General features: G+C 36.0%; 11 protein-coding genes and 1 long non-coding RNA gene across 13 annotated transcripts; 5 read left to right on the top strand and 7 right to left on the bottom strand.

Moving 5' to 3' along the window:
* Positions 1–2,180: 2,180 nt before the first annotated feature.
* LOC130472135 (uncharacterized) lies at positions 2,181–2,720 on the top strand. The gene has a single exon (XM_056842585.1). It carries the CDS (start codon positions 2,181–2,183, stop codon positions 2,718–2,720), a length of 540 nt encoding a protein of 179 aa, XP_056698563.1.
* A 7,213-nt stretch (positions 2,721–9,933) lies between these two features.
* Positions 9,934–10,986, top strand: LOC110790357 (uncharacterized). Its single transcript, XM_021995141.2, has one exon. It carries the CDS (start codon positions 10,034–10,036, stop codon positions 10,499–10,501), a length of 468 nt encoding a protein of 155 aa, XP_021850833.2. The 5' UTR covers positions 9,934–10,033; the 3' UTR covers positions 10,502–10,986.
* Positions 10,987–11,854: 868 nt separating this feature from the next.
* On the top strand, positions 11,855–13,345 carry LOC110780919 (uncharacterized). The gene has a single exon (XM_021985226.2). The coding sequence runs from the start codon at positions 11,855–11,857 to the stop codon at positions 13,343–13,345; it is 1,491 nt and encodes a 496-aa protein (XP_021840918.2).
* On the top strand, positions 13,342–14,784 carry LOC130472134 (uncharacterized). The gene has a single exon (XM_056842584.1). It carries the CDS (start codon positions 13,342–13,344, stop codon positions 14,782–14,784), a length of 1,443 nt encoding a protein of 480 aa, XP_056698562.1.
* Positions 14,785–18,364: 3,580 nt separating this feature from the next.
* LOC130472490 (uncharacterized) lies at positions 18,365–19,447 on the bottom strand. Its single transcript, XR_008932886.1, has 4 exons — positions 19,367–19,447; positions 19,217–19,275; positions 18,551–18,642; positions 18,365–18,442 (listed from the first exon to the last, which is right to left on the bottom strand). It is a non-coding gene; the product is annotated as an uncharacterized lncRNA (long non-coding RNA).
* A 4,441-nt stretch (positions 19,448–23,888) lies between these two features.
* LOC110790374 (non-symbiotic hemoglobin 1) lies at positions 23,889–25,735 on the bottom strand. The gene is made up of 6 exons (XM_021995158.2): positions 25,569–25,735; positions 25,322–25,483; positions 24,972–25,101; positions 24,752–24,869; positions 24,474–24,590; positions 23,889–24,355 (listed from the first exon to the last, which is right to left on the bottom strand). The coding sequence occupies exons 1-6, from the start codon at positions 25,603–25,605 to the stop codon at positions 24,206–24,208; spliced, it is 714 nt and encodes a 237-aa protein (XP_021850850.1). The 5' UTR covers positions 25,606–25,735; the 3' UTR covers positions 23,889–24,205.
* An 851-nt stretch (positions 25,736–26,586) lies between these two features.
* Positions 26,587–28,734, bottom strand: LOC110790375 (non-symbiotic hemoglobin 1). Its single transcript, XM_021995160.2, has 5 exons — positions 28,578–28,734; positions 28,371–28,461; positions 28,165–28,279; positions 27,123–27,239; positions 26,587–26,965 (listed from the first exon to the last, which is right to left on the bottom strand). Exons 1-5 carry the CDS (start codon positions 28,612–28,614, stop codon positions 26,822–26,824), a joined length of 504 nt encoding a protein of 167 aa, XP_021850852.1. The 5' UTR covers positions 28,615–28,734; the 3' UTR covers positions 26,587–26,821.
* Positions 28,735–35,564: 6,830 nt separating this feature from the next.
* Positions 35,565–40,604, top strand: LOC110790372 (uncharacterized). The gene is made up of 5 exons (XM_021995156.2): positions 35,565–35,774; positions 36,092–37,185; positions 37,272–37,421; positions 38,712–38,897; positions 40,236–40,604. The coding sequence occupies exons 2-5, from the start codon at positions 36,160–36,162 to the stop codon at positions 40,314–40,316; spliced, it is 1,443 nt and encodes a 480-aa protein (XP_021850848.1). The 5' UTR covers positions 35,565–35,774; positions 36,092–36,159; the 3' UTR covers positions 40,317–40,604.
* A 1,820-nt stretch (positions 40,605–42,424) lies between these two features.
* LOC110790373 (plastid division protein PDV2) lies at positions 42,425–44,937 on the bottom strand. The gene is made up of 2 exons (XM_021995157.2): positions 44,509–44,937; positions 42,425–43,148 (listed from the first exon to the last, which is right to left on the bottom strand). Exons 1-2 carry the CDS (start codon positions 44,749–44,751, stop codon positions 42,531–42,533), a joined length of 861 nt encoding a protein of 286 aa, XP_021850849.1. The 5' UTR covers positions 44,752–44,937; the 3' UTR covers positions 42,425–42,530.
* A 486-nt stretch (positions 44,938–45,423) lies between these two features.
* On the bottom strand, positions 45,424–49,582 carry LOC110790370 (uncharacterized). Of its 2 annotated transcripts, none has more exons than XM_021995154.2 (8): positions 49,350–49,582; positions 48,890–49,276; positions 47,397–47,749; positions 47,213–47,312; positions 46,703–46,789; positions 46,530–46,616; positions 46,301–46,429; positions 45,424–46,190 (listed from the first exon to the last, which is right to left on the bottom strand). In XM_021995154.2, exons 1-8 carry the CDS (start codon positions 49,392–49,394, stop codon positions 45,873–45,875), a joined length of 1,506 nt encoding a protein of 501 aa, XP_021850846.1. In that variant the 5' UTR covers positions 49,395–49,582; the 3' UTR covers positions 45,424–45,872. The 2 variants fall into 2 exon arrangements, with proteins under 2 accessions (XP_021850846.1, XP_021850847.1); XM_021995155.2 differs by having other exon boundaries at positions 46,703–46,762.
* Positions 49,583–53,807: 4,225 nt separating this feature from the next.
* On the bottom strand, positions 53,808–59,596 carry LOC110790369 (probable E3 ubiquitin-protein ligase ARI2). Its single transcript, XM_021995153.2, has 7 exons — positions 59,174–59,596; positions 58,320–58,352; positions 57,948–58,224; positions 57,078–57,555; positions 55,891–56,556; positions 55,690–55,808; positions 53,808–55,533 (listed from the first exon to the last, which is right to left on the bottom strand). The coding sequence occupies exons 1-7, from the start codon at positions 59,381–59,383 to the stop codon at positions 55,445–55,447; spliced, it is 1,872 nt and encodes a 623-aa protein (XP_021850845.1). The 5' UTR covers positions 59,384–59,596; the 3' UTR covers positions 53,808–55,444.
* Positions 59,597–62,883: 3,287 nt separating this feature from the next.
* On the bottom strand, positions 62,884–65,250 carry LOC130459586 (uncharacterized). Its single transcript, XM_056827048.1, has 2 exons — positions 65,130–65,250; positions 62,884–64,978 (listed from the first exon to the last, which is right to left on the bottom strand). Exon 2 carries the CDS (start codon positions 63,880–63,882, stop codon positions 63,097–63,099), a length of 786 nt encoding a protein of 261 aa, XP_056683026.1. The 5' UTR covers positions 63,883–64,978; positions 65,130–65,250; the 3' UTR covers positions 62,884–63,096.
* Between the last annotated feature and the right edge of the window lie 4,572 nt (positions 65,251–69,822).

The following is a 69,822-nucleotide window of genomic DNA, read 5'->3' as shown; positions in this document are numbered from 1 at the left end:
GATTTGGCTGTCAAGGGAAGAAAAAAGGAGGCTCCGAATGCCGTGGAAACATTCATTAATTGTCAAACTGTTTGACAAGAAGTTGAGCTATGCGGTTCTGATTCGCAGACTACGACTAATGTGGAGTTTAAAGGGTGATATCGCACTCACAGATGTAGGTTGCGCGTACTATGTTGTACGGTTCACTTCTATGGCGGATTATGAGTTCGTCATGACACAAGGCCCATGGATGATAGGAGATAGCTATCTCACAATAAGGAAATGGATCCCAAACTTCGTACCAGATGAGGAACCGATCAAAACATTGACAGCTTGGGTAAGAATCCCTAACCTATCGGTTGAGTATTTTGACAAAGCGTTCCTATATCGCATAGGGGAGAAAATAGGTAAAGTGGTGCGCATAGATAAAAATACAGAATCTATGGACAGAGGGCAGTATGTAAGGTTCTGCATTGAAGTAGAACTATCGAAGCCATTACTCTCAAAGTTCAGATTGAATGGGCGGGTATGGAAGGTCCAATATGAGGGACTCAGACAAATTTGCTTTAAGTGTGGGCACCTAGGGCATAAAGTAACAGAGTGCCCTATGTTCAAAGAGGCTATAATGGACGGTGAGGTGGCTCAAGTGGAAACTACAGGACAAATGCGTAGAGAGCAAGAAACTAATAATAAGAAACCGGAAGAAAGTGATCAATATGGATCATGGATGCTAGTTCAACGAGCTCCAAGGAAGGCACCAATTAAGCCAAGAGCAGGGCACAACAAACAGACAGAGCAAAGGAATTCAGAATCAAGGAGCACAGTACCAAAGGGAGCCAATGGTGTGCAACAACTGCATCGAACCCACAGTGGGGGCAAGGAAAATACTCAAAAGGAAACACGACCCCAAGGGTCAAGGTTTGCGGTCCTGGAACAAGAGGCAGTGATTGATAAGCAGCACGATGATACTATGGAGGTAGAAAATCCAAGCCCAGTAATAGAGGAGATGGACAAGAATTGCACAAGGCCCATCAGTGTAGCCCAATCCCCACAAGGGGAGGTCATTAGGTTAGGAGAGGAAGAGATAGCCTTGGAAGAAAATACGGGAATAAATCACAATATTGTGATGGAGGATATTACGGAGGAAATCCCAACTGTGGACTTGGAAACTAACACGACACAAGATAGCGGAGAAAGAAGATATTTCAATAATTGGAAAGAAGTGGTTCACCCTACTATGGAGACCTCGTTGATTGGCAACCAGGAAATTCTGTTACCATTACTAGAGAAGGTCAAATCAAATGGGAATCCTATTGAAATAAGGAAACTACACACGAGCCCTTATATATCGACAAGAGAAGGGAAGGAAAATATTCTAAATATCATAAACCCTAAATCTCTGTCGAAGCAGTCATTGAGAGAACCTCCCGATATTGGAAGCAGTAGGCGAACAATCCATAATGAGCAGCTGGCCAACGCCGATCACCTTGGAGGTGCGTTGTCCCCCAACATATACAACCTTCATCGATTACAACACGGAAGGACCGACCATGGCATTAGTCCACCCGCTAGCACACAAAATCGATATGTTGATCGAAGCTTATCTTCCCCCTCAACACAATCCCCCCGACTTGTTGGCGTCGATACAACTCCCGATGGAGCTGGTGCATCCTATGAACGATCTGCGGGAGGCGTTCATGAACATACTTCCTAGGGTACCTACCCATGTTGCAGATAAATACCCCCGTTTGAGCACGTTTAATATGTCGATAAAGATTATGATTTGGAATGTTCAAGGCGCTGGAAGCCAAGCCTTTCTAACAGTAATTAGGTAGCTAGTTCGAATCAACAACCCAACCATGCTGGCACTAGTTGAACCTCATATAAGTGGAGAAACAGCGCAAAGGGTATGCGACAAGATTGGATTTTCAGGACAGTTTCGTGTGGACGCACAAGGGTTCAGTGGAGGTATATGGCTATTTTGGAGGAGAGAGATAATTTCAGTGAAGGTATTGGGCTCTCATACTCAGCATATCACAGTGGAGATATCAAAAATTGGCGAAGAACCATGGGTGTTTTCAGCCATTTATGCTAGTCCGGACTCCACTCGAAAGAAAGAGCTATGAGAGGCTCTAAACGAGGCTAAGAGACATTTTACAGGGCCTTGGTTACTAGGGGGAGATTTTAATGACACTACCACTATGGAGGAGAGAATAGGGGTGGGAGGAGCAGAAATGCAAAGAAGATGTCGAAACTTTGCCCACTGGATCGAATCAAGTGGGTTCATAGACCTTATGTATTCTGGACCGAAACACACTTGGGCCCGAGGAGAAACGGAAGCTACCTACATGGCAGCAAGACTAGACCGTTTCATTTGCAATGAGGAGTGGAGATTAAGATTTGAGGAGGGAGCAGTATGTCACTTACCTAAGAACATGTCCGATCACTGCCCAATTATAGTGAGCTCAGGTGGTTTCGCGCCTATCCCAACCTCTCTAAGGCCCTTTAGATTCCAGGCAGCATGGCTAAACCACGACAAATTTGACAACTTTGTGTCTAGCAATTGGAATAGAACCGAACCTATTGTTCCACTACAGAAAGAGTTTGCCTCGAGACTAGTCAAATGGAACCGAGAAGTATTTCATAATATTTTTAGAAAGAAAGCGGAGTTGTGGGCAAGAATTGGTGGAGTACAAAGGGAGCTCTCGAATGGATGGAACAGGAAATGGGTGAAGCTGTAAGCGAAGTTGAGAAGGGAACTTGATGACATATTACATGAGGAGGAAATGTTGTGGTTTCAGAAATCAAGGATGGAGGCAATTAAAGATGGAGACAGAAACACTAAGTTCTTTCATTTGGCAACCATAATACGTCGCCAAAGAAATAAACTACCGATGCTCCAGAATGAAGAGAATAATTGGGTCAACGACCCGATCGAAGTGAAGGCAATGATAGTTCGATATTGGCAAGAATTGTTTACTGAGGAATGCCCAAATTATAATATTAATTGCTTCTTACCAGGATGTTTTCCAAAGATGACAGATCGAGAATTTGATCTATTACAAAGGCCGTATGCTGAATGCGAAGTGGTAAAAACCATCAAGGACATGGATGCGTTCAAAGCCCCGGGACCGGATGGCTTCCAACCATTGTTCTATCAGAGGTACTGGGATATTGTAAGTCCGAATGTGATCAAATTCGTACTAGATGTAGTAAGTGGCCGTGAACTGCCAACAGATTTCAACAAAGCTTTCTTGGTTCTCATACCTAAAACAGAAGCCCCACAAAGAGTAACACAGTTTCGCCCGATTGGTCTGTGCAACAGTATCTATAAGATGGTGACGAAGGTCATAGTGAATAGACTAAAACCAATCCTACCATCTTTGATATCACCTACCCAGTGTAGTTTTGTGCCGAAGAGACAGATTACGGACAACGTAATCATAGTTCAAGAAATGCTACATACCATGAGAAAGAAACAAGGGGTAACAGGAAGCATGTCAATCAAAATAGACTTTGAAAAGGCGTACGATCGTTTGAGGTGGAGTTTTATTAGGCATGCTTTACTCGAATTGAGAATCCCTCAAGTGATGCTCGAAGTTATTATGCATTGTATTTGCTCCACAAGCTTACAGATTCTATGGAACGGAGAACCGACGGAAAGCTTCAAGCCCACCAGAGGTATTCGACAAGGAGACCCGCTCTCTCCATACATCTACGTGATTTGTATGGAAAGATTGACTCACCTAATTGAGCATGCGGTTCAAATTGGTGCCTGGAAACCAATGAGAGCAAGTAGGAACGGACCACAGCTGTCGAATCTGGCCTTCGCGGATGATTTAATACTGTTTGGTGAGGCTTCGACAGACCAAGCTCGAGTTATAATGGCATGTCTAGATCAGTTTTGCGAGATGTCAGGAAGCAAAGTAAGCGTGGCCAAATCAAGAGTTTTTTTCTCACGAAATACAGATGACAATACGCGAAGGTTGGTGTGTGAGGAACTCCGAATGGAGGAAACATAAGACCTGGGTATTTACCTTGGTGTTCCTACCATTAATGGGTGTACGTCGAAGAGAGATTACCAGTATTTAGTGGGCAGAATCAATGGAAAACTAGCGAGATGGAAGTCGAAATTTATATCCCTAGCAGGAAGAGCCACGCTAGTTCAGTCTTCTATATCTTGCATGCCATATTATGCAATGCAAACAACAAAACTTCCAAGGTCCACCTGTGATGATATTGACAGGATCACGAGGAGATTTTTGTGGGGTGGGTCAGAGGAACAACAGAAAGTCCATCTGGTGTCGTGGAATGAGGTAACTAAGGACAAGAAAAATGGTGGATTGGGCTTGAGATCGATGCGCCAAGCGAATGCAGCATTCCTCTCTAAATTGGGCTGGCGAATGATGACAGAACCAGAAGCTCTTTGGGCCCGAGTGTTGAGAAGTAAATACTGTGATGGTAAGTGTTCGATAGACATGTTTAAGCACAAAAAAAATTCATCGAATGCATGGAGAGGTATAGTAGATAACTTTGATGTCCTGAAACATGGTATTAGTATGGCTGTCGAAAATGGTAGGGCAACATCATTTTGGTTCCACAAATGGGCCTCGTCGACGACACTGATGGAAACAACCACTTGCGAACCACCTGCAGCAACACAAGAGTGGAATGTACAAGATATGTGGGACCCTAGGAGTGGATGGAAGTGGGAAAAATTCATGGATTACTTACCCCCTCGAGTGTTACAGGAAATTGCTGCTTTTGAATTGGTTGAAGACGAAGAAGAAGTGGATAAGGTGTATTGGAATGGGTCAACTAATGGAGGTTTTACAATTAAATCGGCTCTCAACATCATTCGTGGGCAACAAGAGTTGGGAGCTACAATGAATTGGAGCCGAATATGGAAACTCCATGTACCACAAAGACTACGATTCTTCTTGTGGCTGGTGTTGCACAATAGAATTATGACAAATGCTAACAGGTTCATTCGCCATCTCACCGACGACCCTAGATGCCTAGTTTGTGGAGAGGTGGAAGAAAACACATATCATGTGCTACGACGATGCCCAGTGGCGACACTAGTTTGGAGGCAGTTCCCGGCACTTAATGATTACGAATTGTTCCATAAACCTTGTGAGGAATGGATCATGGATAATATCAAAGATGATGGGACGAGAGATGAGGAGTGGCCACTAATCTTTGTCACAACCCTATGGTGGCTCTGGAAGTGGAGGAATAAGAGAATATTTGATGTAAATGTAGAACTACCAGTGGACCAAATTGGGTTCATTATGGCGCGAGTTGGGGTGATTAAGAAAGCTATGGAAAGGGAAGAGAGTATGGAGGGAAGAAGGAGCAAGCGGGAAGTGACTATTAAGTGGGAGTACCCATGGGAGGGATGGGTTAAAATCAACACAGATGGAGCGTCAAAGGGTAATCCTGGTCAAGCAGGTGCGGGTGGACTTATACGGGGAGACCAAGGGGAACTATTGGGTATGTTTGCGGCAAACTGTGGTATAACTTCAAGCACTAAGGCGGAACTCCTAGCTACACTTAGGGGAATGGCGTATGCATGGAATAAAGGGTTCAAGAAAGTAATCCTCGAAGTCGACTCGAAGGTCGTGGCTAATGTCCTGCTAGGGGACCTTCAACCTAGCTCTCCTTACTACCATATAATCCGTAGATGCCAAGAGATGATTCGAAAACAAGAGTGGCGAGTGGTGATACAACATTGCTATAGAAAAGCTAACCGAGCGACGGATTGGTTGGCAAACTATGGGGTGGGACTAGAACCTAAACTCGTGCTCATGGAGGAGGCCCCAGTGGGTCTTCGTGCTATTTTATTGGAGGACCTCAGTGGAGTGGGATTGCTTCGAAAGGTGCATGCGATTGCTGCTTGAAAGAGAGGAGGGCCTAGTTCTTTAGGCTGTAGGGAAGTAGGGTTTTGTTTATTTTCCTGTCATTTATTTCGTGTTGTTTTGATTTTCTTTGTAGCCTAGCTTTTCTGTTTCCTTTTGTGGTTACTCCACCTCTTTAACACCAAAAAAAAATAAAAATCATAACAATATGAGTATTTCATACACATAAAAAACAAAACGATTTTCCAAATAAGCAAATCAAAGAGGTTAGGGGAAAACAAATGGCCGAATCTAAGTTTAAATGGCAAATTAATGATAAGACATGAGATAGAACTCACTACAATCCATCATATCTAAACAACCAAATACCATCAAACTACACCTTTGTTTTTGATATTAAATCATAGTATAATATTTTAAAGAGGGTAGACACTTAATTGGCTACCCTTTGTTCTTAATGGATCTGCCCACAGTAGCATTACACACGACAATGACCCTAACAAAAACAGAGGTGGCTCCTCAACAATTAATATTTCATACAACCAAAAAACCATTAAGTGAATTTGAATGATCTGTATTATCGGATATTAATTAATTAACTCGAGTTCACATACTAATGTCTAAAGTTGTGAGTGTTAAATTGTTAATGATTTACATCATATATTAACTCGATTTCACATCCTATTATCTAAAGTCGTTTAATTAATGGGATATGACATTATATATTCTATTATAGTAGCTTTAATGATAAAACATTAAAACCAATGGTACATAACTACATATATGTAGGGCATTGACAGCTATAAGACCTAAATTATAACTTGTAAATTTAATTTGATAAAGACTTATATACAATGAAGATGTATATCCAAATATTTCTTAAACCTAGCTAGTTTGCTCAATAGACAATGTTGAGGGTTTGAATTGAAGTATTATGGGAATTACGAGGCAAATTATTCATTCTCTATATATTTTGATATCTTATCCTCTTGTTAGGTAGTACGAGTAGTAACTTGCAAGGTCCACATATTGACTTCTTAAGCACTATTTCCAAAAAGAAAAATTAATGACAAGCAAAATGAAAATAAAATGGGAAGTATGGATTGTCTTTGGATGATTTGTATGGTGGCTAATATTTTATGATTTTTACTACGTGGCTTCATATATACGGGGGAACTTGATTTTTGGTTTGCCTCTCTGTTTCAGTTTAATGTTTACACTTTGACATTTAAAGCGGGAATCATAAAACAATGTAGTAACGAAAATAAGAGAGGAGATAGATTGAAAATATTTGTAACAAAAGAATTACTATAATGCTAAGTATTAATTGTCTTACCACCCGATTTATCCTTAGAGCTAATCCGAATTTGTGGCGAGTTTTGGGTGGATAGGTTTCAGTCTTCTCCCAATTGTTATTGCAAAAGATCAAACACGTGGTCCTCCCTATCAAGTTCATCCCCAATAATTAAGTACACTGGATAGGGTTTGAAATGTTGAATAGGAGTTTTGAGATGAAAGATTGTAGGGCGATTAAACAAGACTAATTGTCGATCTTTTCATTAGGTGTATTTGGGACTTCACAGTAGTGAGTAGTGACAGACTGACAGTACATCTACTTATGTACACAAAGACCCAATGTACATCCAATACTGTACTGAAAAACTGCTTAAGATGTTGTAGATGGATCGATGGATGTGGGCCAAATTAATGTGTTTTGGGGTTGGCTAGTCCCTTCCCACTACCCATTAAAGGGACGTTTAGCAACGCAGGCACGACCCATGCCCACGAGCCACCATGTCATGTTTATACGTCTAAGATAATGTAGACATGATTCGATCTCAGGTCTTGGATAACAAAATTTTACCAACTAAGTGTTGAAATATTAATCTCGAAAAATCAATCTATGATTGTAAAAGTCTAGTAGTGAAATTGTATTAATGTAGAACAATCTAGAAATATATGATTGTAAATTATAATCTAGAATAATATTAGGAAATGTCTAGAATTATCATAAGAAAAATCTAGTAAGAAAAATCTAGATAAATGACAAGTGTAGATAAATCTAAAAACTAGGATACAACAACTATAAATATGTTGTATGTGCATAAGTTGAGAGGTGGACTAATCAAAAGAACTCCGACAAAATACGAGGGGTGGAAACCAGGGTTCTACCAAAGAGATAAGTGAGAGATATAGGCTCTCAACAGTATATTTGTACAATTTTTATTAATGTAATCAATGATAAAAATGCAATTTTGTTACATTATTCATGGCCATCAAAACTTCCGCGCGCGTCCTCAAATTTCTATCACTAATCTAGTTGACATCCACACTTGTTTTATTATGTTGTGTCATGTCAGACCATGTCGTGTCGTATCTTAACCTATTCGAGTTAATTGTGTATAGACCTGTTTAACGGGTCGGGTTAGGGCCGGGCTGGATCGAAATTAAACGGGTCGGGACGGGACGGGCCTAGTTTACATTTTTTCGGACCGGAATGGGCCGGATATTAAACGGGTTGTAACGGGCTGGACTTTCTTTGAGTCTGTATGTATTTCAAATGAATAAAATAGCATCACCTGAAAGCATAATTCGATAATCCAACAATTATTGAATAGGTCCAAGTCATACACTGACATTGACATTTCAATTATGCAATATACAATGGTAAACGCCTTATACGAATACATCCTCCTTTAATTACAGAAAATGTAGGGTTCTTAATTTTGGGTTTGGCCGGTTTTAATTGAAGGAGAGATGGGTATTTTTTCTTAGTTTTTGATTTAGAGTTTGCTGACTTTTTTGTTTTAATAAACCTTTAAACTAAACCCTTTAAAAGCCCTACCTAACCCTTTAATAACCCTTTAAACTAAGCCCTTTAAAGTAAGTCAAATCCTATCTAATCCTTTAATAACCCTTTAAAATTAAGCCTTTTAAAAGTCCAACCCATTTAATAAGTTAAGGGTTGAACCCTTTAGTAAAAAGATCGGGCTAGGGCTTTTAACGGGCCTCCTGCCCATTACACATGTCTACTTGTGTATAATAAGACTACTCATTCAAACAATCATCCACCCGGTTAAGAATCGATTATTCGTTTTGGTCGTCTCAAATTTCACACAAAAACTGATACTTACGTATAAAAGCATCCATCCAAAATCTTGATAAAATGATCTTTCCAAATAAGTCATTTATAAAGGTCATCTTTTCTCTTTAAGAAAAAATAAAGTTCTATGGTCAAATTCATCTAGAGTATACATTCTATAACAATTGCGACCATATTATCATGTGTTAGCTTGTAGTTAATTTGTTATTAGTCCAATACTTACACAGTTACACAGACATAAAGTGTAAGTGTGTAAAATATTTTCTGTATAATTAATTTCACTTTTAATAATTACTCAAGTTGAGCATTTTCATTATCTTAAGACAGACCTTGTATTTATGTATATCATTCTGTCGCTACGGGAGGAACAATGCATTATGCATGCAATATTCGAGTATTACTATTATAAAATATGAAGTACGGAGTATATAAACTTACACGCATTATAGATGGTGGACAAAAGTGCACAATGATTACGATGTATTAAATGAACAAGTAACACGACTTTATGTTAAAAAATCATGTTATATTATATTCAATAAATAAAAATAAAAATGTCAAGTGTTATTTGGTTGCACTACGCTCATTGTCCACAGTTCATCAATTATTACTTACAAAAGCACAACTTAAGAAAACAGGGGATTTGTTGGTGGTTTGATTTTCACTCTCAAGTCTAACCAAATTCATGTTCATTGACATACACTACATTAGTACATTAATTAGGGTCACTATAAGCTTGTTATCAACCGAAAGATGTATTTTCTTGTTTTCTTTTGGTTTGTTATACAAAAGTTGTGTGAGACCATATAATTTTCAACTTTGTGATGTAAATAAGGACTCTTATTTTGGTACTAAGCCCTTTTCAAACCATCTAATTCTCCACCCTTTTTAGGGCTTTCTAGGAAAATCATCTTCTTTTGTCCTTTAAAAGGTGGGGCACCCACCCTTAGTCACTTTGGGCCTAAACCTTCCTCTATAAATCCCAAATCATTTGTCCTCCTCATTCATGTTTTCCTACCAATTAATTGTATAAACTTGTCAAATAAATCTCAATCTTTTTCTCCATTTTCTCTCTTTTTTTTCCCCAAAGATGGGCATTTGTACCTCTCAAATGACCAAAAGAAATGGCAACTTCCTTTCTTGGAGACCTACAATTATGATCATTCATCTTAATGGTAGATTAGAAGAGTTCAACCAACCAATTATTGCATGCCACGTACTCTCTCAACACAGAAATTGTTTTCTTGCAAGTTCGGAGTCAATGTACGTTGATTCAATTGCTCCTCCTATTCCATATGATGAAGAACTCGAACTTGGTCAGATATACTTTCTCTTACCACTTTCTCAAGCCCATAAAGTCCTTTCTTTAGAGGACTTATGTGGGTTAGCTATTAAGGCTAGTATAGCACTTGGGTTCACTAATATCAAAAGAAGTCCATCTAATGTTGCCAAAATAGTTGCTCAAGCTCGTAGCTCGTGTCGGGTTCTAAGTGGGTTTGATGCCATTGGCGCGCTTAACCCTCAGGCACGCCGAGGTAGCCGGAGAGTTGGGTTTTAGGTTTTTTTTTTTTTTTTAGTTTGAAGTAACCCATAAAAAAAAATTGTAAAAAGTATGCAACCATTTTTTTTTGGGGTGGTGGTTGTAAGCTTATATTTGATGGGACGAAAAACAATGTGTATTGTCCCCAAGGAGATGCAATATTGTTATATGAAATGTAAAAATGATCAACAATTATTTTATTTTTGGTCTGCATGAATTCAGGGGGATTCGACAATATGTGACATATCGTACACAAGCCTCCAGTCTCGACCATAATTGCCAACTACGCCCACTAGGCTAGAAATTGGCCACCAAATTAATCATTTAAAAGTTCACATATATGTATAACATTTAGTGGCACATTATGGGCAGCAAATATTAGTTGTTCTTATTGGTCTAGTTTTATGCAAAAGGCCAAAATGGGGAAATCCAGTGATAGGAAAAAGGGATGGAAAAGTTGTAACAATTTGTTAACTTTTTTTATATCAATTATTAGCAACTATGAGCTGGAATATTTGTCACAACTCACAAATAAGTTCAAGGATATGGTGTTAATACATTTGTGATTAACTAATTATGGATCCATTCATGTTTATAGATTGTGCACAAGTCGGCATAACCAATTAGATTTTGGTCCTATGCATTAACGTTACATTATTGCTCTTGTGAAGTTGCGATCGTTGAAATGGTGCATTTAGAGCCGATCAAGTCTAACCCCGCTATCTCGGCTTGACTCGATTTTGGTTTGTAAAAAACGTAGCCTTGTCCAAAATGAGCCGGATTTTTTTTGGGTTTTAGCCCAACTTAGTCGTTATCTTAGATGGGTGATTCAAAAGTGGGTTTAAAAGGTAAGTTATTTTATTTTATTTTTATGTTCACGCACATATACAAAATATTGATAAGGCGATAATGTGTATAAAAAAAATGTCGCCCTTACCCAGTGCAAGCACACGTGTGCTGGAACACGAAACAGGGTGTCTAAGACAATGACGGATTATAAGAAAAGGACCTCTCTAAGCTTAGTAATAAAGGGTTGATGAATATGATGATAATGGTGGTTGTAGAACAAACATGAATTGAATGCATGAATATACTGAAGATTTGAAATAGTTGGATGTACTAAACATTTGTACTGTACAAGGGCCCCTGAAATCCAACAGATAGAAGAAAAATAAAATGTCTAGCAAAGTGATTTGCTTTCATTTTCTTTTCTATTATTCAATTCACTGAACCTACGTCATGATATGAATAACTAATTAACTATATCTAAAGCAATTAAAAATAGCCAAACAAGAAACTCCCTCGAAAGAAAGGGAATACCCCTGATATCCAGGAAACCCTAACCGTTCCGACGGCTATCTCTCCGGCGATATGGCTGACGATCTAACGGAAATTTACGGCCGCCTAGCGATCAATAATGATGAGGAGGAAGTTTTGGACTTGGGGAGTATTGTTACGGAGGAAAACGACGATAAAGTTGCACTAATGCTTGTAGGGAGACTATTAACAGACCGCCCTTTCAATGTGGATGCTTTTCAGCGAACGATAATACAATCATGGGCAATGACGGGGAAGGCGGTTGTGCGTAGTATTGGACCGAATTTGTTTGCTTTTCAGTTCTTTCATTGGCGTGACAAAGAGAAGGTTATTCTCGGTGGACCCTGGTGTTTTGATAACCAACTCCTGATTTTGAGCGAGGTTACAGGGGATGAACAACCAACGGAAGTAGCCCTGAATTTCTCACCTTTCTGGGTGCGAATCCGCAACCTCCCTTTCAACTGTCGAACAAATGCTCACGTAAAGGCAGTTGCTGGCTGCCTAGGAGCGGTTTTGGAGGTGGAGGACGATGATGTTGGAATTGATAAGGACCGCAGAGTTCGGGTTTTGCTAGATGTGCGGAAACCACTACGGCGGGAAAAGACTATAAAGAACAAAAGAGGCATGGATGTGGTGGTGGAGTTTCGGTATGAACGCCTACCTTTCTTTTGTTTTCTCTGCGGTATTATGGGACATGGGGAACGAGATTGTTCGGTGGTGACTGAAGAAGGCAGAGAAGAGGGATACAAATGGGGGGTATGTCTAAGAGCGTCACCAAGAAAGGGTAGAACTCAACAGGTAGCGGAAGTGGAGTCTCTGAAGGCTGCAAAGAAAGTTTTATTTGTGGCAAAGAATATGATGGGGGAAAAGGGGAGTACGGATAGTGATGGGAAGGGCACAAAGAGTGTAAGGGAGGAGCAAGTGGAAGGAATACAGATTTCAAAGAAGAATGCAATGGTCAACAGGGAAGTGGACGAGGGGGAGAAGTCTATAACCAATCATGTAGGCAGGGGGAGAGAGGATACAATAGTGGGGGTGATAGCTGAGGGAGTGCAGGAACGGGGGTCCACAAACAAAAGTAGTACAGAGAAGGATAGTGGGAGAAGGGGGGCGAATGGAGAGGAGGTGCAAGAGGAGGTGCAAAGCGTAGAGGAAAGGGGGAGTGCAGTGAGCTCTATGGCGTTCAACATAGGCCAGCTGGGGAGCAAGAGAGGTAAAATCCGAAAAATGAAGAGAATTGGGGAGGGGGGGAGTATTGGTGGGGGTGGAGGTGTGAAGCAAGCCGCAGGGGGGCTGACAGGTGGGGAGAATGAGAAAGATGGAGGGAGGACGTGCATTAAAAAAGTGGGTGGAGGGGATACTACGGGAAACTATTACCATGGGGCAGGAGAGAAAAGGAAGGGGTGCATGGATGGGAATGATGTAGTGATGAGTGAAAGATGTGACGTAGATAGAAACGTGAAGCTTGTTTTTTTGGGCTCCGAGTATAATGCAGGGAGTCAAGTAGCGGAGATTGGCAGTGGCCAATCCCGCGAAGGGCAATGAAAATCTTGTCATGGAACTGCCGGGGGATTGGCAACCCTTGGACAGTGAATGCCCTCCGAGATAGGTGTTGGAGGGAGATGCCAGAAATCGTCTTTCTAATGGAGACGAAGATTGATGCGCGACAACTCGAAAGAGTACGGAGCAAATGTGGTTTTGTGAATGGAATTTGCCTGAGCAGCAATGGCAGAGCGGGGTGTATGGGACTATGGTGGAGGGACATTAATGTTGAGGTCCTATCTTTCTCGCCTCATCACATTGAAGCGGAAGTTCGGGGAGAGAATGGGGACGGAATATGGAAGGCAATCGGCATTTATGGTTGGCCGGAAACGGAAGAAAAACATAGAACTTGGGCACTAATGGAAGAAGTGAAGGCTCGGAGTGCGCTTCCAACGATCATGTTTGGTGACTTCAATGAAATTCTTGGTATGTCTGAAAAGGAAGGTGGGGTGGTGCGTAGGGAGAGATTGATCGATGATTTTCGTGGTGCAATGGACTCGTGTTCGGTCCGTGACTTGGGTTTTAAAGGTAGTATCTTTACATGGGAACATGGCAATACCATGGAGACACTCATTCGGGAGAGACTAGATAGGTTTATGGCGGATGATGCATGGGTCTCACTGTTTCCATGCTTTGAAGTTTTGCATTTTCCTATTTATCGCTCCGATCATGCTCCAATAATGCTGAAATGTGGCACGGATAACCAGAGGAAGAGAGGAGAGAAACCGTTTCGGTTCGAAGCAATGTGGTTGTCGAGTGAGGCTTGCGGTCGGGTGGTCTCTCATGCTTGGAGGGGGTCGAGAGATGAAAATATTGTGACAAGAATCGCAAATGTGGCTGGACACTTAACCTCCTGGGCAACGGAGACTTTTGGGGCCATTAAGAAGAGGATAAGGGATGCTGAAAAGAGACTAAAAAGCTTCCAAGATAGTAAACACGATGCTACTGTGCTAATGCAGTGCAAGAACATTGCCGAGGAGCTTGATGACTTACACAGATTGGAAGAATCTTACTGGCACGCCAGGGCAAGGGCGAATGAGTTACGGGATGGGGACAAGAATACAAAGTACTTCCATCACAAAGCGAGCCAAAGGCGGAAACGGAACAGGATAGTAGGCCTCAATGATAATAATGGAGAATGGAGAACAAAGCCAGAGGAGCTAGATGAGATTATTACAACATATTTTGAGGGGTTGTTTGCCACAAGCAACCCCACTGGCTTCGAGGAAGCATTGGAAGGTGTCGAAAGGAAGGTCTCGGAAGTGATGAATGGCAGGCTTGATAAGGAACCGTCGGGTGAAGAAATACGCGAAGCACTCTTCCAAATGCATCCCAATAAAGCCCCATGGCCGGATGGTATGCACGCCCTCTTTTTTCAGAAATTTTGGGGGATTGTAGGTGGGGATATTGTGAGTTTTGTGAAGGCATGGTGGAGAGGATAGACTGACTTATCTGAAGCAAATCGTACGTGCATAGTACTAATCCCAAAGTGCAATGACCCGAAGAGCATGATGGAATTCCGACCAATAAGCCTTTGCAACGTCTTATACAAAATCATCTCAAAGACGCTTGCAAATAAGCTAAAACCAATGTTGGGTTCTATTATCTCCCTGGAACAAAGCGCCTTTGTTCCAAAGCGGCTTATTACGGACAATGCCCTAGTGGCTTTTGAGATTTTTCATGCCATGAAAAGAAGAGGAGAGGGCAAGGATGGCACGGTGGCAATGAAGTTAGATATGAGTAAAGCGTACGATCGAGTAGAGTGGGTTTTTCTGGAGAAGGCAATGAGTAAGATGGGGTTTAGTGAGTCATGGATTTCACGGGTAATGGGGTGCTTAATGAGTGTAAAGTTTGCTTTCAAATACAATGGGGGTATCTCGGGTGATCTAACTCCGGCACGGGGTCTCCGACAAGGGGATCCTATTTCCCCATATCTGTTCCTCATTTGTGCCGACGCTTTTTCGACCCTTCTAGGTAAGGCTGCAAAGAAAGGAGCAATCCATGGAGCGCGGGTATGTGGGAGTGCCCCTAGAGTGTCACACTTGTTCTTTGCCGACGATAGTATCCTCTTTGCGAGGGCAAATTTGCATGAATGCTCTAAAATTGCTGATATAATCAGTACATATGAGAGAGCATCCGGTCAGAAAGTTAATCTAAGCAAAACCGAAGTTGCCTTTAGCAAATGTGTGGGGGGTGATAGAAGAAGAGAGATTGTGGAAACGTTAGGAGTGCGGGAGGTGGATCGACATGAGAAATATTTGGGGCTTCCTACAATCATTGGGAGGTCAAAGAAGGCAATTTTCACCTGCTTAAAGGAACGAATTTGGAAGAAATTGCAAGGGTGGAAGGAAAAACTCTTATCGAGACCCGGGAAAGAGACGTTAATCAAAGCGGTGGCACAAGCAATCCCCACATACATGATGAGTGTGTTCAAGATTCCGGATGGTCTTATTGATGAAATTCATTCTATCCTAGCTCGCTTTTGGTGGGGTGATAAAGAGTCGGACAAAAAGATACACTGGCATCGTTGGGAATCCTTATGCCTCCCCAAGGCTATGGGTGGAATGGGGTTCCGGGATTTGCGGTGTTTTAACCAAGCACTACTTGCTAAACAATGCTTCCGTCTTAGTATGGATACGGACTCACTGCTGAGTAAGGTGTTGAGAGCACGGTACTACAAAAACTCTTGTGTGGTGGAGGCTAGGAGAGGGTATGACCCAAGTTACACTTGGAGGAGTTTGTGGGGGGCGAAATCCTTGTTACTAGATGGCTTAAAGAGGCGAGTTGGGAATGGTTCATCCATTGGCATATGGACTGAGGCGTGGCTACCAGGGAAAGGCACGCACACCGTACCTACCCCTCAGGCCAACAGTGATATGAATATGAGGGTGTCATACCTCATAGACTATGAGAATCGGTGCTGGAATGAGGAGAGGGTTAGAGAAGTGTTTGTAGAGGAGGAACAACGCTTGGTCTATGCGATTCCACTTTCCTCGCAGTGGCCATGTGACTCATACTATTGGTGGCCAACAAGCAATGGGATTTACAGCGTGAAATCAGCATATTGGCTCGGGATGTTAGGACATACTAGAACGTGGGAGCTGCAGTTTGGATCAAGAGAGGCGGACTTGTGGTCATGGGTGTGGAAGATGGAGGGTCCTCCCAAGCTTAGACACTTCCTGTGGCGGGCTTGCAAGGGAACTTTGGCTACAATGGGTGTGTTGTTTAGGCGCCATATCAGACCAACCAAGGAGTGCACGGTGTGTGGGGCACTCGACGAGACTATCACCCACGCTCTTTTTGAATGTAAACACTCTCAGGTAATTTGGGAAAGTAGTGAGTTCCTGGACATACTGAAGGACGCACCCACCTCTTCGTTTGCAGACAGATTGGTGTGGGCGGCAGGTAAGATGACACAGGACAAGCTTCGCTTGTTCTCAACCTTGGCGTGGGCTGGATGGTGCTGTCGAAACAAGGCTGTCTTCGATTGTGGGAACACTGAACCAATTCAAGTTGCTGCGGGTTTTGCTAGACTTGTGACTGACTACATGCGATACAATGAGATGGTGACGCAACACACAAGTGGTCATGGGCTACGATCAGCAAGCAGATGGATGCCACCGCCACCAGGGGTGGTCAAGGTCAATGTGGATGCTCACCTACACAGGTCAGGCGCAGGGGTTGGAGTGGTCACTACGACAGAAAATGCTTTTAATAGCGCTTAATAAGGCCTTTAACAGCGCTTCAAGAAGCGCTGTTGATGGCTCCGCTATTAAAAGTAAAAGGTACATTTAATAGCGCTTTTCAAAAGCGTTGTCATATGTAATATTAGGATAATTCAAATGTTTCTTTCATAGCACTTTATAAGCGCTATTACAGAAACGCTATTAAAGGTTTACCGCCAACTTTTAAATTATTTTCTAATAGCGGATGTATATAAAGCGCTGTCAAAGTTATTAATTTTTTTTTAAAATATATATTTATAATATACCTGAAATTTGTTTTTTTTTGCAACAAAAATAACACCATATATTGAAGAATAGTATATAGTTGAAACTTAATTTCCAAACCTCAACTAAAAGAAGTTATGTAATTGTCACCCTAATAAAACCGATTACATAGATATAAAATAAAATTCTAAACATTAAACTACGTAAAATACATTAATTAATAGAGTCTAATGTTTGTTGGTTCCTTCAACATAACCTAGCTATTATACAATTGTTGAACAACATGGCGCACCCATTCGGTTCTTTACTTCGTCAATCTGCTCTTTGTCATAACTTCGAAACTGAGAATCTGAAAAGTAATGTGAAACAATGGGGTTTAAGAATTCATACATATATAGAAGGGGAAAAATCGAAAGAATTAGTATTACCATAAAAAATAAGTGCCATACATGAAGAAAACAAATTGAACTTACATTATAGGAATAGATTATGATGTGATTCTAATTATTTGTGTACTACTACGTAATTATCAAGGTCATTTTTAGGTAATATTTATGCTAGGTACCAAATTATGAAGTCTTCTATAGTTTGAATGCAACCATAGTTGGATTGGCTGTTAGCTGTGCAGACTCACAATCTTTGCCTGTCTACGTTGGCCTTAGTATGTACTACATATATATGTACCTTTTTTTTGGAGGCCTGGTATGTCTTTTATTTCTATATTACAAAACCAATACTTCTTATTAGATTTAAAATATATAATATACATATCGGTCTCCATTAGCCAATATGAAGAAAGGACACAATATGTGAACATTACTTGATATAAAAACAACTTACCCATGCACCACCGGTGTTAACAGGCCCATGATTTGCTGTCATGGTGTAACTCATAAAGTAATAAGGTATCGATATTCCAAGGAAAAGACTCAGCCCCAAAACGTACATATTCCTCATGGAATTATTGTTCGTAAATTGAATGAAGGAAATCCCACTGGCAGCTGCAAGATAGTGACTAGTTACAAGGCATTCATAACATCAAATAGGTAATTAAAAATAATAATATACTTACCGACTATTCCATACAGAACGCAATATATGGCAGCAAATATTGGTAGAGGGATTGATGCAAAGAAGGATTCAAATTTTCCTGAAACAGATATTTCACAGAAGATAATTAAGCTTACAAAGATGAAAATACATGTATACTTAATTTCATTAAAGCTTCGATTGTAGCTGTTACTCCAGAACTGCTCACCAAATATGGAGAAAAGGATCATGAAAGATGTAGACACTTGAACAACTCTCCTACTTCCTACATGTGTCAGTCCAAGAAGCCCAACATTCTCCCTGCAAGAAAAAGTGAAAGTTAAATGTATGAGATATGTAGCAGCTTACTGAGATAAGAAGGTGCTGAAAAAAACCTTAGGGACAACTTCTTGAACCTATCAAAAGTAATAACTTAAAATTGCAGAAATTATATATAAAAACTTAAAAAGCTATCCCACTTAAACAATAACCCTACATAGCTCCAAGTGTGTTGCAGGGTCTTGACTCTTGAGAGGTCTAAATGTACGTAGTACTTACCCTCAACTGTCAACAGTTGAGATAGACGGGAAAAGGAATAATTTCCACTCAACTTAAGGCAGTAGTATAACTATCCTATTACTGTTTTAACTGAAACTGGACAAACTATCTCACAAGAGAAGAAGAATTTCAACAAGGAACTTCATTTACATTATTCTTTCTTGTAGGACTTCTCTTCTATTAGAACACTAAAACACGGTTTTAAAGAGGAACCAATTACTCGACAACACAATGTATTATTCTTGAACCAAGTGATTTCAGAAAAAAAGTATCTGCTATAATAGCTCCCTAAATTTACAAAAATGGGTTGGAAACGCTGCATATACAGGGCACTTACACCGAAGCAGTTGAACCAACAATAGAACCAAATAGACCATCAAGAAGCATGCTTATACCCTGCGTGCCAAAAGAACAGTTAACCTTCCTTACCACATATTACTCCAAGCGGAATAGCCAAACAAATTATTAATATAATCTCAGCCCAAACCTGCCACCCTATACTTCTGCTCAACGTATGACAGGGAGGAGGAGTGGCACCAGATAGGCGGGCAGCTGCATAAAATGTTCCAGTGGTCTGCACCAGAAAACGAATCATTCGAAAAGATGGATCACAAAAACATGCCAATATCCTACTACTTAAATAGAGCTCGTCCACTATTTTACCTAAAAGAGCTTTCAGCAACAAAGTGATTTTATAAATTTATAATACTCAAATCATGAAAACACAAGCAAAGTTATTAATTTTATGCGAACGTGATCAAACCTCTGCTGACGAAACAAGTGCCGCACCCATTATCCCAAACACACTGCCTGCACTGAATAACGGTGTACCCCACTGGAACATTAATTGATTATCGTATAAAATTTAATTAAAGTCAAGCAATGGTTGTTAATTAAGCTCACTTACGTGTTAACGATATGATTTCAAGTAAATCCCCAAGGATGCATTTTTCGGTTCCTATAAATTCAAGAGTAATATTATAGTAACAAGAATAATAGATGCTCTTCATTAGTACTGTAGCTTTCGTACACTAACCCTTATTACTACAATTCTATAATTCTAACCTAGATGAAACTATAAGGATTAAAATAAAGTTGTGTGATGACTTGGCAATGCCCACCAATAACTATCATGGTATCACCTACAACAGAAGAGGACAAAAGGGGCAGCAACAGAATCATCCAAACATCTTTAAAAAGCCGTAGCAAACAAGACAGCAGATGCAATAGAGGAGAAAAGGAAGTGGGCTGGTAGTGCAACGAGTTTTAGCTATTAATAAGGGAAGAGAGCAATGAGTTTTGGCTGTCTTTTGTGTGAGTAAACAATTGAGACTTGTGACCTAAACTCACTATTTTGGAGAATTGTAGCCTCAAGCTAACTTGTAACCGCACCATTTTGTGTGCTTAATCTTCCATTAATATAAGCAGCAATCTTTCCCCATACTTGTTAATTTTCTTGGCAGATTTGTGATTTCATTACAAGCTGATGCAGTATTAAAAAGACATGATATTTCAGACATATTAAATCATGGCAATATTGCCACTAAATCCCTTAACCCTCAAGTATCAGACTCATCAGAAGCATCAATCTGTTTCAAGTTTCATATTATCACTGCAGTCGAATTAAGAACAATAGTCTCCATTCAGAACCAAGAATCGACTGACTACCATCAACGAGTGCATGGATTTGTTCAATTAAGAAGGTTTTAAGTATGTAAGCACCCGTATCAGAGTAACACAGGTAATATTTTGACAGAATCCGACAGTAGTTCACTCAAGGAACAAATAACGGTGGAAAACCAGTACATCAGATTGATTTGTAGCAAGATCAGTAGATCAATATTTAATCAGCATTCAGAGCAGATCAATATTCACATTAGCAGATCAGTTGATCAGTATGCAAGATCAGCAGATCAGTATTCACAGCAGCATATCAGTAGATCAGCAGATTAATATTCACAACAGCATATTAGTAAATCGGTAGTCAGTATTCACAGCAGCATATTAGTAGAATAAATTAGCATAAAAAAGCAGAACACAACAATCACAGCAGAATAAATTAGCATAAACAAGCAGACATATTAGCATAAACAAGTATAACAACACAATCATAGCATAACAAATTAGCATAAACTAGCATAACAACACAACCAAAAGAGATCATTACACATAGCACAAAGCAACATATTAGTAGCATTGCAGTAGATCAGTTCGAAGCAGCATATGAGGCGCACATCAGTCAGTTGATTTAAAATGTTATATAGTGCGCCTCACTTCAACTAGGCGCACCGAAGCAAGACCCCTACCGCTTTAGGCTTGGAGCTTTTTTACACATTGCATTTGAGTGATTTGACTAGGCATGTAAGAAAAAATGAATCAACTCTTGACATAGGTGAAAGCGAAGACACCAAATTAACTACTTCCACTGGAGTGGTTTAAGTCCCTTCATATTTAGTAATGAAAGAGACAAATACGAACTCACTGAGAAAACACTTCTATTTTCCAAAAATGATCTTTTAATCAATACATTCACCACTTGCTTTAACTTCACAATTTCAGAAATTAATGGAGAAAAAAATTTAACCATGACTAAGTCATATACAGTAGAATATTAACAAGAACAGAAGAATCACCCCTGCAATAAAAAACTACAGTCAATGGCTATTACCACAGGATTTCGTGCTTAGCTGAATACAAATCTAGGTTCACTGCGTTGTACTACCATCCTCCCCAAATTAGTTTCTTTAGAGAGGGATCTAACCTTTAATATTTCTGAAAATAAGATAAAAAAATCTGTTATAATCCTTACCGTCACAGCACAGATAAAACCTTTCTCAAAGTCAGAATGGATAACTCCTGCAGCTTAGCTTACAAGAGTTCTGCAGAGTACTTAGAAATAAGAACTAGGGGGAAATTAACCGAGATATGTAAACTTTACTAGGCATAGCTCACCACCTTGCCCTTTTAATTTATTAAAATGTTCCATGCCCTTTTAATTTACTAGGCATAGCTCACCACCTCTCCAATTTCTTGATTATGGATTGTGTAACCTGGTATCACTGTTTAATTTGCAGGTTATGCAACATGGATATATTATTTCACAATTTCAGCAAGTCCTTTGTTTTGCATTCCATGACAGCAAAATACTCATGGAAACATGTCAAGAAGCAAAGAACCTTTGAGGATTGTAACACTCTTCTACCTTGATTGAGTAAAATCGAATGAAAACAAACCTTTTGTCTGACCATAGATTATTTTTGTATGTGGAAAGAGAGATTTCATTGAACAGGAAAGCAGTGAATAGTTCTTGTTATTTTGCTGGAGGATGAATTTCAATTCTGGGCGAGGAAGAGTTGTTTAGCAACCGCAAAACCCCAAACCCCATCATTAAACCCCAAAACCCATAATTAAACCAACCATAATTGAATCCAAACCTCCTTCCCAACAAATTAAAACCAATTCAAGAAAATTAATTTACAATTATCCCAAATTTCATACAAAAATTAAGAACAACATAAATTAACAGAATTTCGCAAATTCTATGGAGATTACCTTGAAAATCGATTTCTCTGTCAGAATAAGCAACGCCGGACAAAGGAAACGCCGTCACCTAAATCTCCACCAACCTTAATCGCCGCCATCTAAATCTCCACCACCCTTAATGGCCGCCGCGTGAAGGATTGTGGTGCTGGTTTCGGCGTCTATTGAGAGTCTTGAGATTCGAGGTTTCTGGTTTGGCAGAGTGAAGAAGTGAGGGAATTAGGCGATTCTTTTTTATTGGTTTTTGTATTTTTTTTTTTTTTCTTATACTTGTAATAGCGGTTTTTGAAAAAGCCCTATAATAACGATTATAAAATAATGGCGCTCCCGGTTAAATCGCTATAATATATGCACATGTGACAGCGTTTTTCTTATAAGCGCTATGATATGTTATTTTTAATATTTTTGATAGCAATAGAGGCAAAAACGCTATTAAAAAAACGCTATTAAAAGCCATATTTGTAGTAGTGGGTCATTAGAGATGAAGGTGGAGTGGTATTGGCAACTGCAGTGAAGCGAGTAAAGGCAGAATGGGCGGCTGAACTGGCCGAAGCATATGCAGCATGGTATGGAATAATAATTGCTAGGAGGTTGGGGTACAGGAAAATTATTTTGGAGTGTGATGCCATAAATATTGTACGGATGATTGACACCAGGGAGGAGGGAGCTGCACCAATCTTCTTATTTATAGATGATATTAGAAGGGTTAGCAACTGTTTTGAGTTTTTTAAATGTACTCATGTAAGACGGGGAGGCAATACAGCTGCACACCTAGTAGCTAGATGGGAGGTTGATAATGGATCAGAACGCATCTGTAATAGCTCCTTCCCACAAAGCCTAAACACTTTGGTGGAGATGGACTTATCTTAATATAAAAACAATATCTTTCCCTCAAAAAAAAATTAAGCTCGATGTTTATTATCAATAAGGTCTTGGGCTAGTGGTAAAGACTGTATTTCCCGAAAAGCTTATACGAACGGGGGTATTTGGTTAGAAGAGGTTTGAGGGAAAAAAGCTTTTTTGGGGTGAATTAGAGGTTTGACCTTTAGAAAAAGTTAATTGGGAGTGTTTGGTTAGGAGAGGATTGGAAGAGAGTTTTGGGGTGAAAAAGCTAATTTTGAAAAAGCTCAATATATATAGGAGCTTTTTGCAATTAGAGGTTTGTGAAAGTGGATGATTACAACTATTGCCTATAATTACAACAACTATCAACCTTGTTACCCTACATATTTTTCTCCTAAACACATTACTCACACTTTCGTTTTTTGTTGTAATAAATTTTATATTAGTACTTTGAACCAATTGAACTATATTGCAATAATGCTTAAAATATCATTAGTAATATTTCTCTATTGAAAAATATATATTATTGAAAATTTTAAATTAAGAATATCTTTTTTTTTCAAAAAATAAATAAATTATTTTATCTAGCAAATGTTTATTAGAAAAATATAAAGAGAAAAAAAAAATTAACACGATAAACTATTTGTCTTATATTAATAAGCTAGAAACAAAGTATGTCAGGTCCTTAATGGTCATTTTACATATTAAACAGCTAACATCTATCATCTAATTTACCAAACACTTTTACACAAACAGCTAATGCAACCAGCTAGTCAAATCAGCTAATGCAAACAGCTAACCGCTAACAGCTAGTCAAACAAGCTATCAGCTAACAACTAACAGCTCCTAACCAAACAGGGCCGAAGTATTTGCTTATTTGGATCATACATTATTTAATTAGTCTAACAAACTTGTAAAACTATCTTACAAACTATAATTTGAGTCACTGAAGAACTTGTTGGGAAGGTTTCATTTGTTGCTTGATAGCAGCAACTAACTGATCATAAGCTTCTTTCCAAGCTTCCTTCATCTCAGATGACCACATTTCTGGAACTGCTTCTTTTATGGTTTCGAGTAACGCGAATCTAACAACCTTTCAGCAAAAACGATCATCATGTTGTTAACTCTTGTTAAGTTTTGCCAGTAATTTTCAACAAAGAAATGATATAATCTGATATTTTGTTTTATGTTAAATTAACTCAATTAATTACCTCAAAATGCTCATCAACCACCCCATATTTGAAGTGCAACTCCCCCAAATCCTTAAAGTTGGAGTCTTTAACTGTGACCTTTCCTGCCTTCCTCAAATTAACAGCTGATTCACAAGTCTAAATTCAGAAGAAAAAAAATGTATTTCAGTTATGAATTAAATATTTATGCGTTTTGTACTTTTGGTTATGAATTAGCAGAAAGATTCCAAAAACAAAGAACAAGTAAAATGAAAGCTAGGAATAACAAAAAGGAATGGAGTGAGTATTTACGGATTTACCATGGCAAAAACAGTCAAAGCATGGGCTTTAAGTTTTGGGTTCTTTTCCAAAGGAACACCATCATCATCTTTTAAGAAAGAGAACAATTTCTTTGCAGTTGGTGCAATCTCAAAAACCCTGGGAAAAAAATTCCCAAATTAGTAACCCTAAAAAATACAAGGGGAAAATTCAAAATTTTCCGGGTTTTTTTTATTTGATTAGTTTAATTAAGTAATTAACCTTAAGAAGAATTTAAGACCCAATTCAGAAGCATTCTTTTTCATGGCATTCCATGATTTAACCACCAGAGCTTCTTGCTCTTCACTAAATGCTTTTACTGTTAATCCACCATTAAACCTCTTGCTGACACCTAATTATCACAAAGAAAGTGTTAATTTGTAAACAAATCAATAATATAACAACTTATCTTCTATTACTATCGCATGACGCTTACTTATCTGTCAGGCCATTTTCAATGATCTACCAGCTAGGCAGGTAAGAGATCGATGAGTAACGTGACATGTGGTCTGATAGATGTTTTATAAGAATTTGTAATAAAATAATTTTAAATGGAGAGGAAAGGAAATTACCAGTGATAAATCTGGGGTGTTTGCAAAATATTCCCTGGAATTGAAGTCCTTGAGTTTTGATCCATGATAACTCAGTAAAACTTCTGTTGAAGCAGAGCAGATTGGAATTTTTCTGAGGAGAAAAATTACCATGGAGTTTTACTGCACTGGAAATGCAGGTAACTGCAATATAAATCCACAATAATGAAGCAAAAATTACCACAAAAATAAGAAAAATAAATGGAAAGAATGAAGAAAATGACAAGACCTTTAGAAGCAGGGGTTTTGGTGCAGATGAAATCCATTATATTGATCAAATTTGAGATGGGAACTAAGTTTGGTAAGAGATGTATAAATGCAGGAAATATTGGATCAAAATAAATCTAAGTACAATGTACTAATGTTTGTAGCAACCTTTCAGGGAAGAGTAGAGCCAAAGTACTTTACCAACCTTAGGTAAGTGCATGTGTCATGTTGGTAAGGATTCTCAACTTGGGAGTAATTTTCTATTTTTATCTTGTCTCTCTACCTAGTACGTAGTACTTATCACTTCTAATTGTATGACTTAAGTTATAGCTGTCAAAAATTGACCCGACCCAAAAATCCGACCTAAACCGACCGAATCCGTGACCGACCATGACCCGAAATTATAGTAAACAGGTAAGCCGAATCCCGACCTGTACGTAGTACTTATCACTTCTAATTCTATGACTCTATCGAGGCAAATATAGAGACCAGCCCATCAAATACGGCCAGATAAGTGACTCTACTAAACTGGCAATTATCACATATTAGTTAGTTCAGTTACGTAGGTTAACGTTTGAGAATAGAAGAAAAATAATGAAATCTTTACTATCAAGTACAAACAAATATTGAGACTCAAACTTGTTTCTTCAAATTCACAAGGTAAGTTCCTACTTAACGCAGAGGAGAAGCGGTGAGCTAGTTAGCCATTTGTCATGCTAAGTAGCTACTATAGTACTATATGATTTGTTGCAAGGTGAGGCTTTCTTAATACAAAAAGCCAAAAAGGGTATGTATGTCAAAATGGAGTTAATTAGCTAGTACGTGTAGCTAGGAAATATCGATACGTCTCTAAGGAACAACAAAACTGAAACTTACCGAGTATTGAAAACATTTATAATAACCTCGAACAATCCTATATCATTAGTAAAATGATATTTGAGGCGTAGTGAGAGCCACAAAGACAATGATATAAACGGGATTCGATTCTATGTTATCAACTTCATAAATTTGCCCAAATAATTAAAGCTTGTATCGATACGTCCACTTAGAAAATAAAATACATTATATTAACTACTTTATAAGCTTGCTATGTACGGAGTAATAAATTACATTTTCTATTGCTACGGAGTACACCGTATAAAAATACGCCGTATGTAGTATGTATACATTGATTTTTTTTTGGTGCGACGTATGTATACATTGATAGTACTTGTATTTATTTATTCTTAAATGAACTTCTAAAATTGTCAAAACCAATATTTTTTACAAGTGAACTTAAGCTTGAGATTTAGGCTTCATTTCAGCCTTAATAGCAGCAACCAACTGATTAAAAGCTTCAGCCCAAGCATTCTTCATCTCCGGCGACCACATCTCTGGTACGGCCTCCTTTATCGTTTCCAACAACGCGAATCTAGTCACCTACAAGTTCAATAATCATCCACAAAATCTTCAATTCTAAGTTCAAAATGCCCGGCCATAAACTTAATATTGCCAATTTAAAGATTTTTCACTTGGAGACTTTTGAAAGATGTACATAAATACATAATTATGTATAGAATTACTACTAATTAATTACCTCAAAATGTTCATCAACAACTCCATATTTCACGTGGACAGACCCCATATGCTTTAAGCTAGACTCTCCAACCGTGATCTTGCCGGATTTTCTAAGCTGAACAGCTGATTTACAAGTCTGAAATATAGAAACAGCAAACATGAACAAATAATAAAAACACCTAACATAATGTAGGAAATGCTATTATCCTTATGTGGACTAAAAAATAGGGACAGATGTAAATATGGATGTGGGTCGAGCCGACCCAGCACGGGCACGAAAAAAGCACAGTCTGACACGAGCACAAAGTCGTGGGTCAGGGGTCGTATTTTTTGGAAAAAGCACGATTTGTCCCAGCACGACAAAACACACTAAATTCAGTATGGGAGCCTTTCAGCTCGTACTGCTCACACTCCTAGATCTACACGACACCTCCTCCACCATAGTGTGAGCTGGGAGCAGCTCCGAAAAGCGAGGCCGACTAAAAAATGAGCTTTAAACAACACCACGAAAAAAAGGAAACTATGGTTACCCACTAATCTTAGATCATAGGTGAAATTCAATCCCTTCCCTTCACGCCAGGCTTGGAACCTGTAAGTAAGGCTACCCCGCCTCTCTCAAGCGGGCTACTTTCAAACCTTTCCCCTTTTTTAAATTAGAAAAGCTCCAACCAAAAGCTTCGCTTAAGCGGCTACGTTCCTATACAAGATTCTGGAAGAAAAGCTGCTGAAGGAACGACGGCCCTACCATATGAAACAAAAGTGTACGTGCATAAATAAAAAGGTTGGTTATGGCCTTTACTTTCTAAGTAGTGAAATTAGGCTTAGACACGACGGTCCTGTACAACCGCCCGTGTGGCTGAGCCCTGTTTTGGACTTTTCGACCCGGCCCGATACAGGGTGGGCCCAGACCATACCGGCCCACGACCATCTTTAGACGGATGTAATATGTGTCATAGCTTTATTCCGTTATAACTTATAAGTCACAATGGCTGAATACATACTTCTGGCCTTCTGAGGGTCTTAACAAGTTATAAGGCGGATTTAGAGACGAGAGCACGTACCATGACGAAAACAGACATGGCATGGGCTTTGAGCTTAGGGTTCTGCTCCAAGGGAACGTTTGAGTCCCTTAGAAAAGAGAACATTTTCTTAGCCGTTGGTGCAATCTCAAAGATCCTGCAAACGATCAATTCGACTACAAATTAAAAAAAAAAAAAAAAAAAATTCGAACTAAATCATGAGAGTAAATAAATTGTTACATATATACCTCAAGAACAACTTGAGACCCAATTCAGCAGAGTTCTTTTTCATGACATTCCATGACTTAACCACTAGAGCTTCCTGCTCTTCTGTAAACACTACCATAACACGTAACATAACAAGCACAATATCGTTAAAATGCAGTATTGATCACGGGTTACATTTATGTCTAATCGACAGAAAACAAAAATGGTTAAAGACTTAAAAAGTGTACCGTTTGAGGCAGAACAGTTGACATTTTCGAGACTCATGGTTGATTTATGCAAAAATCTGAATCACTTTGCTAAGATAAAAGGTAATATAAATTCAAAGTTAACGAAATTTAAGTCTTTAAATAGGAGATTTGATGGCCTTTCAGTGATAGATAGAGCTAATTAATCAAATGCGAAATTCAATTTTAGTTACAAAACTGTAATTGTAATCCAATCCATGAAAACTGTGGATTATTGAGGTGGGTTTTGGTTGAAAATGGTTAATTAAATTGCGGCTTGGAAAAAACCAGGGGCCTTAAACTAGTACTTCGTATGAATGGGAGAAGTTTCAAGGGATATGATATTGTCAAAATTGAGTTAATTTCAACTTGACATCATTGCATCATACATTCATACTCCGTAACATGGTCAATTGGGTGATGTCTTATCCATTAAAATATTATACTATAGTAACTATATAGGGAATTCCAAATTTTCAACCCCCATTTTATTTCTTAATTTATATATCCTGGTAAAAACAAAATGTTACAATAAATTCCCTTGTAAAGCAACAAGTCAAATTGAAAAATACTCTTTAAGGGTAAGGGAGGACTATAGATACAACGCGTCTCCTGTGTGACCAACCACACCATCAACTTGATGGTGTTGGTGTGACGCGCGCGTGCAATTTTCTCGCTCGCAACTACTATGCAGAAGATTATTAATGGTGTTACTTATATATGTATTCGCTGTTACTTTTCTTGTTTTATTAGTTTCTTGAATTTCGTGTTAGAGGTTCATTGTACAGACTGGTGTTACTTGACTTTCTATGCTGATGTTACTTATACGTTGTATTTGCTGTTAATTTTCTTGTTTCATTGTAGTTTCTTGAATTTCGTGTTAGATGTTCCTTGTATAGACTGGTGTTACTTTACTTTCTATACTGGTGTTACTTATACATGTATTTGCTGTTACTTTTCTTGTTTATTACAATTTCTTGAATTTCGTGTTATAGGTTCCTTGTCTAGACTGGTGTTACTTGACTTTCTATGCCGGTGTTACTTATACATTGTATTTGGTGCTACTTTTCGTGGTTTATTGCAGTTTCTTGAATTTCTTGTTAAGGTTCCTTGTCTAGATCGGTGTTACTTGATTTTTTTATGCTGGTGTTACTTATACATTGTATTCGTTGTTACTTTTCTTGTTTTATTGCAGTTTCTTGAATTTCATGTTAGAGGTTTCTTGCATAGTCACGTGTTACTCGATTTTCTATGCTGATGTTACTTATACATTATATTCGCTGTTACTTTTCTTGTTTTATTGCAGGTGCTTCAATTTAATGTTGGAGTTTCCTTGTATAGACTGGTGTTACTTATTTTCCATGCTGATGATACTTTTAGGTTCCATTTACCAACACACTTGACTTATTTATAAGTGTGAACGTGCCACACCATCACGGTCTCATATAAAACTTTATGCTATAGATATCGGATACGGATACGGATACACTATCCTATACGATCGTATATACCGAGCGGATTTAGATCATGTCTTATCGGGAAAAAAAAAAATTCTACCTCCCTTTCACTACCCTCTTATTTCAATTCCACTTGCATGGACCCGGTCCACCATAAGATTCCCATGGACCAGGGTAATTAGGTAATTTTAACAATGAGTAAATTATAGAAACTGTAGGTTCTGTAAAGTAACTATATCTCCAGAATAATAACTATGAACATAATAATGATAAGAATAACTATTCTATCCAAAGAGTAACTATATCATATAGAAAAGTAATTTTAACTGTAAAACAATTACTACTATATATTCTTGCAGACAAAAAGTGTAAATTATAGAAACTATAGGTTCTGTAAAGTAACTATATTTTAAGAATAGTAACTATGAAATAAATAATAATAATATAGTAATTTCGATGAGAACAATTATTCTATCCAAAGATTAACTATATTATATAGAAAAATAACTTTAGCTGTAAAACAATTACTATATTATAAAAATAAACAATATGATATAGATGGTTTAGAGGTCATATAGTAATTTTTTCTATTATATATCACATAATTACTGAAATATAAAAGAGTAACTATATATCAAAAGTCACTATAAACTGTTCTTAACATAGTAACTATCTTAAACACATAGTTATTGTTTTAAATTTATAATAACTTTCTAGAAAATATAGTAACTATTTTAAACACATAGTTACTGTTTTAAAGTTATAGTAACTTTTTAAAAAATATAGTTACTCTAAAAAATACTACTAACATAAACACAATGAATATTCCAATGACTATTAAAAACATTATTTCGCAACATAAATTAAAGGTAACTATATCATTTATATACTAACTATATGAAACACTAACCCTAATTTCACCCAAACAACAAACACTATTTCTACCTCTTGTGCTTTGCTGCATCAATTCTTAAAGTTCACAGCCTTTGTCTCTTTTTTCTAAATTTAAGGCATTATTTCTTCTTATACAAATGATATTGTAAAGTATTTTCGGAGATTCGTCACTAGATAGTGCAACTTTAGGACCTGGAATAACATGTGATTGATACTTCGTATTATTTTCTTATACAAATATCAAATATATAGTAACTATATAAACCATATAGTAACTATATAAAACATATAGTGACTATTATTAAAATATAGTAACTATTGAACACATATAGTAACCATTATAATCATATAGTCACTATCTAAGAAGCGGACAAATACATACTCTAAATAACATAGTAAATAATGTAATCGTATAGTAACTATTATTTATCAAAAAGTCACTATAAACTGTTCATAACATAATAACTATCTTAAACACATAGTTACTGTTTCAAACTTATAATAATTTTCTGAAAAATATAGTGACTATTATAAACACATAGTTACTGTTTTAAAGTTATAGTAACTTTTTAAAAAAGTATAGTTACTCTAAAAACTACTACTAACATAAACACAACGAATATTCCAGTGACTATTAAAAACACTAATTCGCAACATAAATTAAAGGTGACTATATCATTTATATACTAACTATGTGAAACACTAACCCTAACTTCAACAAAACAACAAACATTTTGAATCACTCAACAAAATAATAACTATTGTACACATATAGTAACTGTTGTATACATATAGTAACCATTAAAATAATATAGTAACTATTGTACACATATAGTAACCATTAAAATTACATAGTACCTCTTTAAACCATATAGTTACTGTATTACTCATATAGTTACTATTTAAAATCGTGAAGTCACTGATCGAATTCGCGAAGTGAAAACGATACTTCGGTAAAAAATAGACATTAATTTCTTCAAAACAACAAATATTTTCAATTTTAAATAAAAAATAGACTTAAAGTTCTTTTAAAAAACAACAAACCGAGATGTGATCTCTAAAAATTCTTGCGAAGATTTGTAGGCGAGCGCAAATTCTTCGATTCGATTTCGGCAACGATGAACCTCCTTCTTGATCTACTACTTCCTCCAATTTTTTATCATCAAATAGATCCAATCATAAGAATTATAAGATAATTACGAAAAAAATCGAACAAAACCTAGAAATTTGGGCTAAATTTTGAAAAGCATAGAGAGAAAATGAAGAGAGAGAAAATGAAAGAGAATGAACAGAATGTAGATCTGAAATTTTGAAAAATAAAAAAGTTTAAAACGTATATAAAGTGGGCTAGACACAAATCGCATTAAAACTCTTCAAAACACATAGTAACTCTTTAAAACACATAGTTACTGTATTACGGATATAGTTACTATTTAAAATTACAAAATAACTGTCACGTGACAGTTACATATGTTACCCATAAAAATTACTCCGTTGCCCTGGTCCACGCTAAGTTAACATGGACCAGGTTTATATTAGTGTAAATACTCTTATTTATGTCTACCACTTAGTTAGGTTGATACATGAGATTTGGGACCTTGCGATTTCTCTAACACTTCGAGTCCACGTGTCGAGTTTGATTTTAGATCTATTTCATATTACACTCGTATACAAAACTAGGTTAGGTCCCGTGCAACGCACGAATGAGATTAAAGATTTTTTCCTGGTCTCAATAATTTATTTAAACGAAGTTTTTAATAAAATAAAATCAATATTTATCAACAGCTATTTATTTGGATTGTAAAGTGATTAGTGCGATTTTAGGAGTTTAGCGTTTCGACAAAAATACTTAAGTTGGGAAAATATAAGAAAAATTTATCAGACAATTATTATATATCATTTTCTTTTGGAATTGAATAATATTCGTAACCGTAACGATACTCGCACCCTCGATCTATTCAAATTTTTGGATATGATATTGATTTGATAACCACATCAGTTATAATACCATATTTTCTAGATTATAACAGACTTTCAGGTGTATAAGAATTTTGTTGGACCCATTTTTTCTACACTTGTTTTACATAAAATAAAAATAAATAATTGTTTTTTGTTTGGGTATGGTCGTATAATAATACATATCAGTGTAATTTGTTTATTTATTTATTAACTATTGTAGGTTAAGAGTATAATGCATATTTTGAAAATATTATATGAAAATCAATTTTTTTTTTTAGCTATTTTTCTTTTACGAAGTTTCCGTAATAGCTTAATACGTATATTATAGAAACAATAATATAAAAAAAAAAATGTGATTTTTTTCCATTCCTTACCTATATGTTCTTCAAATCAGTAAGAATATTTTTTTTATCCTTGTCGTAATATATGAAATCATAATTTTTTTTATATATATTCTTCTATTATTTAAATAAGAAAAGAATAAGAAAAAAAAATCAGGAAATTAGATATTTTAAAATATTTTTAAATTAAAAAAATATAAAAAAAAATATTAAGGACTCACCAGGACGTGACACGTGTCGTTCCTGGTGTGTCTTTTAGTATATAGTAATAGATAGATACGTCATAAATAGTACTCCCTCCATTCCTTTATGTTGTTCCCATAAAGAATGTTGGGGGGTTTTTAAGAAAACTGAATCTTTGTTTGTATTGGGATAAGAGTAATGATTGGGTGTAAGAATAATGATTGTGTGTAAGAGATTATATATTTAAAATAAAGTAAGGAGAGAGAAAATATTAAATAAATAAGATAAATGAGAGATATTTCATTAACAAAATAATCAGATTAAAATCGAACCAGAAAAAGAACAAAATTAGAACAACTCTAAATCGAACCACTAAATCGAACTAGAAAATTCGATTTAAAATATAACCAAAAAATAAGAAAATCCAACAAAAACCCAGAAATTTAGACTTCAATCAACTCACAAATTCGTGAACAAATTCGAGCACAATTCAACCCATAAATACGAACATATTCAACCCAGAAAATCAGGAAAATTCAACCCAAATCGAACAAATTAAACCCAGAAAATCAAACAACAAATTCAACCAGAAAATTGTACAAATTCAACCCAAATTCAACAAAAATCGAGCAAAATTCAACCTAGAAATACGAACAAATTCAACCAAAATTAAACCCAGAAATTCGAGAAAGTTCAACCAAAATCAACCCAAAAATTAGACAAGAAAATCGAGATAATTCAACCCAAATTTAGACCAAAATAAACCCCAAAAAATCGACCAAAATCAAAGCAAAATTCGAGAACATTCAACCCGAAATTCGACAAAAATTTCGACAAAAAGTTCGTCCAAAATCAACCAAAAATCCGACAAAAATTAAACCAAAAACTCGACCAAAATCAACCAAAAAAACAACCCAGAAATTCGTCATAAGTTCGCAAAAAAAAAAACCCAAAAAATTTGAAACGTGAATACAAAAATAAATAATTACCCAATTGATCTCAATTTCACGATTTTGAGGATTTAGAGGTCAAATTCGACCATGAAAACTCTAGATCTAGGGTTTCCGTGGTCGAATTTCACCATCTAAAACCATAATACGTATTCTACAGCTTTTTCGGGTGGTGGTGGCGGTGGCGGAGTTGTGGTGGTGGTGGCGGCGATATTGAACGAGGAGAGAGAAAAGTGAGAGAGGAAGGAGGAGAGAGAGAAAAGTGAGAGGAGGAATATGAAACCAAGAAACCAAGGTTATGAAAGGAGAGAGAGAAAAGTGAGAGGCAAGGAATATGAAAGCTCGTCCGAGAGAGAGAAAAGTGAGAGGAGGGTATCAGCAATCGAAACAGAGAAAGGAAGGAGGAGAGAGAGAAAAGTGAAAGGAGGTTGAAGAGAGAGAGAGAAATCAGAGAGGTGAGAGAGAGTGAAAGTGACGGTAGTGGGGTGGGGTTATGGGGGATGGGAAATTAATTAAATAAGGGTGGTGGGGAAAAAGAGGGTGGAAAAAGGGTAGAATCTTAGGGTTTTTTGGTAAATAGTGGGGAATCTTAGGGTAAATTGGTAAAAAAACTATGGCCAAAAATAGTAAAGATTCAGTAGGGGAACAACAAAAAGAAATGCCAAAAAAGGAAATGGGAACAACAAAAAGGAATGGAGGGAGTATAAGGCTTAATATAATCACAAAAATATGTGAAACGAGTCAAGTCATGTAGACTTTGGCTTGGATTAGTTTCAACTTTCTATTGTTAGCTTAAAGTCAATTATTGGGCCGAGTTATAGATCTAGGTAAGTTACTACGAGTGTTTAAAATGTTCGATCAACAATGTTCGTGTTTTAGTAATATTATATTTATGACCGAGTGCCTGCGTACGATAAACTTCATGTACAAATCCCATTCCATCTTATAAATTATGTTGTTTTTATAGCTCACTCGCAAAAAAAAAAAAAACAAGTTATTTATTTAAAACATAAAAACATTACTTTTACTTCGTATAACATTTACACGACTAAACTCTTCCAAGATGAACTTATACCCGTACCAACTCCAAATTGGTACGGGTTAAGTGCGGTATCCACTAAATGGTCTACGGAGTAAACCATAGCCCATACCCTGATACCCATACGGCGTACTTATGTGGGCCACATACCATATACGAAGTGAAAACACAAAGAAAAAGAAAGCCTGATTGATTAGCTAAAAGCCTTCCCATCAAAAAAACAAAACAAAAAAAGCTAAAAGCCTAAAACCCAGATAACCCAATCGGGCTAAACTCAAAACCTATCGCCTTCTTCTCTTCAATTCGCCATTTTTGCTCTGGAAAATTGCTCTTTAACTTGTTTGCTGTGTAATCTTGATGGATTGCTGACATTGTTGGTAAGTAACTGATCACTTCTCAAACTGCTGATTTTCATAGATGCAGAAACATTTGTCAAATTTGTTTATGTAATTAATAGCTCAATTGAATTGTTATACGGTGTATCTCTTGTTTCATTTCTTGTTCAAGTAATTCCAGATTTGATTTTTTCAGAGAAATGGGGTTTAAACCCTAATTTTTAGGAACACATTTTCCAGAAATTAGTTCAAGATGTTCAATCATTTTCAAAATTAATTGTGGAAACCCAGTTTAACAAAAGCTAAGCAACAATTTTTTATAGTTAATACTGATTAATGTTACTCTTAATTTCTTTTAGCAAGGTGAACCCTTTAGTTTCTTCGCTGCTTTGGGGATAATTTATAGAATTGGGAAGAGGTTGTGAAAATGAGAGGAAGAATTGGGTTGTTTATAAACCCTAGTGGTATAGGAAGCACAACAATTGGGAGGACAAGTAAACTTGTTTCTTGTTCTGCCTTTTCCTCTTCTGCTGGGGACGGCTCGGGAGGAGGTCGAGGCCGTGGCCGGGGTGTCTCTGGTTCGCCTGCATTTAACTTTGTGGCTGGAAAGGCTGATTTAAAAGAGGGATTGGAAGATCCTGACAATTCGTCGCCTAGTGCTGGACATGGACATGGCCATGGAAGGGGTACACCCCTACCTTCCTCCCCATTTAGTCCTTCGTATAATGCCTTTGTCGCGCCCAACCAACCACCACGGCAACCAGGATCAAGTCTTGGTAGAGGTGGTACAGTTCAACAGCCCTTTGAGGGAGGAAATGAACTGGGATCACAACCTAAGAGGCCCATATTTCTTAAGACGGATGAATTTACAGGCACTAGCTCTGAAGCTGATTCAGTTGCTTCTGAACCTCGTCGCCCTATTGGAGAAAAGAATCTTCCTGAAAATATTTTGAATGTAATGTCAGGAACAGGGAGGGGAATCCCTGATAGAAAACTGGTAGTTGAAAATAGAGTTAAGGAACAGAATAGGCATATCAAGCCAAAGCAAGTTGGTGCTCCTTCCACTGGGACTGGAAGAGGGGTAGATAGAGTTGAGAAAGGTGATAAAGGCTCTGCAGTTTCGAGGTCTAAGATAAGCCGTGAGGAGGCAACAAAGAAGGCAGTTGGGATCTTAACCAAGGGTGATGATGGAAGGGAGGCCGGAGGTGCTGGGAGAGGAGGTGGTCAGAGGCGAAGGGGTGGAAGATCAAAAGATGACTCGGATGATGAGGCAGACAAGGATGATGAAGATAAGCTTTTCATGGGTGACGATGCAGATGGTGAGAGGTTAGCCAAGGAGCTTGGACCTAGCAGAATGGCTGAACTGACAGAGGCATTCGAAGATATGAGTACTGATGTCTTGCCTGATCCTGTGGAGGAGGAGTATCTTGAGGCATATGATACCAATCTTAAGGTAGGACTTGTTTATCAATCTCTGTTATAGTACTTGTTAAGTTGTTGGATGGATTTTTCATATGATAACGTCACTGATTGTTGTAGATCGAATTCGAGCCTGAATACTTGATGGGAGATTTCGAGACAAATCCTGATATTAACGAGAACACACCTATTCCTCTCCATGAAGCTCTTCAGAAAATGAAGCCATTCTTGATGGCTTATGAGGGAATAGAGAATCAAGAAGAGTGGGAGGTAAGCTTTGTCTTGCTATGTTGCATGTTCTAGCTTGATTGCTTCAACCTTAAATAAGAAATACTGATGTTTGTAAAGAAGTTTGCAATTTCGTAATTGTATCTTTTAATTCTGATGCATTCTCTTGTATGGGAAACTTTGGTGCTGAAATTCTCCACGCCCCTCTCCCCTTGCGGCCTTACGTAATTTATTGAGTTTTTACATCCTTCTGGTCACCCGTCTTGATTTTATCTTGTACAAAATGCATGTGAGGGAACCTTATTTTGGTTTACATAGAAATTAAGTTCAGGACCAATGCACACTCACGTGTGTGTCCATGCACACATTTAGTCATATAGGGATCATATTATGTGAAAGGACTAGCTAAAATGTGAAGGTTGAGATGCCATTTGAACTATAGGATGATACATGTCCAATGGATGATGATGTGGTTGTGTTGTATCAATGGAGGAAGACATTTTACCTACCTTTTGGCTACATATTTGTTCTCTTTCTGGCAAGCCAGGGTATTGGCCTACCTTGACTTTGACCAACATTCTTGAGCTCTTTTTCAGCTTCACCGGTGTTTGGGTAGGGCAACAATTTCCTCACCGAGGCTGATGTATCAGACCTTGCTCTCTTTTTTCTATCTGTCACTTCTCTGTCTTCTTCCACTCATTCTATTACTGAAATGCAATTAATTAGAATCGTCTACTTAAATGTGATTTGAACAATGACTATGAGTAGATATTGTTTTTTATTACAAATCTTTGGAATCATCACGAAAGTTCTAAATATTTAGTACATTTCTGACCTGATTCTACATTTGCAGTGGATGCTGAATGGCAAGAATCTTCCACTGTCCACAGTGACAGGGGGTGTTACTGGAATAACTCAAATAAGGGGTGGGGAGTTCATGGGTAGTTAAGTTTAGCCTAATTAAAAAGGTAGCAAGTTTGTTATTTTGAAGGTGAAAAGGTGTTTACTAAAGTGACTTGAATGGAAATTGAGTCTTAACCATTCATATTTGGTGACAAACAACAGATATTTCTGTGTTTGCGTGCGTGTGTGGATGTAGGTATATGCGTACTGCAGATTGTTTATCAGTAAGATAATGAGATGCATAGCTCATAACTCTTAAGTTACCTGATTTGTCACTTCTGTTGCTTGTTCCTCATGGCTTATTGTTTAAACTTTAAATGATCAATTTGTCTTATGGGCCAAAAATGCGTTATAATTTTCTATCTATCAAAAAAAAAAAAAGCGTTATAATTTAAGAATTGTACTTGAAACATATTTGACTTTTACCAGGAAGTTCTGAAGGAAACAATGGAGAGGGTACCACTTTTGAAAGAGATTGTGGATCACTATTGCGGGCCTGATAGGGTAACTGCAAAGCAGCAACATGAGGAGTTGGAAAGAGTTGCAAAAACTCTTCCTACTAGTGTACCTGATTCTATGAAGCACTTCACTGACCGTGCTGTTCTCTCACTCCAGGTTGGTCTTCTTCCCTTGTAATCTACTTTCCACGGTATAATTTTTCTAAGGGATGGTGTTTGAACAGTATAATACTTTAGCTTTCTACTCATAGCAGTGGTGAATAAAGCATTTAAGCAAAGGATTCAAGATTCAGTATTTTTCCATTGCACTTTTAAGTGAAGCTTTTAAGTTTGCGTTGACCTCTTTCTGTGTTCGATGTTTTTTTAATTGATTGAATTTGTGAAGACATTGTTCAATGGAAGATCTTTACAAGTATATGGATGACACTAGTATTCATTTACATCCAAGTAACCAAGCAAGGGAAGCTTGTTTTGCTTTCAATAAAGAGATTTTACTGGTATATTCTATCAAAAGTTCTTGCATGCACTAGGTGTACAATAAATTTATTGACTTATTGTACATCGCGGAAACTTTTACCTAGCTTTTGATAACTTTTAACATCTTTGATTAACTTTAATTATAATTGTTTTAATGGATAAACATTTTAAAGGGTTACATAGTTACCTTTGTACATTATTACTACGTAGTTATTTTGAAGGGATGACTTTTATTAAATCACTAAAACATGGATAACTTTTATATTATACCGGGGTAACTTTTAAACATTTTGAGTTATCTTTTACTCAGATGTATAATATTTGTTGTACACCACCTTTAAATAAGAACTTGTGATATTCTATTCTTTCTATCCCAAAAGAATTTTCATGTAAACACTTTGGGTTCATCTCTTAATTTCCCTGTTACTTCAAATAGCATAAAAATTCACCCTCCCATGTTCATTTGGTCTGCACTTTCTCTTGGTGCCCTCTCTCTCTCTCTCCCTCTCTCTCTCTCTCTCTATATCATATCATCTTTTCCTTCACATTGCCAACACTTCCTCTTGCTACTTTCAATTTTTCTATTCACATGTTAACTTGCAAATTCCCACCCCTGCTGTATATCGGAATCTCGATGCCGAAGCCTAGTAGGACGAATAAATTTTGTTCTCAGAATGAAGTTTGTGTGAGAACCTGCAGCTAGGCCAATGCATTTTATAGAAGTATCTTAGTATTGACTTTTGTGATTGATTTGGTTGCTTTTTTTATACATAGATGATAATTGTTGCCTTACACTTGGATGTTAATGAATGCCCTCGCTGTTATCACCCGGTTCACCCTTAGGGCTAATCCGGATTCGGGGCGAGTTCCGGGTAGATAGGTTCCAGTCCCCTCCTAATTGTTGTTGTGGGGGATCGAACACGTGGTCCTCCCTACCAAGTTCAGCCCGATTGGACTATATGCTGGCTGAGTTTCTTTTGAAAATGTGGTTACGAGTATTTTTATTATCTGTGTGCAGAGCAACCCAGGCTGGGGATTTCATCGAAAATGCCAGTTTATGGATAAGCTTGTTGCTGAGAGTTTCAAGTCCTACAAGTGAGCAGATTGCTGAGGCTTAGTTTACGGTTTGTATTCTTCAACAAAGATCATGTTCAGAATATAGGAACTTTTTTCCAAAAAGGAAGATTAGTTTTTTAATAAACCTCTTTCCATTGACAGCTAGAGGGATTTTTTTGGTGTCAGCATGGCTGTTTTTCTGATGAAATTTTCATAAATTTTCGTATTTAATCATTCTTCTAGCTCTTTCTAGTAGCGTTAAAAGTCTTTGTAGTTCTTTTCGAATATAGAACTATAGAATTGGAGTACAATGTACTACCTTTTTTGTTTATGTTTTTTTTTTTCACTTGAGTTGTTAGTTCATTACTCCGTATTATTTTTCTGGTTAAGTTAGTTCCTTTCCTTGAAATTATAGCCCACTGTATGAGATTGGGCATAGCTGTCCACTACCCTATTAAATATCTCGAAACGTTGAATGTACCCACACAAATGTACTTTTTGACTTTATATTTCTTCTCAAATGTTAGTAAGATTTATTTGCAATTATGTATAGTTAAACGGTTAAATATACAATCAACAATCAGATAGCGGTCAAAGTGACAGGTATTCTATCATATATTTAAATTCCAATTTACATCCTCCAATTGACCTTGTTGCTAAAATATTTCAAAGATCTTTACATAAGAATTTTTTTAATTAATGAGGAGGTTTTACTCTTTTTAGTTTAACCTATCCATGCATTTTACTTAACACTTGATAGCATTCCTCTTGTTTATATGGCTGAAACTTGACATATGATGCATTTGGTATTCAGAGTAACCTAGTGCTACATAGATTAAATCAGTGGTACTCCGTAGTACGGACGGAGTGCTTTTCTTCCCCCCTGTTACTTATGGGAAATGATAAATCCAAGGAAGAATTTCACTTATTCCAAGGAAATCACCTTTAAAAAAATGTGGATTTCCTTGGAAGAAGTAAAATTTTCCTTGGATTTATCACTTCCCGTTACTTATGGTAGAAGTTTATACGTTCCATCCACTCTGTACCAAAACTAGAAACAACTCTCGAAAAATAACACAAAATGCCATTTGAAGCAAACCCAAAATTATCCGAATGGAGAAACCTACTCCGTATTGATGGTAAAAATAGAGCTTGATCAGTGGCGGAGTCAGAATTTTTTTTTTGGGTGTCGACAGTGACGTTCCCAGGATTTTTAGAGTGTTGTGTCGGGTTATCCTCCACAACACACAATATATTACTAAAAAAATGTATCGTCCTTAAATTAATCAATATTCATATTACAATCGTACAAAATTATTACAATTATTCTCTACGGTTTTCATATGTGGTGAAAACTGAAAGAATAACTTAATTAAAGAAGGGGGTATTTAAATTCAAAACTATAGAGACCAGTTGTTTCTAAAGACTGCTCTCTTAAGATAACCCCCCTGTAGTTATTCAAAACTCTAAGAGAAATGTTGTTTCTAACGACTGTTCTCTTAGGGTTATCTCTATAGTATACGGATCTCTTACGTAGGGAGCGGGTGTTTTTAAGTATAACCTAAGAGATCTGTTCTATATAATACCAGGTCTATTAGATCTCAGCTATAAGATTTTTTTTCCAGCTTTTTTTGGGGGGTCGGTGGACCCCCATGCACCTATCTAGCTCCGCCACTGAGCTTGATGAACAAATATGTACTCACTCCGTCCCTTAATACTAGCACCGATTTAACCGGACACGTTTATCAATGCACAACTTTGACCACCAATATCTTTAACTACATATTATAAAAACTTATAAAAATATTAATATTTTCAAAATATATATTAAGATGAAGCCGACAGTATATTATATACTCAATTTGTTTTTATATACTAGAAATAAAATAGGATCAAAGTGAATTATGTGAATAGTACAAAAAGTCAAAACAATGCGAGTATTAAGGGACAGGGATTATCTCTAAATGAGTGCATGTTAAGCTGTACATGCCCCTAAATTACCCAAAAAGGTCCTAGAAAAAAGAGGTTATTGACCATTGTTGTATTATTAATGAAGATGAGCCATCCTATATTCCTATATCTGATTTTGGCTTCATCTTCCTCCTTCACAAGTAAATCACAACATGGAGATCAGCCAATGGAAAAGCAAACTAAATAATTAATCAACAATCTCATTTGAAAAACTAAAATGAAAAGAAATCCACTTTACTGGCCATGAAGGCAGGATATACAAAAAGGTTGGTTACATATTGCCATTTTAACCGCAACCATAATTCACACCAGGACTATCAGCAACTGAATCAAATGGAATTTCAACTCTCTCCTTCACGATACAACGTATCTCACCATCCTCCATCATCGGCACTTTCCCCGGGGGGCAACGTGCACCAAGTGCCTTGAGTTTAGCACCGGGTTGTTGAAACAAGGTCAGAACATTTAAATTAGTACCCTTTTTCTGAAGTTTAGGCTCAAACCCAGCCAAACTTAGAAGAGAGATTACACCAACAAGGGTAAGCATTGACTTGGCAGTGGAATGAACAAGAAATCTCAATCCTCCCCATAACTTGTTGGATTTACTCCGAGTTTGAATTTCCTTGGATTTGTTGCCTCCATTCAGACCGTTTTGTGTGAGCTTACGTGAATATGGAGCACGTGAGAGGTAGTTCTTGTCTAAGACTAGAGAATGGGATGGATATGGTGGAAGAAGTAACTCATTGTCATGCTCAACCTTCATACTAGCAAAAACTTCTGCTTCTTGTATCACGTCCGAGTGTTCCCCTGTATACTCACTGAGCTTCTTAAGCAACATCTTACGGTTGTACTCAATCTCTCCAATTACAGCTTCTCTTTCATATTGCTGTTGTTGTCTTAGAGCCTGATCCAAATCAAATATTCCAAGAGTTAGACACATTGTAGCACAACATCATGTAGCATACAGCCTGAAACGACTACAACTTAGCTACACACTACAACCTTTACATTAAATCAGTAAGTGAACCAGTTCATATCACATTGGTTACTTCCCCTGACGGCACGTTTGTTAGCCGGTAATAAATGGTGGGAATGGGAATAAATCTAAGTGTTATTTGGCAAGAAAAACAACATTTTAATGTCCATGGTAATGAAGCATATCTCAAACATGGTGTTTTTCTTCATAAATTTGCATTCCCACCAAATACCACTCCCCCAAATGGTAATGGATGTTAGTAGCATTACTATGGAAATGAATGTTGATTTTCCTTATAAATTTACATACAAATTCATTCCCATTTACACCATTTATGGCCGGCTACCAAAAGACCCGTGAGTCCCTGACTACTTTACCTTATAAAGCTTCGTTGTACAAGCCATGAAAACTAGATTCTGATGAACAAGCTTCGTTGTACAAGCCATGAAAGCATGTAGCATACTTGTAATCCATTTGATTCTTATTATTGTTTGAAAGAATTGTAAACTAAATTGTAAGACACTTGTTCCAATTGACTGAGATAGCACCCATTTCCGTGACCATCTTACATCCCAATGACAAAAAAGCAGAATCTTTAGGCGCCTCACTAAATTGATTGGGGCTGCAAAGTGGCACAACACATTTGTTTCATAGTTTTCAGTTGGGTAATCTTGTAACCTAGTCATACACGAATTCGACCAATACATCTACAATAGGGTAATTTAACTCAAGGGGAGATTGTGTAAAAAACAGCTCAATTTGAAGATGTTAAACCAAATTCAGGGCACCAGTTTCCCACCATTTCACATCTTGTGGGTTTAAGTTATCAGCAGACAGCGAATCGAAAATGCAACAACTTTGCCCCCAGTTATAAAGGAAACAGAATAGCAACCTTATCAAAGCACACTATATTTGTCAAGATAAAGAGTACACCAATAATGGGCACTTGAGAAATTATATTGATAAAAGTAGGCATATGGCATATAATTACTCAATGAAAAGGTATATTATAAACAGGACATTTCTCTAATCAAACATTTTCAACCAGCTAAAAGGCAAACAAAAGTAGATTACCCAGCATAATTGGCAGAAGATGTCGAAAACAATTATTAAAAACACCAATTAGTGCTAAATTATGCTGACGAATCTTCAAATAATACACCAATTTTTACCAAAATGGACGAATTCTTCAAAAATAACAACCCAGAAACAGAATCACCAAACCCTAAAAACCCAGATGAAAAAAATACCAAAACAACAAAATTAAGAGTGGGAAAAGTAGAATTACTTGCAAAGAAGAGAGCTGAGACTCAAGGGAATCAAAAGAGTAGCAAATGTTCAAAAGGGCTTCAGTTTCATCATCTGCTTCTTCCCCATTTTTTGCAGAAGAAGTTGAATCTCCGTTAGTTTGAGGTCCTTCAAGCTGAGATTGATTTGGGACTGTTGACTTCTGAATGCAATTGGCGATTTTGGAGCGCAATTCTGAAGCACGAACTAACACCATTCCTATCCTCTCTTCTTCCATTTCCATTATTTTGGGAGTTTGTTGGTTTCTCTCTCTATTTCAGTGAAAATAAGCAGACCGCCAAAAATAAAAAATAAGAAATAAAAACAATCAAAACGAAACGAAGCTGCTGGTTGAGGTAGAATTTTGGAATTTAGGGTATGGAATTGTGTTTTTCTCACTTTTATGTAACCACCACCAAAATTGAGGATCCGAAAGTTGTAAATGAGATTCGATATGGTTGACATTCTCAATTTATTGTTTGTCTTTGGCTAAGAAAATTCACAAATTCGAATTGTTGCTACAAAGTTATCTATAGATTACCATATAGGTAACCGATCCACTGGTAATAGAAGTTTCATATAGAGTTAAATATTTTTACCGAAAATTAAGTATTCTTAGCAAGTATTCTTAGTTTAACCTAATAGTGGAAACTAGGTAGAAGTAATTGGAGTCATGTTTTGATTTAGGGCTTACAATAGTCACCATTCTCATAATCGTTACAAGACAATTTAATTTGTTTGAAATATTACACAATAAGTAGTTAACATATCATTTTGGAGGAACATACATAACCTTGATTCATGTACTCCATATTACGAGCATAGTATTATTTAATGTAGCATTGTTCGTCACATATATTTCTTTCTTTTTTTGCTCTTTTCATCTTTGTTTGATATTTGGGTGATTAGGCCAGAGTTAAATCTCGAAAAGCAAAAGCGGCAGTTAATTAGGAACATAAGGAGAGTGCCAACAATTTCCCAAGAACTTGACAAAACATATCTTTCTTGAGTAACACTTAACCACTACAAAGGAAACCGACCAATCACACATATGCCAAAAATGCAACCAACCAAAAATCCAAATACCATTCCCTTAGCTTATCTCCTGATATTTAGAGGTTGAACTTGAACCACAAACAATGCAATTTCATCAAGATAATAGTGATCAAATAAGCTCAACACCAATAACATTAAAAGATCATCAACTTTCTTGTCTTCTCCATGCATAATTGAGTGACACAAAAAGTCATCAGAAGACCTTGAGCCTGTTTGATCAGTATCCCTTTCGCGCTATGTTTATGCATCAACCATCTACTCCTTTTTTAATTATCAGCTCATTAGTGATTAAGTGGGGTATAAATAAGATCATTGCAAAACCTCTTTAGGGAATTGGTAACGAAAAGAGAAATCGTGGGAGATCCATTCAACCCCTTTCCAACCTTTCTTATGCCTGTTGTAATAACTAGAAGTAGTCATGTTTCTCTGAAGATCTGCAGGTAGAATTTGTTCAAGAATCTTGATGAGTTCAGGTGGATGTAATCCAGATTCTTTGGCATAATTCTCCACAATCTTTGGCAACAATATCTTGTTTTGTTCTTTATGAACTCGATAGTTGCTCAATATGTACTGGTTTCTTGCAGCTATCAGGTCCTGAAACACTCTTTCAGGACTGTATACATGAACCTATATATATACAAGAAACACAAGTTAGTTAAACATTATGAAACTATATATGCACAAACTTTTATTGGTAAGATTCAAATTTATAAAAGTTTATGAGTTTTGGGGATTACTGGTGGATCGGAATGGCTTCCACAGCAAAGGGCGAAGTAAGATAGAGGTTCTGAGTGCTGAATTGCGAACATTCTTCTTCTGTCTCCTGTTCTGAATTTTTTCTTAAGATGGAGTAATTTATGAAACCACTGCAATTAAGCAGATGGAAATATACACTTTCAGAACGATTTCATTAATATTGAAGACCAATTAATTGTAATTAGTTTTTATCAAGTTAGATGATAATACTTGTCCTGGATGAGGCAATTGGCTTCCGAGAATGTAGTCCTGGATCATGCTTACACTGATAGTATGACTCCCAATACAATATGCAGCCTGTGTATCAGAATCAGCTTATAATTAAACAGATGATTATGAACTTAGTTTGGGGATAAATAATAGTTAAGAAGTACAATTTGAACCTTTAATAACAAGGATACTCGTTTAAGCTTGTTTTGTGGCACTCCATACTCCAGAAATGCCTGTATTCGCGATACACACAAAGATGACTTTTGCAGCAGAAGATTATAAGGCTCCGTTTGGTAGGGTGTAAAACATTTTACTGGAAAACAGTTCTTCTCTGTTTTCAATTTTACATTGTTTGGTTTGCAAAGGAGTGTAAAACCATTTTCCCTAGGAGTAAAATTGCTCTCCTAATGATGGAAAACTATTTTCCCTTCAAAATGAACGGGAAAATGTTTTCCTTTCTTTTCCTTATCTCTCTTGTACACTCCTTTCACTACCTGCTTACTTTCCCTTTCATTTTCCTTTCGTTTCACCATTTTTCTTACATGGAACCAAACAACGGATAACTAATTTTAGAATTGTGTTTTCCACTGTAAATTGTTTTACACTGAAAATATTTTAGACCCAACCAAACGGATACAGAAATTGTAATGCTCAAATGGGATTATTGGTTATAGGATTCTTACATGCATCACAAGAGCATTGTGCACATTAATCCAAAATGCTAGCTTTTCTTTATGATTCAATTTGCTAGGTTTTACTCCTTCCAATTTGTTAATAAGTGATCTGCAGACATTAACAATGCCGATTCCAGGAACAAAACCAAGATTAAAAATAAAAAAAACAGTTGTAAAATGATGATAGAATTACCTAAAATTTTGAAGCATGGGCTCAATATTTCTGAATTCAGTACTTTCCCTATGAATCTGGAGAACTTCAACCATTTGACAGTACGGTCCACTAAATTCGAACTGTAAATCCTGAAATGAACTTATCCTTAGAGGACTCCATAGATTAGATTCAGCTAGTGGTGATCCACTTATCGACGATGGAATTGATACGACAGGTGATGAGAAATTGTTGCTGATCACAGAATTTGCAGCCAGTTTACAGTAAATGGCTGAAATGCACCTGACCATCTCTTCTGAAAGCCAATTTGCTGTCTCTTTAACTTCACTGGTGTTGTAGGTGGTTACAGTATATGAAGCTTCAAAATCTTCTGGCTGATTAAGATAAAAATATGAACTCATTCAGTTAAGAAGCTAGAACTGATTTTTTGTAGCAAAAGTGAATATCTTTCTTCCTACAAAAATTCTTCCTAAGTTACAGAAAAGTACCCTTCTTTTTCTAGCTACTAGAACTTTTTCTAGCTTGTTCATCTGCCATATATAAAGAAGGATCATACTTTCTTCAATAAGTTAACACACGGGATACTTAACGTACAACTAAAATAAGTTCAGTTCAGTTCAGTTCAGGCCATAGAAAAAAAACGCGAATGCGGTCGCGTTGTCGAGGAAATCGCTTGTAACGGAGGAATAGAAGGATCGTGGCTGACGCGGTGAGAATTTTATGAAAAAAACCACATTACCATGTCTAAGCCTTATTATTACATTTTAAGTCTAACAAGTATTATATCAACACAATATAACCAAATCTAAACTAATATGAGTAAGTATTATATTAAGTGAACAAATAAGTACTCGAAATATCATGTTTCATAAAGTACATAACTAATTACAAAAATATTGATGGTCAATTTGTGTAAAAGAACGGTGTAACGGGAAAAAACGGCGAGTCACCGTTACGTAACGGAAGACACTGGAGAAAGACGTGATTTTTGTCACACCGTAACGTAACGTAACGTAACGGGGTTTTGCGGAACGGAAAATCGAAACAGGTTACTGAACGGCCGTTACGTAATGGAACGAACGAGTTTTAATTCCATGGTTCAGGCCAATATAATAAGTTCAGTTAAAGAAAAGTAAGTTCAGATCAAGGGTTTTCAGGTGAAATGATGGAAGCAATAGTTTTTACCATCAGTCTGTATTTCTGTAACAGAATGCAGGGGTTGAGCAACTTTTTTGCGAGTTCAATCATACATGTATAATATAATATTAAAGGTGCGTTCTATTCACCTGATTTTTACTTATTTTTCCTGAACTTATCTGAACTGAACTTAACTGAACTTATCTGAACTTATCAAAACTTATTTTAGTTATAAATTATACTTGGTCAACCCTTATTTTTCTAGTGGAAATAAGGTGAACGCAGCCTAAACTGAAACTTGAAGTGGTTTATGCATTCATATAGCAAACTGAAATTGGTCTTAGTACAGAAAGTTACAGGAAGAAACATTAATTTACCTCCAGCATAGTCAAAGGCAAGGAATGGTAAGAATTTACAGCTTCAGCAACCTTTCCTACTAAAGGAGATAATCTGCTTGGATAAGCAAATGACTGATGAGATAACGAGGAATGACTGCGGTGAATACTACAACCAAGAACATCTTCTTGTTCCTTAGATTCATTGTTGTGTTCTTCTAAACAAATGTGTTTAATGATGGATTGATCTGAATTCATCTGAAAACGATCAGAACTGATCCTTTGTTCTGTAAAAATGTCTTTGCTGTTTTTAGAGAGTGATTCTAGTCTTCGATCAAGTGCTTTTTTATACAAGGAAACAAGATACTTCTCTAATTGCAATACTTCTAGCTCTAACACCGCGATTTCTGTAAGAAGTTCTGTAACAGACTGAAAGCAACAGGAAGATTTACTGTGAGAAAATATCAGCAAGAATTTCACTGGTAAGAAAAATAAATGTTACCTTTGGTTTTGAAGACATATGAACTTGAGAAACAGGTTTCTCCATCTTTCAGATTCAGAGGTTGAACAGCTTCATAAGCCAATTGAAGGCTAAAGTTGATAAATGAGCTTCTTTCATAGAGGTTGGATGTTCATGAAGTGAAACTAGCTGATGTTTCTAGTGTTATTTGAAGAATCAGGTTTTTATGCAAGGAATTTGAGCTGAAATAGTTGTACCACTTACTAAAGTAGTAGGATTCAATATTATTCAAATATCAACCCCAATTACTCTATCTATTACTTCCTACTCCATCCGTTTTGAAGTAATAGGGATACTTTGACTTTTGACACTATTTACAAACTTTAATTTGACTATCATTTGCGATTTATGGGTAAGGAAAAATATAGTCGTGTGGGATCTTTTTTTATTCATCTCAATATGTACTTTCAGAATTTCAATTTTTTATAATTTTTACGAATACAAAATTAGAGATATTAATGTTCAAATATTTACATTGACAAGCGTAAAAAGATAAATTATCCCCAGTATTTCGAAAAACGGAGGGAGTATGTAGTAGTATTTGTTTGTTAAGAGATCTCCCTTCATCTTCGGACTAACGTTGTCACATGTCCCAACCTCTCATAAGTCATACTCCGTAATTGTTTCATGATTTTTAAAACTTTTAATGTTTAAGTAACAATATGTCAGAAAACTATTTAGGACTACTTTAGAATAGGTGACAACTTTTTCTGAACATCCAAAGATCCAGATTATGATATTATAACATTCCGTGGTACTATTATAAGACTATCTCCGACCTGATTTAACTGTAACCTTAGTACTTCCTCCGTTTTAAAATAGTTGCAACACTTTGTTTTTTGCACTATTCTCATAATCTACTTTGTTTATTTTTTCATGATCTATACTTTTGGAAAAACATATTCATGTGTGATCTTGTTAGATTCGTCTTATTGTATATTTTGCGAAAATCAATTTTATGTAATTTTTACTTATCAGTAATTAAATAGATTAATTGTTGAAAATATGTATTGACAAGGGTGAAAAGCAACGTGTTGCAAGACTCCGTTCTATTGGACTTATTTTGACAGAACTTATATTATTTGAACTTAGGCTGCGTTCTATTCACCTAATTTCCACTTATTTTTCCTGAACTTATCTTATTTGAACTTATCTGAATTTATAGAACTTATCAAAATTTATCAAAACTTATTTTAGTTATAAATTGTACTTGGCCAACCTTATTTTTCCTGAACTTATCTGAACTTATTAGAACTTATCAAAACTTATTTTAGTTATAAATTGTACTTGGCCAACCTTATTTTTCCTGAACTTATCTTATCTGAACTTATCTGAACTTAACTGAACTTATCTAAACTTATTTTTCCTGAAATAAGTGGAAATAAGGTGAACAGAACAAGGCCTTAACTGAACTTATCTGAACTTATTTTATCCGAAAACAACTTATTTTGTCTGAAGTAAACTTTTTTGTGTGTGAAAATATCTGGAAAAAAAAACTTATTTTTGCTGAACTTATATTATCTGAACTTATCTGAACTTATTTTTTTCTGAAATAAGTCAAATTAAGTCAAACAAAACGAAACCTGAAATGAATCAGTGTATTTTATGCATGGCCCCCATCTCAGAGTAAAAATCAGAGGTCTCACATTCAATTCACAAGTTCAAACTTTAGAGAATTGTACTCCAGTACTCTTCAGATTCACCTATTGTTTTGAGATTGGTCTTGAATTGACAATACACTATAATATTCCAAAAATAAAAGGATTTAACACCTTAATTAAGCCATGCATATTCATCATTGTAGACATTCCGATGGATTAGCAAGCCCATACGTAGAAAGTTAAAGTTGTTTCCAACAAAATTTCAACGTAAAAGCTCGTATAATCATTCCCCTTAATCCATATTTTTGCATAATGATCACTCACAGTACCCTTGATCAGAGCTTTTGTATATTTGGGAAAGGAAAAGGGGACGAACTAACAAATAACTTAACGTGTAACCAAATAGTTACCATTAGATACCTTTTTTTTTAACATCGTTACCATTAGGTATTCCGTATTTGTGAAGGCAAAACAATTACTCCGTACTCCGTATTTTTTAACGTGTTACTATACGACTATGTAGTTTAAATTGAACAAGTTCTTTTGGTGAAAAAAAATGAGAGAAAATAAGCGCATGATAGACTTTTCGCCCTTGTGATGATAAAGGTCGCGATCTTACGTGTTGGAGTTCAATTTGTACATATATATATGCCACGTAGGCTATGAGTAATCCTAATATTTTTACTATCAAATACAATATTTTACTACTCCCTCCGTCCCATAATATAGTGTCCGTTTGACCTTTTTCACGGGAATTAAGAAACTTGAAAAGTAACAAGATGAACTATTAATGTTAGTGTACTTTAGTAGAAAAGTACACAATTTATTTTATTTTTTAAACAAAAAAACAAAAAATAATAAATTATGGGACCATATTTTCGTGATAGAAACATTAATGATAGGACCACACTATTTTCTAGGTACAAACACTAAATATTTTACTTGCGCCGAAGCTCCCACTTATCCTACAAGTGGCTACACCTCTCATCATCTTGACACGGCTTAATAGTCGCATGTTGCGACCTTTATCATTTTCGTTTGCGCTCTGTCAGTTACCTAACTGTTAGACGGTATAGTCGTGGTAAAAACAATAGTAGTATAATAATCTAACAGATATTATCAGTAAAGCGCAAAAGTATAAGCTAAGGAAAAATACAAAGTCTACATTTATTGTAACAGAACAAAACACTGAGATATAGAGAGAGACCACTCAAACTAATGTCAAGGGAAAAAAAGGGGAAATTTCTCGTATTTTTTTGATACAGTTATTTCTGTGAGTAAAATTCAATAAAAAGGTGGGTTTATTATTTGATTAGTCCCTTGTCAAAATGTAAAGCAAAAACACTTGTCTTTAGTAGTAACTTTATTTGGATATGGTGCTCTTATTTGCATGAAAAGAAGGGGAAGAACTTTGGTGCCTTTTTTTTGGTTTTATTGCTTGGAAGTTTTTATTTGAATGTCAAATTGAATTGGACATTCTTGTTTAATGGAATATATGTGGTTGTATACTTGTAATCCACTTTGGTACATAAACATTGAGATTAAGATTTTGAGTATCACCCCTAACAACGACATTCTCATCCTATTATTTGGATTCGGGTATTCGAGTTTGATACAGGTCTGTATCCAAGTGTCCGACTTAGCTATTTGTGAAAAATTCACAATTTTGGCCAAATGAAGTGTCTAAGTGTCTTAAACATGTTCGAGTGTCGAGAATCCGACGCAGATACTTGAGATAAAATGAAGAGTTCGAGTAACATAATTGTCACTCAAGAGTGTGTTCTTTTCACCTTAATAAAAAAAACAAGTTTCATATCCAATACAATAAGTTCATTATCTTAAGTATATTCTTTTACAATTAAATTAAAGGAGGGCCTAATGAAGTCATAAAATTTTAGTATACACCCCCCAAAGTCAAAATTTTCCATTCATCAATATTGTTTCCCATTAAAGTTGTAAATCTACGTGTTCATTTTTGCTTAGATAGCACTAATTGATTAGTTCATTATTATTCATATATTGCTAAAAAAAAATGACTCTAAATTGTATAGGATCCTTTTATCATTCAAATCAATCATTATCCTATACAATCACAATGAAGAATATCTTTAATTTGGTGACCAATAACTTTACATAAATAATAATAAAAAAAAGCAGCATTGCATGCAAAAAAAGAAACTTAAAGATGAAAGCTTGATGACTTTGCTTAATGCCCCTAAAGTGATGCAACGAAAAGGAAGGATGTTGATAAAAAGGCTATTTATCTTAAAAGGGCTGAAAGTTAACAAGTGTAAAAATAACCAAAAAATTAAAGGAAAAAAAAACTAATAACAAAAATTGCAAGATAATTAAATTAATTATGTGAAATTAATAGGTTTTGGTGGGCTTTCAATGTTTAATTCCTCATCTCTTTTTGTCCCTAGTCAAAGACCACATAAAAAGTTTGTCTTTTACAGCATGCATGCAATATAAGCATTTAGCAATATGATCAATTTATTAAATTTATAATAACTACTCCTAATAATTTATTTATTTTTCATTTTTATGCTTAAGATAATAACCATAGTCATTCCTCACAGAAAAGTTAGACAAAAAAGATAGGTTGATCGAGATGTACAAATTTAAAGTTATTTTTTTGAAATAACCTGACAATGGTAAAGCGGTTGAGATTTACACTATTCAAAATTTACTTAATCGTGCTGAACAATTAACTAAATAGTATAGAATTACTACATGGATTCAATGTCAGTGATCCTCCACTCAAACTTCCCACCAGGGTCCCATATAGTGGCGGAGACAGGGGCGTCAAGGATTCAAGGGTGAGCCGCCGACCACCCAATTTTGTAAAACAAAAACGTTTATACCTTATATTTATTAGAAAAAGTAAATTAACACGGACTAATAACTGTTTTACTAACATGTCGACACCCCAATTAAAAAATAACACCCCGATTCAAAAATCCTGGCTCCGTCACTAGTCCCCCTAAAGAGACCTCCCGTCTGCCCCCACACAGTTATGGGCCTTCGCCAATGTCACCTACACTTTGGATTTGGGTATCAGATACTTTGGTTATCTAGATTGCTATTTCACTGCTAGTTTCTGTGCTGCAGAACTTTGTTCAAGTTTGCTCATTGTGTTTCAAATGTGCAGAGGATACTGATGCAGACCTGTGCAGACTCTTGTGCTGATGTTCAGAGCGTAGTTTTAGAGCAGATTATGTTTCTGGATGAATGTGCATGATAGGAGCCGCACTCATAACTCATAAGCAACAGAAGATTTCCTTGATTTCTAATATGCAATCAGGTCTTTCAGACTTCTTCGAGTGTCAGTTTTTTTTTTTTTTCTACCGTAGTGAGTTATACTAGTCCACCTGTACTAGCAAGAAATCGTACCAATCGAGAAAATAATCAGCAAATGATCGAATAACAAGTTTAGCAGCATGATGATGATGATGATGATGATCCAGGAGGATAGTTATAGTTTGCCAGAAGGAAGATAGACATCTAGTAGGACAGAGTAATACTTACTCACCGATACCAGACCTTTTCCTGAATCTCCAATAACTGACAACAATAATTGGTATGAGACTAGCAAGAGAAACAAAAGACTATCAGAACTAATTGTTCTCTAAAATGTACCTGGATAATCTGCATCTCTAAAACGTACCTCAAGATCAGCTTCATAGGCAGCATTATTCTGATAACCAATTATTCCGGTCTTACCCAACAAAAAACCAGTCACTTTCCCAACGATATCTCATCTTCTAGTTTTACTTCGGTAACCACTTTGAATGTAACTAATAATCCAGTAGTCGCCTTATTATTTTTCAAGAACTTGAACTTGCTTTCCCCTCGAAAAACATAGGCAAGTTTCTCAAGCAGAATTTGAACATCAAAGCCAACTAATTAAGCTAGAAGCACTTTCTCCATATGTGGCTGAAACTCATGAATCCAACATGCATCATCTTAAATTCATCCTTATCTTTTTTTACCTGCACTATAACTGCTGCTGGGAAACGTCTTGCAATAATGCAAACCAAACACTCCATAATTCATAATGCAAACCTCCCCACAGTTATTTTGGCAATAGTTTCATCATTCCTATGCAAATTCTGAAGATTGAACGCAAAATATATCATGATTTATTTATTTATTTTGGAGAATGACAATCAAGTACCAGACATCAGCCATGGTTTTTGGTGGTGTCAGGTGTGTGTGTGTGTGTGCGAATGGGAGAAAAGACAGAAAAAAGTGAAGAAAAAAGAAAAGAGAAGGTATAAACCAACTATGCGCGTTTTATACAGGAGCAAAGGGGGCACCAGGGCAGCTCGGCATGGCCACAAACAATAGTCAAGCAATCTTCTTCGATCACCTGCTGTTCTACATTCTGCTATATCAACTAAAGTTTTCTACTCATTCAACCACGCTCGGTTCACTTGCCAAGTTCAGGTCCAAACATCTTGCAGAGTCACGAACTCATGATATTTTAGCACGCTTTTCAGAGGGCTCTTGACCTTCAATACAGTCTCTACAACTTGATGCTTCACCCATTTCCATCAAACATCCTGCACAGTCACCAACTAAAAAAACTTGAAACAAATACAAATATGCAATGTACTATATAGAATCATAACGTGCCATGATCCAATAATGTGCTTTTAACTTTACAAGATTAAGATTCTAACAAAAGAAAACTTAAATGGAAAAGTAGATCACATTACCATTAACACCATGAACAGCAAGATCAGATGCTCGAATAACTCCCTTTGATCCATATGGAGCTATAATGTGCGTATACGATTGAAGGGAACCCAGCAAATCATTCTCAATACAATCATACCTGCAGCAAAGTCCCACCATATCAGCTTCAACAAACTTAATCCACTAGTTCACAGATTGAACAAAATATGATATATACTCACATTTTTTTGCAGAGGTCATCAATGGTATATGTTAATGCCATGACCTGCATCTTTATTTGTTTCAGACTATCTATGGTATACTCGCAAAATGACTTTTTCATTAAATCAGAGAGCTGCACAACTTTAGCTTCTAATTGTTGTTGCTGATCTTCAAATAGATTCTGTTTTATTATTCTTTCTGTTTCAGTCATCTCACCCTCAAAGAGTTCATCCCCGAACATATAAAAAGCAAATACATACGAGTAGGAGAGGATATATCTTGATCTAATTAATCTGTAGACTCCGATTTTGGCCCAGCTAAGATCTTGAGATTGTGGTTTGTTTTCTTGAGAACTTAACACCATAATATCGTTTATTTTCTGCTCTAAAATGGCTTCCATCTGTATGGAATTCCTGTGGCCCTTATAATGTGTGTAACAGTGCATGTACCGAAGGTAGCCGAAGGAAATCTTTCGGCTGGATTGAATCTGCCCCGTTGTTTCGTACAAGAGTGAGTCTGTACTACCACTTTTCTGTCTTTCTGGGGAAATCGTATCAAGATAGCTAGCTTCTTCAGTATCACGTAGCACACCGTGAAGGTAATCGTTGGCATCCTGCACCTCTGCCGGGGCTTTGTAAAGTGTACAACTATGATATAGATTGCCATTAATTTTCCCACATACCCAGCTGTTCAGGGGAACCAAGGAATGGATGAAATCTCAAGTTCAGGGAATGTAAAGGATAAACAGAATATAATACGGTAAGCCAAAGTCAAGAAAACGTGAAGACATTAAGGCTCCGTTTGGTTGGTGTAAACGTTTTCAGTGCAAAATGATTTTCCATGGAAAACACAATTCCAAACTAGTTTTCCTTTGTTTGGTTCCTTAAAAGAAAAAGGGAGAAGATGGTGAACATTGGGGGAAGAAGGGAGAGAGGGAGGTAAGGTGGAAAAGTGGAAAAATGATTTCTCTCCCTTTCAAATGGAAAAAAGTTTTTCCACCTTTGAGGGAGTTTTGCAAAATTGGTTTTCATCCATTGTCAAACCAAACAATGCAAAATGATTGAAAAAGGGAAATCGTTTTCCATGAAACGTTTTACACCCTACCAAACGGAGCCTAAATGACAAACAACTACTAAGGATATTATAATCATGTGAATAGAAAGAGAAATGCAAGTGAGAGTTTCAGTGATCCAAACACAAGTCATACCAGATAATGCTACCACAGAAGCAATGAACAGTTCTGCAACCTCCAATCTTCTCCACAAGCTTCCCACATGACGGGCAACGTTTTGTATTGACAGTAATCCACTTTGATGTGTTTGTTTTATTGCACTTCTTGTTCCAAAGCTCCCACATCAAGCATGAACAAGGAGAGTGTATTTCTGATAAACACCTAAAACAGAACTGTTTACCACAGGTGCATTCCACTTCACAGACTGCATCATCCTTAATACGTATTGCATTACCACAATGAGGGATGCTAGGGCACCACTTCACCATTTTATTATCCTCGATATATGATTCGAGAAGAAACCGATCAAACTTCTCTGCGAGTTCAGGTTTTCTTTTTCTTACTAAATTCCTTACAATGCCTTCATTACATATATCATTGCATTGGTATTCCATGCACCTAATCACCCTACTCATACCATCATTTATCTTTACAATAAAATACTCTGTCCAGCCTGAAAGGAAAATTGATTTCAGAAATGCCGGATTAAAACGTATCACAAATTCACACAAGGTGATAGTCAGAGGAAAAGCACCAAAAACAGGGGATAAACAACACAAATTAATAGGAGATGCAAAAAGAGGCCTTATTTTGCACTTTTGTGGAATAACTATCTAAGTACCTTAAATAATAACCTTAAACCAAGTATATTGAAGGGGGATTTCTAAACAATTGCAATAAGAAAGGAAGCAAATCTTGACATAATACTGTTAAAGAACCTTATACTGTCCTCTGTATGTTCTACTAGCTTAATCAGAACTACCTATAAACAAACCCTAACAGAAAGTATGACTACTCACAGTTATTGCAGAAAGTATGAATGGTTAACTGTGAAAGACTACTCACAGTTATTGCAGAAAGTATGACCACAATCCATTTGTGTAGTCTCGTTGCAAGGAACATCCTCGATGCAAATAGTACACACGAGAGTCGAAGAAAGTCCCGAGCTTAGAGCATCATGTTCAACCACAGTAACTCCAGCTTCAGCAAATAAGTGAGCTTTACCCTTCTCAACAAAAACGATGAATAACTTGTCGATATTCCACTGATAACGAATCAACAAAGCCCGAGCATGATGTTCTTTAACCAATAACAGATCCATCACCATCCGCAAATCGGCCCTCTGATTAAACAGATGAACATATCAATTTGTATAATACTAGTGAGAAACATTTGTAGCTAACCACAAACCAATATATACTTTGTATATATATTTACCTGTGCTTCCCATAGTGACTCTCTTGTAATTACCTGTCAATAACCAAAACTCAATAATTACAATAAATGTCTACATTTCAAAATTGTCAAAAAATCACATAACATTCCAATTAAAACTCATATTTCTACAATTATCCCAATTATGTACTGGCCTACATTCCAAATTTGTCAAAAATCACATAAAAAACCAACTAAAAACTCACATTTCTACAACTATACCAATTATGTATTATGTATTGGCCTAGTGGTTAAGATTGAAGGCCAGTGTATTATAGGCCACATGTTTGAATTCACCTCCCCCATCGTAATTGTATTGCCTCCGTGACACATTCGCATCGATAAAAATATAGAACATTTCTACAATTATACTCCCCTGTTTCTGAACCTCACATTTACATCACAAAATTAAGATTTATCACCTAAAAACCGAGGTTGATCAACTGAATTTCACATGAAAAAGTATCAGAAATTTGTACATTATGTGTTACACTTTATTAACATTAACATCAAAAACCCTAGTTAAAAAAAATAAAAACAGAACAATCTCCGTAATTATGCTAAATTGAGTCCATTTAATAATAATGGTACCCCTAATTGGAAAAAATTAAGAAATTAAACAAAGCCAGAAAACCAAATTTGAGAACCAAAAGAAGTTCACAAAACAAACACATTCCGATTATGGGTAAAAAAAAGTGATCAATTTGAGTAAATTACTGACCAAACGGCTCAAATTTTGAAAAATTCCAGGAAATTAAACACAGCAGAAACCCAGATTACAGGAAAACTAATAAAAATAGCGTCGCAATTCGAAGTTTGATGGGTGCAAGAAAGTAATCAATTCTCTCCTACAGTACCTGACACAATGGAGAACGAGAATCAGACGAAGGAGAAGTGATGGGAAGATTTTGAATTCCGTCGTCAAAGAAGCCGTCGTCGCCGTCATTATCATCATATTCAAAGAAAAGGCCAGAATTGAAGTTATTTTCTTCCTCTTCATATTCAAAGAAACGGCCAAAATTGAAGTTATCTTCTTCCTCTTCACTATCAAAGTACACTGTTTCCATTTTAGATAATCTAAAGAAAAGAAACAGGAAAATTAAGGTGTAATTCGTTAAGTTGTGAAGGGATTTCAGAGAGAAATTGGGGTTGATTTCGCCTGAATTACGCCGGTAGTGGGAAGTCTGACGAGATAGCTGTGAAATTCAGTTAGTTTTGAGTTGAGAATTTTGGTGTGAATACCAAACTGTGTTGCCTTATATACCCCAAGATAGATTATGCACCGGATTATGGTTTCTCAAATTATTTGATGCAATCAAATTTACGTCATTTATAAATGTTTATTAACAAATTAAATTTAGGAAAAATTACTTTAAATAATCCAATATTTTGACGATTTCCCGTTATTAATCCAATCTTTGGATTATTATCTAATAATCTAACCTTTGCACCCTATTAATTTTTATTGCACCTAACATGTCACCAACCTGGTATAGCAGGTCACTAACACGTGTCATGCAACCATTCGTTATTTTTATATAAAAATAATAATTAATACGTAGTAATTTTTTTGGGCTTTACCTTCCCAATTTGTGGAAGGTGGACACAGGTGCACGTAGAGGAGTGTGCACCTGTTTCAAAACGCAACAGTTTTCCTTTAAAACGCAGGAATCTAATATACATATATAAAAGAGGCATATTTGCTGAAATATTAGAGCGCCACCTAGGATTACTAATGGTTTCGGCCAATGAAAAATAAGATTTCTAATTTATTTTTGAATTAAAAAAATCGATTGCCATGTAGATAATTAATTAGGTGCCACGTAGATATTTTAATTAATTAATTAGTAATATATACAGTTCAATCTAAAATCAAACACTATAATAATTTTAAAAAAAATCTAAAATAAATTCATTCAAATCAAACACTAATCTAAAATAAAATAAATAAAATTCATTATCCAATATTAGAGCACCATGTAAGGAATCTAATGGTTTCGCCAAATGAAAAATAAGATTTTTTAAAATTAATTTTGAATTAAAAAAGTCGAGTGCCACGTAGATAAATTATTAAACGCCACATAGATATTTTAATTAATTAACTAATAATATTACGCATATACAATTTCATCCAAACACTCTCATAATTTTTTTTAAAATCTAAAATGAAATTTAATGCAAAATCAAAAACTAATTTAATCTAATACGAAGTATATAAAATTGGTATATACATAACAATTTAATAGAATCCGTGCATCGCACGGGCTAAAATCTAGTACTTTATTAAAATAATAAAAATAAAAAAAAAGGAAAAAAGGAGAAAAAAAAAAAGAAAGAACATTATTTATTAGCCAGCAAACCGATAATCAAGGGTAAAATTAATAAAAAGATCCTCCACAAAAAAGAGAAATTGAAACAGTCAAACCCCTTACAATTTGCTAGTTGTTCTTATCGGTCAATCTTTCTATATATCCTCAATCTTCATCCTAAATTCTCTCAAAATGCATCTAAATTCCAAATTAACCTAGACACCATGTATAAGTACGTTTATTAGCTTTCCCAACCAAACCCTAATTGACGAAAGGGAATGCAATTCGAAGAAATTGAAATTCAGATTTAAACTTCAAGGCATGCACAAGACAATGAACATGGTGAAGAAGGAAGGATAACACACAAGAAGAATTTGTATGTAAATGCTACTCATTTATAAATTATAGACCTCGTCTTCAGGTACATAGGATGAATTTGTGGTTATTTGCCTAAAGAATAAAGATTTGGGATTATCGTGTTTAGTTCCAATGAGAATACACGTTGATGTCGCTATATTTAGACTATGAATTTTAATTCTAAATTGTAATTGTTTGCTGGTATAATTTGTACAAAGATGTAGAACAAGGATGTAGTATAAAAAGAACCCAGAGATATAAATAAAAGATCATGTTTTACAAACAGAAAGAACATCTAGTGATGAAGTCGATTGAAAAATAAAAAGAACATCTAAATTGTGAAGCTAGTAATAGAAGAACACAAAGATAAAAATAACAGAACATGTATCTCTAATACAAAGAACATCAATAAGTTGGAAAATATAAAAGTTAAGAATCCTTTAACAATTAACAAACAAAAGGAATTAAAAGAACATGATTTTGTAACTTAAAGAACAACAATTAGTCTAGAAAATTAGGAACAACAATTAATATGGAACATGTCTAAGTATTAAAAAGAACTCTAAGAAAAGGACTTTGAAATAAAAAATAAAGACATGCTATTATTTTTTTAATTTTTTTTATTATGAAGGAAAGGTACACATATCTTATGGTCTCCCTATCTCAGAGAAAGACCAACAGATAAAGAGAAATAAAAAAAATAAAAAAATAAAAAAAACAAACTACATGAAATAAATTAAAAAGAAAATAAACTAAAAATAACCAAGCTTCTCAAGGAAGCTCTTCATGCGGTGGTGTCGGCAACCATTCACCAAGCAAGACCAACAAAATGGAACAACTCGTCGGAGACGGGGCAACAGCGGCAGCGATGAACCACCAACTGGGTCAAAGATCTAGTCTTCAAGGCAGACCACCGCTGAAGAGAGATCGGTCAAATAACGACACGGCGGGGCGGTGGAAGAAAACCACCTATCCACAGTCGGTGTTGGCAAAGGAAACCGACAACGAACAATCAATCAAGCGAAACCCAAAACACCGTAAACGAACACATGCAAACGGTCATGGGAGACGGGTACGGCGGCAACAACGACGGACCACCAACATATCAAGGGGTCATAGCTCTACACTTCACGGCGACAAGAGATCCGCACCACCGATGAAGAGAAAACGAAGACATAGAAAGAGGACCAAAAGTAGCCAGAATAGATGAACATAGAAGTAAATCCAAGAAATTTGCATAAGGAAATTACTTAAAGGCAAAGAAGAGAGGACTATAGGAATATCTGAGAGTTTTCTGAAGGGATGGTGGCTGATGGGTTGTCTCTAGGGCGGTGGCTGATGGGTTTTGGGGCTAGGGTTTCTGGGCTTGAGTTTCTATAGAGAAAGGAGAGCCCCTCTCCCTAGGGTTTCGTACCATTTTTTTTTATTACTTTTCAATAACGCCTTCGATTTTGCACTACAATCCAACCAACATTGTCACCCAAATTAGCTATTCTTTAAGGGTACGGATTTTGCCAAGGCAAATTTTGATATATCCAAGGCAAAGGAGCTACCCGATACCCGTAATTTTATATTGCCATATATGCCCGTTTATAAAAGTGAATCAAATCCTTCCTATTATCTTTATTGCCAAAATTATAAAACTATAAACATACGAAATCATCCCTTATTTCATTTTCTATATTTAATTATTTATTACATAAACTACTTTGGTAATATCTTTATCACAGTTCGATTGTTTCATCTGGTTTATAGGAATTGGATTCATTCCACTTTTCCTGGTTTTATACGAAACTTTGTTTCAATTGTTTTGAAGTGTCATAGATCCAATAGCAAAATACACCATAATCCAATATTAAATTTCAACATAATTAATAAAAAATCTTGTCAAGAAACATAAACAAGGCTCTTATTCGTAATTATAAAAAATAAAATATAACAATGTCTATCAAATACTACTCGTAAGGTATAAAAGCAAAAAGATTAAAAAATGACTTACATTAAAAGAACATCAATCAAACCAAACTGGAGGTTCATTAAGATCAATCAAATCTAGTGCACTTTCATCATTGACGGTAAAAACCTCATGTGAATCATGTGTTGTTCCTTGACCCTTAGAACGTTTCAACGAGGCTAGCTTCTACCATTTCAAATTGTGATGGATCTCTTCTAGTTGAACTTAATGGTTCCTTTCTCTTGATTGTACTTGGTCTACGTCCTCTATGAGGTTGGACATTTGGCTCGGACAAAATAGGCTCCACTTCATTCAACATAAACGATATTTTTTGTTTGATCTCATCTCGTTTAAAAGAAGGCATATGTTGATATTTATCTCGTAGCTTGTCAGTAAGATCTTCAATTTCATTGACACTATCAATTGTATTTGTGCTAGAAGTCTCTAATGACCTTATGTCAATCCTCCACTGTGCATCTACTAAGTCCAAATGTAAAGCATTTTCTTTCCAACCATGCATCATATGAGCACAAGGCAACTTCATAGTAGATCGGAAATGCATCGTGCATATATCCTTCACCTTGCCAAATTTTGCCATTTCATATTGTTCGTAAAGCTTGTTCATCGCAAAAGTTGATACACGGCCAACAAGATTTTTAAAGAAAGGGATGCGATACTTGAGAGGCACTCGAATTCTTTCTGTTTCAAGCATTGTCTTTATCTCTTGATATTCGTTATCAATAGGCAAAGAAATGTTATCTCTTACTTGCCGAAAGTCTCCATTTGACACTAGTAGGTAACCCTTTAATTTTGCATGTTCACCTTCTGCTCTTGAACTGGCACGGTTGCCAAAATGTGCATATTTTTCTGTCCAAGCACTCACAAATCGCTCGTTATATGGTATCCATGAATTTTCAATGTAATCAATAGCATCCTTCTTGTCCATATATAAAACTCTAAAAGAATCCCAAGCTTATCAAATGCTTCTTCTGTCTTAGCATATACAACAATATTCCATGCTAACACAAAATCATCCCAATTTTCTTTATCGAAGTAGCCCTTACACTTGGATAACACATTCTTTTGTATATGCCACACACACAAAATGTGCTTTGCCCTAGGAAAAACAACACGTATAGCATTCATTAATGCCAATTCCCTATCTGTAACAATAACCAAGTCATCAGATGAGTGACCCTTCATGATAGAAAACATTTGTAAAGCCCATACATAATCTTGTTCCCTCTCTTTTTCTAGGAAGGCAAAGCAAGAATAAAAATATTTATTGAAACTCGATACACCAATTATATCAAGCAAAGGCATATTGTATTTGTTAGTCTTATAAGTGCAATCCATAACAAACACAGTTGGAAATGACTTAGTTAGACTAATTGACTTTGGGTGAGATAAAATACGTGTGTCAAATTTCCTCCATCATCATGTTTGTAGCTGTAAGTAAATCCCCCATGACCAAGTTCATCAAATAAGGCTTTTATCATTGAACGACCATCTAACTTATCTGTTCGTATTTTAGACTTCATATTATATATGGTCCTTGATACCGCTTTAAGGGAGGGATTCTTCTGTCTAAGCGAAGACAAAATTTGCCGAGGTTGAATTCCCGACATGCTCATTTTTCCAACATCTAAAATTTCTTCTTTTGTCAACCGACGAGAAGTAAGATGTCCACACAAGTCAATACAAGGGTCATGGTTATGAAAACTATTTTGCAGTTGAAGAGACCAAACCCCATCTTCTTGTTTCTTACCTCGTATTCGAAACGGACAATCTATAAGACGAGTGCTTGTTTCCCTATCTTGGTTTGTAATCAATGTTTTACGCCTATCTCGATAAACTCCTCCTCTATCACAACCAAGAGTCACATAACGATCTTTACGAGAATCCTTTATGGAGATGACATATCCTTTTGACTCATTAAACTTCTTAACCTCGTCAAGGAGTTCTTCACGAGTTTAGAATTTTCTACTGAATAATTCTTGATCATTATCTTCGGTCATGTTAAGTTAATTGTTGATGGAAACCTGCCAACATATTAGACTATATTATGTATAAATAATTAAAGGGAGATTTGTATGTGTTGACTGCTTAAAAATTTCTAATGAAAATAACTCCAAGTAACATTAAATCTATCAGTTGCTAAAAGAATTAATGAAAAAGAGTAGTGCAATTTACCTCTGCAAACTTTAATGATGATATTCTTCAATAGTCCAATTCTTTTGATCTTGTTAATGCCAAGTTATGAACGGGTAAGATGACAAAGGCATCAAATTAATAGTCTAAATAATCATAATGGCAATCAATTAATTGGTGTATGTAATAAATAATTAAATATAGAAAATAAAATAAGTGGTGATTTGGTATATTTATAGTTTTATAATTTTGGCAACAAAGATAATAGGAAGGATTTGATTCAGTTTTATAAACAGGCATATATGACAATATAAGATTGCGGGTATCGGGTAGCTCCTTTGCCTTGGATATATCAAAATTTTCCTTGGCAAAATCCGTACCCATTCTTTAAAGACATGCTATTATTACAACTAATATTAATTTTAAGGATGGATAAATAACATTGCTATAATTTAATAATATATTATATCCCGTTTTGCTTTTTATTTTTTGTAGAAAGTTTTAGTTAGTTAGGCATAATTAATTGGGGTAATCGGTCAAAGTTTGTTGGGTAATGATATCTTTGGCATGTTTTTTTTTTAATTATAAAATGTAAATCTATCTTCCTTAATTTCATATTTTTTTTTAATTTAAAAAATGCAAAAAATATCAAAACGACGTAGTTTTTATAGTGGTGCACGTAGAGGACTGTGCACCACGGTCTACCATCTAAATTGCGTTACCTTCTTCATTTTTTTCTGGTTTTTTCTTTCTTCTTTTCTTCCCCCTTCCTCCTTTTTTAGGCGTTCCTTCTTCCACCAGAACCCTTACTCAAATCCATTACAAAACCTTTTTTTTCTTTTTTTTTTCTTTTTTAAATTACATTAAAAAAATAAAATCCCGCATCTCCCATATCCACCACCGCAACTCCTCCCCTCCATTTCATCATCATTCCTATTCTTCTTTAATTTCTTGTCAATCACCAGCAAGTTATGGCTCTTAAAGTGAAATTCCTAATTTTTTTATTTTTTATTTTTTTTATGATTAGTGAAAAATTGATGAAGAATTACTCAAATAAACTAAAGAGAATTTCAACATAATTTTTAGTATGGGGAAACGGATTTGGGGTTCTATTCTTCGACTGAGAACCATGGTTAATGTCGTTTTTTGTTGGATTTTGCGTTTTTTATTGTGAAAATTTTAGTTTTGGAGATTCTCCATGTACAATTGAAACATCCGTGTCACTACTAAAACGAGCGACAAGATCGGCGGAAGTTAAGAGAAGGGTCGGTGCCATTCTTGATCTTGATGAGGGTGTGGTTATATGTCTGCTAGATTTCGCCACCCCACTTTAATGGTGATGAAAGAGAGATATTCGGAGGTGAGGGGTGTTAGCAATGGTGGTTGATTTTGGGTGTTGGTGATTGTTTGTTGGTGGTGAAGAATAGACGGTGGGGAGGAGAGGTGAAGAAGAGAGATGGTTGAGTTAATTAGGTTGGGTAGTGGTGGTGGTGCGGTACAAACAATAAAGGGATGGAGAGAAATATTTTTAACATAATAAAAGAAAATAATTTAAAGAAATATAAATAAAATAATTCCATCAAAAAGTAAAAAATAATCAGGATTGAGGAAGGTTGGTTTTTTTTAGAATAAATAAATATATAAAGGTGTTGACTTGTTGTGCCGGTTGTAAGTGGTTTGGGTGTAATAAAAATTAATGGGGTATAAAGGTTAGATTATTAGATAATAATCCAAAGGTTGGATTATTAACGGAAAATCGTCGAAAGGTTGGATTATTTAAAGTAATTTTTCCTTAAATTTAAGTAAAGATATTATTGGTATTTTACATGACAAATTAGAAAGGACAACATTTTGTTTTTACATGCTTTATAACTGAAAATACTCCGGAGTAAAGATACTCCGGAGGTGCACACCTAGATTCAAGTATAACTGAAAATAAGATAGATTTTGTACCTTTAATTATGGTATTAGTCCGACTTTATGTTCAAGAAATTCGTGAAACTTACCTAATACTTAAAAGTTAAAACTAGACTTTACTTTATGTTTAGGGATTCCTGATTGTCACATTTGATTCTTGAGAGAGACTTAATTTTCCATACAAGTTAAATAATTGATTGTGATTGTATTTTGATACGAACTAATATTAATTAAACTTCCACCACATTACATTTGCTTCATTTTTTTTTTCCACATTACATTTGCTTCATATAATTTTTAACTTGTTGTTGTCATTTTTTAAATCAATAAGTTCAATTAAAAATTATAAGTTTTGTTGTTCCCAATTTTTAGTTTTAAGTTTTTTGAAAACAAAAAAATGAAAACCAAACAATGATATTGAATAGGCTCTAAATAAATGAAACAACTAATTTGTGACAATCTTACTAGAACCAATAGATTATTATTTACTATTTAGAAAATCATACTTCTTAATTTAATTTGGAAAACCACCACAAAAGGCGCCAAACAAGGTTGTTTGGATCGGGATTCCTAACTTGAATCAATGAGGGGGATAGGATGGGATCGTATCGTTAGAGTCGGCTTGTAGAATCTTATGATCTTACTAAATAGTAGAAAATATATTTACATTGCTATAATGCAATGTAAATGAAGGAAATAATGCCCTTGGTCCAAGTATGCATTTAATGTTAAGTCTAAAAAAAGCGGTTCAGTATTAATTAACAAGTTAATAATTCAGTGAGATCAAGTGAGCTGAATGCCTAGCTAGAGGCCGCTTCAGTTCAAGTGGAATTAATGATATTAATCCACAACTTACTCTTGACTGAACCCGTAGGGTCACACAAATAGTACATAAACAGAACAAGTATTTAATGGAATTAAGTACTCCATCTATGGATATTCGGAATCGACGGATCTTAGTTTCAGTGGGAGCTGAGATCGTCAAAGGCAAGAAATGAATACTCCGGAAACGATGATATTGCCGGAAACGGAAATATGAATCGTATCGGAAATATAAATATTATCCAAGTCGTAGATGTTGCCGGAAACGGAAACATGGTACGTATCGGAAAATATTATTGGAAATGGAAATATTGCCGGAATCGGAAATATTGCCGGATACGGAAATATTGTCAGAATCGGAAATATTGTCGAAATCGGAATATAATTCCGGAAACGGAAATATTAAATATTTGTTCGAAACGAAAATTAATTCCGGAATCGGAAATATTAAATATTGTTCGTATCGGAAATGAATTCCGGAATCGAGAATTTAATCGAAAGCGTATCGTACGAATTAGCATCGGACGAGGCCTGCCAGACGAAGGCCCAGCACGAAGTTGCGCCATCGCCCAGCAAGCCGAAGCGCAACAAATACACGCTGCCAAGCCACGCCAGGCCCAGCGCAAGGCCATGCCCAGCAATGGCCTTGGCGCGCGCGCGGGGCTGCGACGAGTGGGCTGGCGTTGTGCGTGGGCCGCAAGGCCTGCGTGCGGTGCTAGCGTGTCACTCGAAGTGTGTTACTCGAATCCTAAGGCTACCGGGATTCGTCATATAATTAAATCCTAATCCTAATAAAGATAGAATTTGTTTAATAGAGTTTTAATAAGATTCTAATTAAATAAATTAGTATCCTACTAGGATTCCAAGTCCTTTTCCATAACTCTATAAATAGGTGCCTAGGGTCACATATTTACATCGAGGATTGAAGTATTCAAAGGTAAGATTTTCAAGAAAAAACCAGCCACAAACACTTGCCTATTAGCCGAAAATCCTAGTACCTTAAGGGCGATTCTAGTTGGTCAAGCTTAAGGCGGATCCGGACGTGCTCTGGACTATCTACGGAGGGACGACACTTGGAGTCCTAAAGACTTGTTCTTTTTCGATTCGGGCGCAGCTAGGGAGGGCACGCTACAAAGTGTATGCATCTGAATTATGTTAAATGATTATGTGTAAATAATATGTTTCTTGGCTTTATGGTTTTTCCGCATGATTTATGTTTATTCATATGTATCATAACCTAACAGTGGTATCACGAGCCTCTTATTATTTTCATAATCTAAATTGCATGAACATGGTTAAATTTTACAAATTTGCAAAGAATTAAAGGGGTGATTAATTTTCGTAATTAATTGCAAATTGCGTTTATTTAATTATATGTACGCAGTTTTTCGGCAGTTTCTTCGTTACTCATCCAAATCCAGTGATTTTTGTGTCAATTCCGCATGTAAAAGGCATTCTAAAATTTTGACAAAAGTAGTTTTTTTTGGCCGAACCCAGAATTCTTAAGTTCAAAGCCTAACTATGACTTTTCGGAGGTTTTAGTTTTTCGAACGCAAAAGTTTGTAAATTTAAGATGTTAAATTGAATATTTGCGATTCTTGTTGATAAATCTTGAGTTTTTGATTGACCTACAGGCTACAGTATATGTTTAACAACTTTGAATGCCTAGACTTGTTAATTATACAACCTAATTTGTAATTATGATTAATTTGTTGAAATTCGAATAATTTAGAATTGATTTGTTTTTCATAATTAATTAATAATTTAATTAGGTATCCATGATTAAAATCCACCATAAAATTGTTAATTTATGTTAAATTTTTAATTTTTATGACCTAGATTTGAATCCATGTTAATCGGAAATTAATTGATTAATAAATTTTCGATTTTTCGCCCTAAAATTATGAAATTAATATGATTTATTAATTTGTCATTAATTTTGAATTAAAAATTTTAAATTTTTATATAACACGCCCATAAATCTTGAAAACACAAA

Source organism: Spinacia oleracea, chromosome 4, assembly GCF_020520425.1.
Source record: "Spinacia oleracea cultivar Varoflay chromosome 4, BTI_SOV_V1, whole genome shotgun sequence".
NCBI lineage: Eukaryota > Viridiplantae > Streptophyta > Magnoliopsida > Caryophyllales > Amaranthaceae > Spinacia > Spinacia oleracea.
The sequence above is the reverse complement of the archived record's forward strand: the minus strand, read 5'-3'. Positions and strand labels throughout refer to the sequence as shown.

Bases quoted from the DNA above. Each gene is read 5' to 3' on its own strand.
- LOC130472135 (XM_056842585.1), top strand. From the start codon at position 2,181: ATGGAGGAGAGAATAGGGGTGGGAGGAGCAGAAATGCAAAGAAGATGT.
- LOC110790357 (XM_021995141.2), top strand. From the start codon at position 10,034: ATGGGCATTTGTACCTCTCAAATGACCAAAAGAAATGGCAACTTCCTT.
- LOC110780919 (XM_021985226.2), top strand. From the start codon at position 11,855: ATGGCTGACGATCTAACGGAAATTTACGGCCGCCTAGCGATCAATAAT.
- LOC130472134 (XM_056842584.1), top strand. From the start codon at position 13,342: ATGAAAATCTTGTCATGGAACTGCCGGGGGATTGGCAACCCTTGGACA.
- LOC110790374 (XM_021995158.2), bottom strand. From the start codon at position 25,605: ATGGATTTCATCTGCACCAAAACCCCTGCTTCTAAAG. The intron at 25,484-25,568 runs GTCTTGTCATTT...TTTATATTGCAG, and splicing joins CAAAACCCCTGCTTCTAAAG to TTACCTGCATTTCCAGTGCA. The intron at 25,102-25,321 runs GTAATTTCCTTT...TGTGATAATTAG, and splicing joins ACACCCCAGATTTATCACTG to GTGTCAGCAAGAGGTTTAAT.
- LOC110790375 (XM_021995160.2), bottom strand. From the start codon at position 28,614: ATGAGTCTCGAAAATGTCAACTGTTCTGCCTCAAACG. The intron at 27,240-28,164 runs GTACGTGCTCTC...TCTATATTTCAG, and splicing joins CCATGTCTGTTTTCGTCATG to ACTTGTAAATCAGCTGTTCA. The intron at 26,966-27,122 runs GTAATTAATTAG...TTGAACTTGTAG, and splicing joins TTGTTGATGAACATTTTGAG to GTGACTAGATTCGCGTTGTT.
- LOC110790372 (XM_021995156.2), top strand. From the start codon at position 36,160: ATGAGAGGAAGAATTGGGTTGTTTATAAACCCTAGTGGTATAGGAAGC. The intron at 37,186-37,271 runs GTAGGACTTGTT...TGATTGTTGTAG, and splicing joins CATATGATACCAATCTTAAG to ATCGAATTCGAGCCTGAATA. The intron at 38,898-40,235 runs GTTGGTCTTCTT...ATCTGTGTGCAG, and splicing joins GTGCTGTTCTCTCACTCCAG to AGCAACCCAGGCTGGGGATT.
- LOC110790373 (XM_021995157.2), bottom strand. From the start codon at position 44,751: ATGGAAATGGAAGAAGAGAGGATAGGAATGGTGTTAGTTCGTGCTTCA. The intron at 43,149-44,508 runs GTAATTCTACTT...GATTTGGATCAG, and splicing joins CTCAGCTCTCTTCTTTGCAA to GCTCTAAGACAACAACAGCA.
- LOC110790370 (XM_021995154.2), bottom strand. From the start codon at position 49,394: ATGGAGAAACCTGTTTCTCAAGTTCATATGTCTTCAAAACCAAAG. The intron at 47,750-48,889 runs GTAAATTAATGT...TATCTTAATCAG, and splicing joins TGCCTTTGACTATGCTGGAG to CCAGAAGATTTTGAAGCTTC. The intron at 46,790-47,212 runs GTAAGAATCCTA...CTGCTGCAAAAG, and splicing joins ACAATGCTCTTGTGATGCAT to TCATCTTTGTGTGTATCGCG.
- LOC110790369 (XM_021995153.2), bottom strand. From the start codon at position 59,383: ATGGAAACAGTGTACTTTGATAGTGAAGAGGAAGAAGATAACTTCAAT. The intron at 58,353-59,173 runs GTACTGTAGGAG...GGTTATTGACAG, and splicing joins CTCGTTCTCCATTGTGTCAG to GTAATTACAAGAGAGTCACT. The intron at 57,556-57,947 runs GTGAGTAGTCTT...TTTTCCTTTCAG, and splicing joins TCATACTTTCTGCAATAACT to GCTGGACAGAGTATTTTATT.
- LOC130459586 (XM_056827048.1), bottom strand. From the start codon at position 63,882: ATGGACAAGAAGGATGCTATTGATTACATTGAAAATTCATGGATACCA.